The following is a 70,477-nucleotide window of genomic DNA, read 5'->3' on the forward strand; positions in this document are numbered from 1 at the left end:
TAAAAGAGCTGACTTCCTGAGGGTGCCCTCTGGCCTCTGCTTGCCTCCGTAGTGGATGCTACCTAATAAATAAATAAATGTAAAAAAAAAATTTTTTTTTTCCAAACAGAATCCTTTAGTGAGGGGCTGTGGGGCGGGACTCAGCAGCGGAGCACCTGCCTGCCATGTCCAGCACCTTGGGCTCAATCCCCAGTAACGTAGGGGGAAAAAAAAATTAGGTCAAGGTCAATTTGTTACACTGCACTGCTGTAGTGAAATGATAGCAGCTACAAGGCGTTTTTTAGGAGGAACCCTAGCAAGTGCTTGGCTTATCAAACTGCCACCTAAAGGCTGGATCTTTGGGCAAGAGCCACATGCTTCTAAGGTCAGGAAAATGCTACGGAGTTCTAACTGGGGATCTTGCCTGGTGGAGTCTATAATCTGTGGGTGTCACAGAGATTTAATTTTATTATGTATCTTTATGTTTTTGCAGTTCTGGAAATTGGAGATTGAACGTTGGTGCCTGATGCATTCTAGGGAAGCACTCTGCCACTAACTACATCGCCTGCCTCTTCTTCCTGTTTAGTTTTTATTTCAGGGACAGTCTCAATGAGTTACTCCAGCGGGCCTCACATTTTCTGGCCCCCTGCTTCACCCTTTTGAGTAAACCTGACTACTACTACTACTACTACTTTCATCTTCTCCTTCCTCCTCCTCTTCTTCTTCCTCTTCCTCCTCTTCTTCTTCCTTTTCTTCTTCTCCTCCTCCTCTTCCTATTCTTTCTTTTGAGACAGGATTTCTCTGTGTAGCCTTGGCTGTCTTGGAACTCACTCTATCGACCAGGCTGGCCTCGAACTCAGAGATCTGCCTGCCTGTTTCTTAAGTGCTATTATTAAAGGCTTAATTACCTTCAATTGGTTGATTTATTTAAAATGTCTTATGAATTCTATTTTATTGTTCTGTTTTTTGTTTTTTGATTTTTCAAGACAGAGTTTCTCTATGTAGCCTTGGCTATCCTCAAATTCACTTTGTAGACTAGGCTGGCCTCGAACTCAGAGATCCACCTGCCTCTGCCCTCTGAGTGCTGGGATTAAAGGCGTGCACTACCACGCCTGGTATAAACTGTGAGTTCTAATTCCAGATCTATCATAGATTTTATTTTTGTTTTTCAAGACAGGGCTTCTCTGTGTGTAGGCTTGGCTTTCCTGGAACTCACTCGAACTCACAGAGATCCGCCTGCCTCTGCCTCCCGAGTGCTGGGATTAAAGGCGTGCGCCACCACATTTAAAAAAAAATGTATTATACTTTATATATTTGTGCATTTTTGCCTGTGTGTACGTGTGAATAGGTCAGAGGACAATTTGTCCTTGCTTTCTGTCCCATGGACATCCTGCAGATCAAACGTAAATCATCAGGTTTAGTGGCCAACATCTTTACCCACTGAGCCATCTCTCCTGGCCTACAACATGGATCAAACCTTTTAAATTCAGGTTTATTTATTTAATTTTATATGTATGAATGTTTTACCTGCATGAACGTATATGCATGTATGGCGTCCGTGGAGGTCAGGAAATGGTATCAGAAGATCCGCCAAACAAACAAACAAACAAACACAACCAACCCGGAGTTTGTGAGAGCCACCACGTGGTGAAATTCAAAACCCAGTCCTCTACAAAAGGAACAAAGAGGTGGTTCTAAGCTGGACCGTCTCTCCAGTCTCGCAGTATATATGTTTATGTGTATGGGTATTTTACCTGTATGTATGTCTATGCACCAACCAGTGTTCAGTGCCTCTGGAGGCCACAAGAGGGAGTCAGATAGCCTGGAACTGGAATTAATAATTGGTTGTGAGCTACCATGAGTGCTGGGAACTGAATCTAAGTCCTCTGGAAGAGCAGCCAGTGTTCTGAAAAACCAAAGCCCTCTCCAACTGCTGCCCCCTCTCCCCCTGCCAACGAGGGTTGTGTGACACCCATGCTTAGGGACACAGGTAGCATGTACTGTGCACAAGTTGTGCCACTAGGAAAACGTGTATGCTGCCTAGCCAGGTTCCTCCTTCACATGTGCATCTTGGTTGAGATGTTTTCATGGGATGGGTGGGCATAAGAAAGGAATAAGGAAAGAACATACACTCAAGACAAGGACTCTGGCCGGGCGATGGTGGCGCACGCCTTTAATCCCAGCACTCAGGAGGCAGAGGCAGGCGGATCGCTGTGAGTTCAAGGCCAGCCTGGTCTACAAAGTGAATCTAGGACAGCCAAGGCTACAGAAACCCTGTCTCGAAAAACCAAAAAAAAAAAAAAAAAAAAAAAAGACAAGGACTCTAGAAGACTCTGAAATACCACCAAATGTGGGCTGGGATTTGGCTCAGTAGAATGTTTCCTAGCATGTGTAAAGCCCTGGCTCTCACGCCCAGCACTGTATAAACCCTTTGTAGTGGTGCACGCCTGTAATCCCAGCCCCACGGAGGTGGAGGCAGGAGGATCGCATCAAGGTCATCTTCTACATAGAGTCTGGGAGCCACCCAGTCTACATAAGACTCTATCTAAAAGAAAGGAAAAGAAACAAGAAAAGGAAAAAAAAAAAAAAAAAAAAGGAGAGGAGGCTGGAGAGATGGCTCAGAAGTTAAGAGCACTGTCTGTTCTTCCAGAGGTCCTGAGTTCAATTCCCAGCAACCACATGGTGGCTCACAACCATCTATAATGCAATCTGGTGCCCTCTTCTGGTATGCGGGCAGAGTACTGTATATATAATAAATAAATCTTAATAGAAGAAGAAGAAGAGGAGGAGAAGGAGGAGGAGAGGCAGTACAGTTGTAGTGCACGCCTTTAATCCCAGCACTCGGGAGGCAGAGGCAGGCGGATCGCTGTGAGTTCGAGGCCAGCCTGGTCTACAAAGTAAGTGCAGGACAGCCAAGGCTACACAGAGAAACCCTGTCTCGAAGAAGAAGGAGGAGGAGGAGAAAAAGGAGGAGGAAGAGGAGAAGGGAAATAAAGAGTTCCAAGTTCTGTCCATCAACAGATCAACAGCATTGATTATTTGATTTTAGTGGAAGAAAAAAAAATCCGAGGGGCTGAAGAGATAGTTCAGAATTATGAATGCTCACTTTACACCCATCTCTTCCTCCTGTTCCAGGACATTTAATTCCTTCTTCTGGCCTCTGAGGACACAACATTCATGTGGAAAAGTCCACCCACGGATGCACTCATACACATATAATTAATTGCTTAAAATCCAAGATTTAAAAAGAGAGAGAGAGGGGCTGGAGACATGGCTCAGAGGGTAAGAGCACTGACTGCTCTTCCAAAGGTCATGAGTTCAATTCCCAGCAACCACATGTTGGCTCACAACCATCTATAATGAAATCTGTATACATAATAAATAAATAAATCTTGAGATTGAGAGAGAGAGAGAGAGAGAGAGAGAGAGAGAGAGAGAGAGAGAGAAATTCAAGATACAGATTGAAAGCCCGTTCATACTTTTCCTGGAGAAAAAATCAAGTGAAGGGCTGGCATTGGTAGTTCATACTTTAAAATTCCAACATGCAGGAGGCTGGGGCAGGAGGCTGCCACAAGTCTGAGGCTAGCCTGAGCTACAGACACCCTGTCTTCATAAAATAATGATATAAATTAAAAGTCAACAACACTGGGCTTTGTGGTAGATGGTTATAATCCCAGAAACTGGGAGGTAGAGGCAAGAAGATTCAGAGTTCGAGGACAGCCTAGGGTACACGAGACGTTGTCTCAATAAAGAAAAAAAAAAACCCCAGCAACAAGGGATGGGGGGGGGGTAGCATGGTGGTAGAATACTTACTTAGCATGCACAGGGCCTGGGGTTTGAATGCCAGCAATATAAAATAGGTTTAATTTAAAAACGTAAAAACAGCCAGCAAGATGGCTATCTCCCCAGGTAAAGGCACTTGCGCCCAAGTGCAAAAGGCATCCCCTGACTTCCACACTGTGACACACACACCTGTGCATATATATTTAGGAGAGAGAAGACCCAAAGAGAAACAAAAAGGCAGCGGGTGTACCTATCGCATCTTGTTGAGCTCAGGGCACCGAACACAAACAATGAAAGTTCTGTTCATCCCCCACGCAGGCCCCAAGGCATCACATCCTCGACTTACACCCTGCTGCCTTAGGGATCCCCAGGCTTACACCCTGCTGCCTTAGGGATCCCCAGGCTTACACCCTGCTGCCTTGGGGATCCTATCTGCCCCAGATTGTGACATCTGCTCACACAACCTGTTCCACTGAACATCATCTCTGTCCCTATCTAGCCGTTCCACATGTCTTTTTATTTCCCCCCCCCTAACCTTCAAGATTCCCATCCATCTCCCAACGGCTCCACCTGGACTCTGAGCCTCTGTGACTATAACCTCTCAGTGCTCAGGGCCACCAAGATGGCTCAGCGGGTAAGGACCCTCGTTGTCAAGCCTGATGACCTAATTTCCATATCCAGGACCCACCTGGTAGGGGGAGAGCGGCAACTCAGGTAAGCTATCTGCTGCCCTCCACGTGTTCTGTGTACACTCCTCCCATCCCACTTCACACATATTTAGAAACCAAGATCTCTCAATTTTGCCTGAGCCAGGAGGTGCGGGCCTGCCATTCCAGCTATTGGGCAGGCTAAGGTAGAAGAGGACTTAAAAGTTCAAGGCCTGGCCAGGCATGGTGGCGCACTACAATCCCAGCACTCGGGAGGCAGAGGTAGGCGGATCTTCATGAGTTCGAGGTCAGCCTGGTCTACAAAGTGAGTTCAGGACAGCCAAGGCTACACAGAGAAACCCTGTCTCCAAAAAAACCAAACCAAAAAAAAAAAAAAAAGTTCAAGCCTACCTAGATTACAGACAAGTTCAAGGTCAGCCTGAGCTACTAAGATGTGTCTCAAAAAGAGAGAGAGAGATCTGGGGGTGTATCTCAGTACCAGAGTGCTTACTTAGTATGTTCAAGGCCCTTGGTACCATAATGCCAGCACTGGGGCGGCCTGGACAAAAGTATAATGTTGAGTTGGAGGCCAGCCTGGGCTACATTGTGAATTGAAAGCCCTATCTATTATATAGTGAAACTTACGAGACAGAAAAAGAGAGTGAGACACACACACACACACACACACACACACACACACACACACACACGCACAGAATTTGGAGCATGGTGGCACATGCCTATAATCCGACACTTGGGAGGTAGAGGCAGGAAGCTCAGAAGTTCAAGGTTATCCTTGACATAGTGAATTTGAGGCCAGCCTGAGCTACATGGGACCCTGTCTCTCAAAAATAAAATAAAATAAATTCATAAAAGAAAACAAAACCTAGATCCAGTGGTCTGATAACAGTGTCTCTTTCCCCTGCAGTCCTTCTCAATATTCCACTCTGTTTTCTCTCCTGTCCCCTGCTGCCACAGAGCCAATTGTGGCCTCTATAACCCCTGCCTCACAGTGTTCATCTTGCCTGCCCTCGGTCCTCCAGTGGCCGGCCTGGATCTTGCAAGCTGTCTGGTGCTGGCTTAGTGGATTTCATCCCAGAGTGTGTATCTCTGGTCTGGAGCCCGCTCCAGCCGACTCAGAAAGTAGCTCTGTGCATCCCCGAAAGCATGCTCCCACCAAGGCACAGGCAACTGCTCCAAGCCAGCAGCCACTTCGCAATGTACCCTCAGGTGGGGCATCCCCTGACACACAGCAGCATTTTATTTCACCATAGTGAGCATCGAGGTGGGGTGTGTGGCCACGGGAAGCCTGGCAGGCTGTCTGCGGGGGCGGAGGGGGGGCGGGGGCCGCGGGGGGGCGGGGCGGGGGCGGGGCAGGAACCAAGGAGGATGGGTAAACGAGGGCCAGGCGGAGCTCAGCAGCTGAGGTAGCTGGAGACACGTGGCTGCGGCCCCCACCTCACCCAAGCCCCTTCCTGCAGCCAAGAGACAGGATCAAGTACCCTGGGCTTTGCGACATCCCTCAGGGGTGCAGCCTCCAGCCTTGGTCTCCGTGCTCAGACTGCAGAAGATGTTCGGTGGCAGCTATCACCAGGCCAGGGGTGAAACCATCCCGGAGCTGCGTGGGCCATCCCCCGCCTGCAGGTCGCTGAGAGCTCTCTGGAGATGGGGGAGGGAGTGGTCAGTGGTCCCAGCATGGCTGACACCCTTCCTGTCCGTTCTTTGCGGATGGCTGGGGCTGGGGCTGGGGCTGAGGCTCCACCCCACCAGAGACAGGGAAAATGCCACTCACTGGTACCCTTTCCCAGCCGCATGCTCTCCTGGCCCCACCTCCCTTCAGGGGCCCCTCCAGCCTTCACCTTGGCTCACCTCAAATTTGCTCATGAATTCTGAAAAGATGCCAAAGAAGGCCTCTGAGGTAGTGGCCTTGGAGTCCTCTCCGAAGAAGGCTAGTGCCTTTCCTAGCTCTTCCATGGCCTCCCGCTGTAGCCCGTCCAATGCTCGCAGAGCTGGCTGCGCTGTTTCCAGAAAGGACTACAGGACCTTGGTTAAGGAAACAGCCCCTTGGTGCTCTACCCTCTTTGGCTGGACTGTGACCCCAGGTAGCCTTAGCTGCTACACTCCTTGTCTGCTGTTGCAATCTTCTTTGGTGTGCCCTAACCCTCAAGCCAACCCTTTCCACACTCACCCCTGTCACGGGTCCCAGGCCACCAGCCCTTGACTTCGTGCCTAATTAATTTACGTTCTGTACAGCCTCTGACTGCCCTCGCTCTCTCCACAAGGGGGCGCTATCCTCTTTGGATTCTGCTTAGTACTTTCTTGATGCTTGTTCTTCCTTGGTTGATGTTTGCTTTGTTGTTGTTATTGGTTTGTTTTGGTTTAGACAGTAACTTCTCTTTATGCAATCCAGGTTGACCATGAGCTCTGGCTCCTTCTACCTCAGCAGGCTGAGTGCTGGGATTCCAGGTCTGAGCCCCGCTTCTGCCCACTTCCCAGACCACTCGCTTGGACCAGCCCTGTCTGTCTGACACTTCGCTTTACGTGTTTCTTTGAGACAGGATTTCTTGTAACCCAGGCTGGCTGGGGAACCAGCTAAAAATCTGAGGATGACTTTGAATTCCTGATCTGTCTACCTCTCTACTTCTTAGTACATGTGTGTAATATGACAGCAGGCTCCCCCTCCCCCCTGCCTCTCTTTCTGGTTTTTAGAGATCTCTTTTTTCCACTCTCTTGTCTTTTTTTTCCTTTTCTTTTTCTTTTGAGAAAGGGTTTCTTTGTGTACCCCTGGCTGTCCCAAAACTCACTCTGTAGACCAGGCTGGCCTCGAACTCACAGCGATCCGCCTGCCTCTGCCTCCCGAGTGCTGGGATTAAGGGTGTGCGCCACCACTGCCCAGCTCTATCTTTTTTCTTAATTACCTCCCTTTCCCCCCTGCGCCCCCAATAGCTTTTGTTATTAACCGAAACAGTTCGAATGCTCATTGCTTCTGTCCTCTTGTTCCCTCTATGGTCCTCCAAGACTTAAGACAGGATCTGACACACTGTAAGTCTTGGGAAGGTCTCGGTGGCCCTGATTCAAAGTGTGCATTCCAGTGGGAGAGCAATTATTCAGCATGAGAAGGCTCTGGATTCAACGTCCCCAGCGCCTCACTCGCCTCGCTGGCCGCACTTCTCCTGTCTCTTATGATTTAAATCTGGGCCCCACCATTCTTTAAGATAGATAGCTGTCATCACATCAGTGACTTTGGGGACCATGGGTAGGGGCTGGCAGCGGGGATCTGCGGTCCCAGACTCTCGGGAGGACAAGACCAGAGAACATGGAAGTTCAAGGCTTGCTTGGGCTATAGAGTGAGTCTGAGGTCAGCCCGGGCAGCCTAGAGAGACTCTGTCTCAAAAGAATAATGAGATGGGGAGGAAAATGGCACACAGCTCAGTGGTGGAACTCTTGCCTAGAATGTCCACCGTCCTGAGTACAATTTCAGCATGGAAAAAAAATAATAAAGCAGGTAAATAGCAAAAAGAGTGCTGTAGATGTGGCTCAGTGATAAAGCCTCAGCTTAGAATCCTCAGTGAGGGGCTGGGGTGTGGCTCAGTGGTAGAGCCCCTGCCTAGAATCCCCCAGTGAGGGGCTGGGGTGTGGCTCAGTGGTAGAGCCCCTGCCTAGAATCCCCCAGTGAGGGGCTAGGGGTGTGGCTCAGTGGTAGAGCCCCTGCCTAGAATCCCCCAGTGAGGGGCTGGGGTGTGGCTCAGTGGTAGAGCACCTGCCTAGAATCCCCCAGTGAGGGGCTGGGGTGTGGCTCAGTGGTAGAGCACCTGCCTAGAATCCCCCAGTGAGGGGCTGGGGACATGGCTTGCCAGTGGCATACTTGTTGGGACTCCTCTAGCCATGGGCTGGCAGCAGGGCTCAATAGTTGAACAGATGCCCATATCCCTGAGGCCCTGGGTTCAATTCTCAGTGTCACCCATGCAGAAAAGACCTCCACCCTCAGCTAGAGAAGACCTATACCTCACCTTTGCATAGGCACCTGGCCTCTAAATAACGCAGGATGGACCCCCTCCCAGGACCCCTGGGCACACACTAACGTCTGCCTGGAATTTCTGCAAGAGGCCACGCCATCCCGGAGCCCAGCCTCATGCTGGGGACAGGTTGATTAGAGGATACAGCCATGACCACAGCAAACCTGTCCTCACTGGAGGGGGACATGCTCTGACAGGCCACCTGAATCTCACTGACAGTGCCATGGAGGTCGGCCAGGTCACCAATCAGGGCTCGTTGGTTCACTGCACATGTAAAGAAAGGAGCAAAGTCTTACGGGGGCTGCACTGCCAGGCTCAGGGCAGCACGCCCCTGCCTCCCTCACCCATTTACCCAGCCCTACCTTTGGCAGCCAGGGGCACAGTGGGCAGGTCCTGAGCAAAGCCCAGGAGCTCAGGGAAGTGCTGGCTTAGCGATTTGGCAAGGATGTGGAGAAAGGTGGACTTCCCATCCACTGTCTTGGTGGAGTTGAGCTGCAAGGGATTCCCAGCACAGATGCACCTTGAAGTGTCGTCCCCCCCACCCCCGCCCACTAGACTTCCGGTCACATAACACCAGTTTTTTTTTTTCCTGTATTCCCAGAATTCTGAGCCTTTGATACTCTTTCCAACTTCCCTCCCTACTCCACTTTTCCAGATCCTAGAGCTAGGCTTAAAAAAAAAAAAAAAGGGACCGTTCATATTCCTACCCTTTGCTGAGTCACATCTGGGCCTATGGGCCCACGAAGTTCTTCCCCTGGGTCGGGGAGAAGCTTCGTGGCTATGATGTTTTCTTCTTCCCTGATAGAACATTTTTTGTTATATGAGCCAGCATCTTATTTAGCCCGTGCTAGAACTCCGGATCCTCCTGCCTCAACCTTCTAAATGCTGGGATTACAGGAGTATGCCTTGATCTCCAAGCCTGGCAGTTAGAGCAAGTGACTGCTGGGATCTCTACCTCCGTCAGGAAGTTGATCTTGAAGCCGGTGGTCTTGTTCGTCTTGGGCTGTCCATCGTTGAGATAGTTACCCATGGCCAACACAAACTGTGGGAAGAAAAGATGGGGTGGTCGGGGTCCAGGCGCTCACCCCACCCTAACCCCATCTGTAGGGATGAAGAAGCGGTCTGACCTCCAGGATCTTGGCGAGTTTCCGGCTGTTTTTGAGCTCCAGGGACGCCTGGCGCAGGCACTCGAGGCTGCCTCGTATCTCTTCTGTCTTTTCCTGTAAGGTGGCCTGGAAGTGTAGACTGCGCAGGCGGGTCTTGTATTCGGGAACCGACAGCATCTGCCGGAAAGTCAGGGGTTAGGATTCACTGATCCTCAGCCAGGACCTTCCGCCCAGCCCAGCTGGGTACCCCCTTAGGAACACTTAGCACAACCCTAAAGGGGCACTCTCATCCCGTGTGCCTTGGCCTCGGATGGGAACAGGCGATCAAAGGATTTAAACTGGGACTCAGAGGCCAGGGGCCAGTCCTCAAGGGACAGAAGCCAACTTCTGACTGCAGAGGGAGCCGGGGCGAAGGAACCCTTGTGGGGGCTGGTCTTAGCACCTGCAGGACGAACTGGTCTGGCTCACTGAGGCGGCCCGGAGCCTCACGGAAAGCCTGGTAGCGCTGCTCCTCATCGGCATCTGGAGCGAAGAGCAGCAGCTGCGCCAGATGCGCGGGCTCCAGGCGCCGGGGCTCCATGCTCATGAGCACCTGCCGCAGCTCACCAGGGGTCAGCTTCAGGTGAGCTAGGAGGATGGCTGTGGGGCGGAGCACCAAGGTGAGACGGGGGCGGGGCCCGGGAAGAGGGCGGGGCCAAATGAAGGGGTGGGGCCTCAGGGAAGGGGTAGAGTGCAGCAACGGCACGGGAGGCGGGGCCTGAGGGAAGTGCCTAGCATAGAAAGACGTAGCACGGGAGTAGCTGGAGACTAGGGGGTCTTAGAGACTGACAGGTGAGGGGCGGGACCCCAAAAAACAGATACCTGGAAGATGGGTGGAACCTGTGAGCGGGGAGAGGAACTAGGGAGGGATAATGTAATCGATAATGTAATTGAAGGCGGGGCCGGAGCCAAGGAACCCATAGTGGTAGGCGTGGCCAATAGAGGGTGCATTGACACTGAATCCAGGTTGCAGGGGCGGCATGTGTGGGGGGTCTTGCCTCCCTGAGAACCTGCCTTCATCTAGTAGGGTGACAGGTCCCTGGCCCCACATCTTAATTTTGATTTCCCACCCCTTTGCGGGTCTTAGCTTTTGTGGCCCTGAGGGCGGGGTCCCAAAGGCTTCTCACAGGTATTGTAGGCCTTCTTGTGAGACAAGATCTCCACCACTTCCTTCTTCCTGAAGGGCTCGGGGCCGGGCACTGGCTCTGGAAGGGAAACTGTACGGTTTAATACGGAATGGGAGGCTGGACTAAGGCTGCCGTGGCAGGGCCAAGGGAGAGAGGTGTGGCCACAACCGGAGGTCAAGGGCCCTCTTCCCGGCATGCGGCATGCATCACCTTAACTACATCAGATCCAGGCATCCAAACTCCCCCTCATTCCTAAGCCTTTCAGACGTGGACCCCTCCCCCCCAGCCTAAGGCATTTAGCACACGGCTGGTCTGACCCCACACTGCTGTCCCCCCTTAAGCCCTCCCCCCCAACCCACTACCCCCACCCCTCGCACCCTTCAGACTGAAGAAGGAAGGACCAACAACTTCCTGAGTCTGTGCTTCATATAAGAACTGACTACTGATTACTTAGGATGAGAAGACGCAGATGCCTTCTGCTCGCTCTATCCTGGCTTTGTGACTTTGTGCAAACTCCTAGCCTCTTTGGGCCTCCTCATTAAGAAGCAGAAGTTGTCCCAGGATCTGTCAAGGGATTCACACATGCAGAGGGGCTTCGGAGTTTGGAGACAGGATAGCAATGAGACCACTCTCTGGGGACTGGGAGCTAGAGTGTGTCCCGAAGGCAGCAGGCAGGGTGGCTTGCTGGTGTGGCCCTGGGTGTGTCCCGAAGGCAGCAGGCGACAGTGTGGCTTGCTGGCACGGCCCAGGGCCGTCAGGTCACTCACTTGAAGGCTTCTGGGTGCCGAAGTGGAGCTCCAGGTCCAAGTACTTCACCATGTCACTCAGTTTATCATAGTCAGAGTCTTCCCCCAGCTGCAAGGGATCATGGGAAATGTTCAGAGCAGGAAGAGCCTAGGCAGCTAGCCTGCCTTTGTCTTCTGAGAGCCATCTGGTGCTCTCCCAAAGCGTCAGAGGCCAAGAGGTCCAAGAGGAGTGCTCAGAAAACACTAAATAGAAGCTGGATGTGTGACGCACGCTTTTAATCTCAGAACTCAGGGGGCAGGGGTTCCCTGTGAGTTCCAGGACAGCCTGGTCTACACAGTGTGACCTTGTCTCAAAAAAAAAAAAAAAAAAGGAAGGAAGGAGGAAAGGAAGAAAGGAAGGCTACAAATAGGGCTGGAGAGATGGCTCAGCAGTTAAGAATTCCTGCTGCTCTTGCAGAGGACCTGAGTTTGGTTTCCAGCACCCACATCAGACAGCTCACACCTGCTGGTAATTCCAGCTCCAGCGTACCTGATGCCCCCCATCTGGTCTCCAAGGGCAACATGAGTATGTGCTCATATCCACAAGCACACGTATAATTTTTTGAAAGGAAAGAAATGCTGCATGGTCCACGTTCTAAGCTAAGAGACTGGCTCCCCATCCATGATGGCGGTCATTCTTGGAAACTCTATACTTGAGGAAGGAGGCTGGAACAGGAGAAGATGCTGTTGACAACCAAGAGGTCTTGAAGAGAGATCTGAGGGGTCTGCCCTTTTTTTTTTTTTAAGATTTATTTATTATTCTCTGCAGTGTTCTGTCTGCATGTACACCTGCAGGCCAGAAGAGGGCATCAGATCACATTATAGATGGTTGTGAGGCACCATGTGGTTGCTGGGAATTGAACTCAGGACCTCTGGAAGAACAGTCAGTGGTCTTAACCTCTAGCCCCGTCTGCCCTGTTTTAAAGCCTCCTTTTGTGTGTGTCTGGTGTATGCGCACGTGCGTGGCAATGTGTTGCACATGTGCATGAGGCCAGTGGTAGGCTTCAGGGGTCTGTCCTGCTCCACCTTTACTTTTTAAAACATGGGAGCTGGGGATTTGAACTCAGGGCCTCATGCTTGCGCAGTAAGTGCTCTTACTAAGGTATCTCTTTTGGTCCATCTAAACCTAGAGCTCTACCAATTGGCTAAGTTAGTTCTCCAGTGAGCTTCAGGGATCTGTCGGTTTTCACTGTCCTCAGCACTGGGGTCGCTGATGTCCAGCATGTCCAGATTTTTGCAGGGATGCAGGGGTCCGAACTCAGGTCCTGATGCTGGCACTACCCACTGAGCAATCTCCCAGCACTCTTCTACCCACTTTTTGATATTAAGGACTTGCTATATAGCCCAGGCAGGCCTCGAACTCATAATCCTCCCTCCTCAACCTACTGAGTGCTGGGTGACTGGTGTGTGCTATCACACCCTGCTTGAGGGTTTCCTTCACAGGAAATGGGTTCATCCCGAACTGCCTTAGGCAGGAGGAGCTGGTGCTGGGGCAGCTGAAGCTGTGATAGGCTAGGGGCTGGAAGCTGGACCAAAGAGCTGGGATGGTTTATGCAGGAGGTGACCATGAGGCACTTGGACAAGGGGTGAGGATGGGGGTAGTTGCTGAGGGAAATATGCTAAAGGGAGAGAGACAAGTGGAGAAATGGGCTCAAAGTAAGGCTGCTGGGCAAGGCTGCCTGGCAGGGTGGGTGGCCGGGTGTGTTCAGCCTTGGTGACCAGGAGTATGACACTGGGGAGCAAGCTTGTGGACTCATCTCAGGACTGTAGGAATATGGTTTCCCGGAACCCAAGATAAGAGGCTTCCCTTCTCTTTGAGACAGGTAGCCAAGGCTGGCCTCAAATTCACTGTATAGACAAGGATGACCTTGAACTTCTGATCCTCCTGCCTCCGCCTCCCACGTGTTGGGATTACAGGCGTGGAGTTTGCTGCCTGATTTCTGTCCTGAGAGTGGAACCCAGGGCCTTGAGCATCAGAAGCAAACTCTCTACTGTTGAGTTATACCCCTAGTCCCAGGCCCTGAGAAGAGGAGAATCTTGCTATGTAGCCCAGGCTAGCCTCAGAGCAGGCCCCTTGCCTCAGCCTCCTAAGTGCTGGGACTACAGGTATGAGCCACTATACCTGCCTTACCTGGTCATATTTAAAGGAAAAGTTGAGCTGGATGTAGCGGCTCATCCCTATAATCCCAGCACTTTGGCGGGATGGGGGGTGTGAGGCAGGAGGATTGCTATGAGTTTAAAAATAAATAAATAAAAGAATCTAAGAGAACCAGTCTGGCCTCAAGAGTGATGGGTTTTGCAAGAGAGTAGGGTGGTATTTTCAGAACTCCCCACTGTGCTTTTTGGCTTGGGGACACCTTCGTCACTTCTCTGCTCAGAGTGAGGACCAAGGAATATTCTAGTTGATGTCAGAAGAGACCAGGAAAAGGTGAGATGGCCCAGCAGCTAAAGATGCTTTCACCAGTTTGATGACCTGGGCCAAATCCCTGGAGTTTGTGTGTCGTGGAAAGAGAACTGACTCCTACATGATGCCCTTTGACCTCCACACTCATGCCTCCTCCGCTAATTTAATAAATGTAAAAAAAAAAATAAATAAATAAATAAAAGAAAGCCTAAAGAAGAAGAGGTGAGGGAAAAGGAGGAGCAGCCGGGGTGTGTGTGGCCAGGAAGAAGGAGCTTGCTTTCAATGTCACTGTTCAGACCACTCGCCCAGTTGAGAGAGCCACTGGTCTCCAGGTCACCTACCTGACCCCAGATAGTGCCTTCGGAGTTCTCCACTTGTTCCCAGCGCAAGCGCTTGACGCTCATGTGGCTGGTCTCGCTGCGGCGGTGGCCCACGCCCCGGGATAGCATGGGGGGTGCGCAGGGCACAGGTGGGGGTAAAGGGGGTGGAGGAGGGGGTGGGACCGGATGGCTGATCTGGGTGAGGGGCTTGGTCAATGACTGAGGGGGACCTCGGGGACCGTCGGAGGTGCGGGAGCTGGGTTTGGGGTCATGGAAAGGCAGGGGTGGTGGCGGCGGGGGGCTGAGCGGGGGTGGGGGGATGTGGTCAGAGATGGAGGAGTAAGTCAGGGAGCTGCCCTCCTCGCTGCTGCTGACACATTCGCTGGCACTGCTTCTCTCGTTGGTCACAAAGCTGCCCTGGTCATCATGGAAGCTCATCTGCTCGCGAGAAAAGGAGTGTGGGAACTGAAGCCGGAGCCCCGCACGCTGGAGCAGGCGCATGCGGGTGAAACAGGGGCAAGCCCGCGGAGAGCAAGAGAGGCTAAGCTCAGGATAGGCAGTGATAGCCTGAGGAGGGTGTGAGCGGGGATAGCCTGCGGTGCGCGGAGGACAGATTGGGACAAAGAACAGGTGGACCTGAGACACAGTAAGTATATGGGGGTGGCCTTAGGAGAAAGATGGGATAGCCTGGGAACTGTCCAGAATTGGTGGGTTTGGCCTGAGGCTGTGGTTAGGTATTCTAGGGTGGGGAATGGGGTAACCTGAGGCAAAATATACAACAGCCCCAGGCACTCGCTTGCTCACCTCCTCATAATCATTCTCAGGTGTCAGGAAGTCATCCACAATGGTGACCCGGGAGCCCAGCTGCTCGCTCAGCACATCCAGGAAGCGATCCGTGTCTCGGCTCCGCACGGGGCGTGAGAAGGCGAAGAGCTTCCTGCGACTGGGCGGCCGGATGGGGTCTGGGCTTGGAGGGCTGTCGGGGTGGATGGATCCAAGGCCTGGCTGTGGGGAGGGCGCCCTGCTGCTGTCCAAGCTGGCGTAGGGGTGGGACTCCGAGCTGCTGGGGGAGGCCAGACCCCCAGAGCACAGCGGATCATAGCAGGGGGATGGCAGGAGCCGCTCACTGGGCCATGAGACTCCAGACAGGGTCCTGGGCCCTTGATTGGTGGTGGAAGGAGAGGAAGCCTATCAGCAGGTGCACAGCACGGGACGGGGCAGTGGGTCAGCTGTCTGTGCTAAGGCATGCTCTCTATCTCTGGGCTACAGCCTCCCAGGCCTTTCCCTGACAGTAACCAGAGACCACAGCAGCTGAAGCAGCAGAAAGCATCTCTTGGCTTCGGTTCACGCCACACCCCAGCTCATCTGGTAACCTACCCCAAATGTCTCACCAAAACCCATGAGGGATATTTCCATAGGCTTCAGGCAAGCCTCACATGCACAGGAGGTTCATAAAGGGTGGGAGGATCTGCCCCCTCCCCGCAACCAGGGTTTTGCCCACCCAGGCAATAGTCTGTCAGTTTGGTTTTATATATATATATATATCCCTTTTCCCCCCAACACACATTAAGAAAAAATTGTTTTTTGAAACAGAGTCTCATGACTTTGAACTTCTAAATCCTCCTGCTTCTGCCTCCTGAATGCTACATCACAGGTGTGTTCCGCCGCCACACCTTTTTGTTGTTGAGGTTTTTTTTTTTTTGAAACAGAGTCTCTTTGTGTAACAGAGCCCTGGCTGTCCTTTGTAGACCAGGCTGGCCTCGAACTCACAGAGATCCGCCTGCCTCTGCTTCCCAAGTGCTGGGATTAAAGGCGTGCGCCCACCACTGCCCGGCCTTACCACACCCATTTTTCTATGGTGCTGGGGATGGAACCCAGGGCCTCAAGCATGCCAGGCAAACAGGCTGCCATATCCCAAGCCCTCCTTTTAAAAAGTTTTCTTGATAAGTAGCCCAGGCTGGCCCTACAGCCATTCTGTAGCCCAGACAGGCAGGCTTTGAACTATGATTCTCCTGTCTCAGCTTCCTGAGCAGCTGAGAGGACAGGACTATAGTACAGGCATAGCTAGTCTTGCTTAGACTGCAGAGAAACTGTTTCCCCAGTTATGCCCTCCACACAGCAATGAACGTACTTTACATTGTGACTAAGAGCCACGTGCTAACTTGACCACTTGCTTGGGGGACACTTTGCTTTTCCAGGTCACCAGCTGGGGTGGTGAAGACCACAAAGGGACAGATGAGGGTCTGGGACGAGCCAACCTTGGGAACCCATTGCACATGCATGTGTGGGGGAGGGGGGAGGTCTCCAGGCTTCCCTGTGACTCAGGCTGCACACCTTCTAGGGGGTCTGCCTGGAAGTAGGGACAGCCAGCAAGAAGGTTCAAAGCCAGTACCCCCTCAGTGCCAGAGGTTGGCTGAGGCCTTACCCGCTGTGCCCACCAGGCTGGGGACTGGTGGAGAGGCCCGGGATTTGGACACGGTCCCTATCTTCCCTTTGAAGCTGCTGTTCAGTCGAGATTCAAGCTCTGCATAGACGGCCGACATCTAGGGGCGGGTAACGGAGAAGAGTCCAACCTTCTCCTACTGCCCCCCTGTGGTCTCTATCGAACCCCAGAGCCCACTGGGAAACTACTGTCAGGGGTCTCCTCCATGCACTGGCCATCCAGGCCCATACTCATCGACCACATCTGGAAGGCAGAGAGGCCTCACCATTTTGGGGTTGGGTGTCTCTGGAAGGGATGTGCCGTCGCCAGCCTGACGCTCGCCTGGGATCAGAGGCAGTGGCATCTCAGGGCAGTCACCAGGACCTGCCAAGAAGGCGCCACAGAAACCTCGTTATTTGAGCTGAGCTCTATGGCTCAGCCAGACCTGTACAGCCCCCCACTCAGCATCCATAATCTCCTGATTTCCTCAGTGTGATGATGAGTCCTCCGGCCGTCAGTCCAGTCGGATCTGGAGTCACTTTTCTGGGTGGGTCTGTGAATGGACAGCCTGGAAGGATTAACTGAGAAGGGAGGGGGGTCATCTACCCCCCCGGGGTGGGCAGGACCTTCCTGCAGCAGCTGAGGTGTGAAGAGATGATGTTAAAGCAGTGCTTTGCCTGCCTGCCTTCCCTCCTTGCTGGCAAGCGGATCTGTTCTGCTGCTGCCGCATCCGCTGCGGCCGTCAGAACCCAGATTCTTCAGGCTCCCAATGTAGACTGGACCAGCAGCTCTTTGGAATAGAATCCTCCCGGCCTTCAGCGCTAAACTGGGACTTCCACTACCTCCAGCTCAAGGACTGAGCAGCTACTGGGTGTCTAGCCTTCCAGTATACAGATCACCATTGTTGGACTGCTCAGCACGTATCGTGGAAGCCAATCTAAGAAATCCTCTTTGGGAGTCTGCCCCTCTAGAGGACCCTGGCTAATACCCTTATCATTTCACTAAGTCTGTTTTACAGGAGAGGAAAGAAGCCCCAGGCTTTCCAAGTGGGGCCTTACCACAGCTGAGGCTGGCCTCCAGGCCCTGGGAGCGCAGGCTGCGACGGCACATGGACGAGGCCCTGAGGGAACTCCGTGGTTGAGGCTCTGGAGTGGGCTCTGGGGTGGACTCCGGCTCCATGTCCAGTGAGGATTCAGGTTCTGTGGTGGGACAGGCAAGGTCTGACACGAGGCCCTTGTTCCGTCAGCCTCCACAAGCAAGGGAAGTGAGGGAAGAAGTCATCACCACCAATATGTTGCCTGTGGGCCCTGGGGCCTCTTCTTGCCTTGTCCCCAGGATAACACTACAGTTTTTCCTAGGCAGTGCTGAAGATGAAACCCAGTACCTTACTCATGCTGGGCAGGTGCTCTACCACTGAGCCACACCCTTGCCCCTCACTGGGGGATTCTAGGCAGGTGCTCTACCACTGAGCCACACCCCAGCCCCTCACTGGGGGATTCTAGGCAGGGGCTCTACCACTGAGCCACACCCCAGCCCCTCACTGGGGGATTCTAGGCAGGTGCTCTACCACTGAGCCACCCCCAGCCCCTCACTGGGGGATTCTAGGCAGGTGCTCTACCACTGAGCCACACCCCAGCCCCTCATTGGGGGAGTCTAGGCAGGGACTCTACCACTGAGCCACACCCCAGCCCCTCACTGGGGGATTCTAGGCAGGAGCTCACCACTGAGCCACACAGCAGCCCCTCACTCTACACTGAAATTTAATCCATCCCCAGGCCTTTAGGATAATGCTCAAGCAGAAGTTCTGGGACCAGAAACCAGGTACTCAGAGCAAGAAAAGCAGCTGAAGGATGGAAAACATAGGGGAAGCTGATGCTGTTCCCAAACAGGGATCTTCTTAGGATACCATGCTCCTGGGGTCCCAACATCCTGTGCTTATTCCAGGATGCTGACTGATACCCAGAGCTTGTTAGGGCAAACCGAAAAGGTTCTGGGCACATGGTGCCATCCTGGGGACCTTGAGCTTCATGCTAAAAGTCCTTAGTCCTCTGAGCTGCGTTGGGAGTAGGCACATTAAAAGCACGAAGGATCAGCAATAGCAGATCTGCAGGGGCTGCCGAAGCAGCTGCAGAGTGTCCACAGCAGGCAAGGTCACAGGACGCTATAGTCATCCAATACTTACACGGGTTCTGGGGATTCGAACTTTGGTCAGTCCTCACACTTGACAACAGGTACTTAAATCACTAACTCTTATCTCCAGCTCCAAGGTGCAGGGTTTTTAGGGACTTGGGGGACATAGTGTGGGTGGCAGTGGAAAAATAAGGTTGCACGTAGCTTGTGCACTGGAGCTCACCGGCCAGGATGATCTGATCACAGGACAATGATCCAGGTAACATGTACTGATGCATTTGTAAACAGTGAACAGGACACATGAATTAAACATTGTTTGCACATGTATATTTGTGTATGCATGTTTGCGTGCGCATGTGTGTGCATGCGTTTGTGTGTGTGTGTGTGTGAAGGTCAGAGAGTGATCTTAGATCGCTCTTTACTTTATATTTTGAGGCAGGGTCTCTCATCTGAATCCAGGGTTTGCCGTCCATTTTGCTAATCTAGCAAACCACTTGGCTTCAGGGGTCTCCTGTCCCCCACCCACCAAGTCCTAGTATTTTAGGTGGGCTGCCTCACCCACCTGGCATTTAGCTGGGTTCTGGTAATCCAAACTCTAGTCCTGCTTTATCTACTGGGCCTTCTGCAGCCCCTTGGTTTGATTCTGAGACAAGGTCTTACTATGGTCTCCATAGTGAGTCTCAGGCTAGCCCCAAACTTAGGCGCTTCCTGACACCCCCAAGTGCTTGAGATTACAAGCCTAAGCCACCACGCCTGCCTGAGAATTTTTGAAACAAGGACAGGGCTATAGCTCAGTGGGAGAGCACTTGTTTAGCGTGAGCAGGGCCCTGGGTTCCATTCCCATGGCTATAAAAAGAAAACCAGGCTGTGGTGGTAGGAAGATCAGGAGTTCAAGGCCAGACTGGGCTGCTGCACATGAGTCTGAGGTCAGCCTGGTGGTGTGAGACCTTGTTTAAGGCAAGAGAGGAGCCAGGCGTGGTGGCGCACACCTTTAATCCCAGCACTCGGGAGGCAGAGGCAGGTGGATCTCTGAGTTCGAGGCCAGCCTGGCCTATAGAGTGAGTTCTAGGACAGCCAAGGCTACACAGAGAAACCCTGTCTCGAAAAAACCAACACAGAGAAAGAGCAAGGGGAGGGGAAAGAGGAAGAGGAAGAAGAAGAAGAAGAAGAAGAAGAAGAAGAAGAAGAAGAAGAAGAAGAAGAAGAAGAAGAAAACAAATGAACTGGGAAGGTGCAATCCTCCCAGCCAAGGCCCAGTGTGTTGAGTATGTGTTTATCGGGTGCCCGACATGTAGGCAATGCACATGTGAGAGTGAGAGGCCTAGAGTGGCTGCCAGATCTCGGGGAGGTGAGAACAGGTGTCTGGTGGCTCAGTTGGCACGCGGCGGGGGAAGGGGGGTGGCGCCTGGCAGCCACTCCCAGGCACCGCTCACCTGTCATGGCACTGTAGCCCAGGAAGCATGCAATCTTCTCCTGGCACAGCTCCTGCTCCTCATAGGTCAGAAGCTGGTACAGGAACTGCCAGAGCACCTGCTTGGCCGGTGTGTCCAGGACAGGGTAGACGTCGACGATGAGAGTGTCGATGTTCCTGCAAGTGAGGGGGCAGGAGCGGGGAGCTCATCACTCAGAGGTGTGGATGAGGTGGTGGGTCCTGGACCCCCCCGCCCGCCCCCAGGACTCAACTCATGCCTTGACCCCCCCCAGCCTTGCAAGACAGAGCAGAGAGGCCAGGAAAGCAGTCCCCAGAGACAGTCTGCTCTGATTCAAATCCCTGTCTGGGCTAGGGGTGTTAGCTCATTGGCAGAGCACTTACCTAACATACCTGAGGCTCTGGGTTCGATTCCTAGCACCACCATCAAGAAAAATGTTATAGTCAAATCTCAACTTTGCCCCTTAACAACTAAGTGACCTTTCTCAAGTTACTTAACTTTCTTTTTCTTGCCGGGTGGTGGTGGCACACACCTTTAAATCCCAGCACTCAGGAAGCAGAGGCAGGCGGATCTCTGAGTTGGAGGCCAGCCTGGTCTACAAAGCCAGTCCAGGACAGCCAGGGCTGTTACACAGAGAAACCCTGTCTCCAAAAACAAAACCAAACAAACTTTTTTTCTTTTCCTCTTTCTTCCTTCCTTCCTTTCTTCCTTCCTCCCTTTCTGACTGTCAAGCCACGGAAAAACCTGACATGGTAGCTCGGAAAAACCAAAAGTGAGAGAGAGAGAGAGAGAGAGAGAGAGAGAGAGAGAGAGAGAGAGAGAGAAAACCAGGGCCTGGTGGGGTCTGGTGAGGTGGCTCAGCAGATAAAGGTGTTCGCTGTCAAACTCACTGACTCCTGAGGGCACTGTGGCATGCATATCCCCCATATGCAATGAACAAAAAAGTAAGGTTCGTCTGTGTGTGGTTTTTGGAGACAGGATTTCTCTGTGTAGCCCTGGCTGTCCTGGACTCACTTTGTAGACCAGCCTGGCCTCAAACTCACAGAGATTTGCCTGTCTCTGCTTCCTGAGTGCTGGGATTACTGGCGTGTGCCACCATGCCAGGCTGGCTTGATAAATAAGTCTTTTTTAAAAGAAAGACCATGGGATGGAGACAAAGGAGTATGTCACCGAACGCTGTTGGGACCCCTCTTACATGGGATACTTTCCAAAAATTCACCATGGTGATGGTGATATATATTTGCAAGTATACCCAAACCCCCAGACCACTGAATTGTGCAATTCAACGAGTGACTTGTGACCAGAGATATAGATGGCTCAGTGATTAAGAACATTCTTGCTACTCTTGCAAAGGACCCAGGTTCGGTTCCCAGCACCTACATGGCAGCTCACAACCACCTGTAACTCCAGTGCCAGGAAATCTGGCGCCCTCTTCTGGCCTGCATTGGCACTGTACACATGTGGTACATAATACCCATACACACAACTTTTTTTTTGTTGTTTTTTTTGTTTTTCGAGACAGGGTTTCTCTGTGTAGCCTTGGCTGGGCTGGACTCACTTTGCAGACCAGGCTGGCCTCTAAGTTACAGTGGTCTGCCTGCCTCCTCCTCCCAAGTGCTGGGATTAAAAGCGTGCACCACCACCACTACCCAGCCATAATTTTTAAAATTAAAAATAAATAAATTATATTGTAACAAGATCCTTTAAAGCAAACCAAAATGGATGGCTAGGAGGGCTTGCCAAAAGCCGTGGCAACAGTAGTTATGGTTTTTTGTTTGTTTGTTTGTTTGTTTGTTTTTGTTTTTTTGTTTTTTGTTTTTGTTTGGTTTGGTTTGGTTTGGTTTTTCGAGACCGGGTCTCTCTGTGTAGTCTTAGCTGTCCTGGACTAACTTTGTAGACCAGGCTGGCCTCGAACTCACAGCGATCCGCCTGCCTCTGCCTCCCGAGGGCTGGGATTAAAGGCGTGCGCCACCACCGCCCGGCTGTTTTTGTTTCTTAAAGAGATTGCAAGGACCCAAGTGCAAAAATGCAAGAGTTCTTGGTGTCCCATCAACCGTCTCTGCCTGCTCAATTCACAGAAACATCTGTATTTGCCCAAAGTATCAGAGTCCAGATTTAGCTGGCTTTGGCAACAACGGCCTTTAAATTTTAGCGCTGAGGAGGCAGAGGCAGAGGCAGGCTGATCTCTCTGAGTTACAGTCCAGCGGCTACTACATAGCAAGACCGGGTCTCAAAAGTAAATAAAGGAATGCATTCAAAAGTTTGTCCCCTAGGGCACCTCAATTGCTCCTCCATTGATAACAGAAATCTAAGGAGGTGGCGGAGGCAGTTGCAGGGAGACCAGGATTGCCAGCGATTAGGTGGAACTTGGGTGGGTGGGGGGCATAAACGGGGTCAAGTCCCTACCATCGCTCTTCCCAGGGCACCTGTGCTGGAAGAAGCTCTCGAGAGCTCGGCAGACCCCATAGCGCTCGGGAGGAGTGAGGAGGTGGTCCAGCTGCTGGCTGAAGGTCCTCCCCTGGACTCGGATACTGGAAGGCAGGATGTCCGCCACCCACTGCAGCGAGGTGAGAGCTGACGACCGGGTTGGGGAATCCATTGAATCTGAATCTGCGGGGGGACAACAGGCATGGGGAGGTACGGGTGACCCGGAGTCACCAGGGTAGGTGCAGTTTCCCAGACAGCTGAAGTCAGCAGCCTTCTGACTGGGGCATGCAATACACTGAACAGCAAGGAACGCGGTGCGCTAGGCTCTATAGCACCCTCTGGCGGCGTCCCTGGGAAGCGACCCAAACAGTCTAGGGGACTCAATGGCTTGATAGTCTCACCGCTGGCGAAAGGGACAGGTCCTTCCTCTACCACCAGCGTGGGCATTGCGCCACTGCCCTGCAACATGGACACCACCTTGTCGTGGGAGCAGTTCCTGTAAAGGAGATGGCCCAGGGGGGCCTGACAAGTGAGCTCTGTCCATCATGTAGAGGCCACCCAGCAAATGCACAGTGCATTAAGGACTAGTCAGAACCCTAACTTTCAAATACGTTAAGGTCTCCTATGGTAGAAGCCCCAGGCTTTGGGCAGCTTGGCCTGAAGATGCCTTGGGAATTGCACTCCCGGACACAGAGGGAGCTATTCCTCATGTCACCCTAGGCAGGACTCCCTTCCAGGGCAGGATATAGTCAGTTTTTTCTATTGTGTCCTCAACACGTAGTTGTAAGATTTTTCTGACTGGAAAAATGGAATAGAGGTTCTAGCAAAGGATGGATTCAAGTGGAATGCCCACTGTAGGGTGAGCATGGTGGCACACAGCTGTAATGCCAACACTTGGGGAGCCGAAGCAAGAGGATTTGCAGAATTTAAAGCCAGTCTGAACTATATAGCAAGTCCAAGTTGCCTGGGCAACTAAGCAAGACCTCCTTGCTTCAAAACAAGGGTTTTTTTTGTTTTTTGTTTTTTGTTTTTTCAAGACAGGGGTTCTCTGTGTAGCCGTGGCTGCCCTGGAACTCACTCTGTAGACCAGGCTGGCCTCGAACTCACAGAGATCCACCTGCCTCTGCCTCTGAGTGCTGGGATTAAAGGTGTAGCGCCACCACCTCCCAGCCAAACAACAAACAAACAAAAAACTTTTTTTAAAGGTCTGGGAGCCAGGCATGGTAGTTCACACCTGCAAACCCAGCGTTCATTCATGAGCTCATGAGTATGAGTCGCACAGTGAGTTCCAAGCTAGCCTGGGATACAGAGTGAGGCACTGCTCCCCCCCCACCCCATCCCCCCGCCCCCGCCATCTTAAATAAAGGACTGAGGGCGTAGCTCTGAGATAGTGTTTGCCTAATACAAGTACCTTGCGCTCAGTTCCCAGTACGACAGGGAAAAGATAGCCTTCAGTAGCAGAGGGATAGGCACAGGAGGCATAGGTCATAGGTCATAGGTCATAGGTCAGAAGGGGATCAGGGCCACTGTTAGTATCCTAAGAGGCAAAAGCCTCGGTGGATGGCTCATCACCAAGACCACAAGACATCTCAGGGGTGCTGACCTCATGTCCAGTCCATTGAGGAAGAGGATCCGGTCACCTGACTTGAGGGAGGCATTTTCAGCTGGGCTGCCTGGAGGAGAGAAAGGGGAGGGATATAGTCAGCTGACCCCCATGTGGAATTGGATGGGACTCTCCCAGACTCAGCCTCACTACGTGAGCAGGATAACCGTTCCTCAGTATCACAGGTGAGGAGCGAGACTCGGGGCCGTGGAAATGGCTTAATGAGTGAGAAAGCTTGCTGCCTGATCTGACTACCTAGGTTTGATCCCTGAGAGCCACGTGGTAGAGAAAACTGACTCCTATAAGTTGCCCTCTAACCTACACACACATACACACACACACACACCACACACACACCACACACACACCACACACGCGCACACACACACACACACACACACGCACACGCACACACACACCACACACACACACCACATACACGCACGCACACACACACACACACGCGCACACACACACACCACATACACGCACATGCACACCACACACACACACACACACACACACACACGCACGCACACTCACACACGCACACGCGCACACACACACACACACACACACACACACACGGCGCACATGTGCTCCCATCCCTCCTCCTCAAAATAAGTAAGGTGAGGCACGGAAAAGGCCTCGCCTGTAGGCTGGCATTTCACATGCAAACCAATCAATTCATAGACCACATCCTTGAACACCTCCTCTAGGGAGTCACAGGGCCTGGGCCACTGTCCACCTGCCCTCATCAACTTCGGGCCGTAGCCCTTAGACCCAAGAGCCCATCGGCATTGGTCAAAATCTCTGTGAAGGTTATTGTTACCAACTGGGCAGGCTCTAGAAGCAAAGGGTTACCTGACTAAAGGTTAGCCTCTGAGAATGCGAGGGAACACCTTCATCGTGTTAACTGATGTGGGGAGCCCCATTTTGACCATGGGCAGACACAGTCCCTGGGCAGGGAGGCTGGACTGCACCAAATAGGGAGGGCAAAGCAAGGGCTGGCATTTGCCCCTCCCTGTTTCTTTCGTTTTCATATACACACGAGGCAGGCATGTGTATGTTTTCACGTGTGTAGGTGCACGTATATGTGTGGATGGCTGTGCATGCAGGTGTGGGTGTCTATGCATGTAGAGACCAGAGATTGAGTCATGCAGGTGTGTGTTTTCATGTGTGGAGGTGCACGCATATGTGTGAATGGCTGTGCGTGCATGGGTGGGTTGACGTCATCCTCTACCGATCTTCCGTCTTGTTCACCGAGGCAGGGTCTCTCAACCAAACCTGGACTTCATCCATATTGCTAGCTTGCTAGCCATCTTGCTCTGGGAGTCTCGTCCCTTCCTTCCAGGGCTGTAATTACCGGCAGGCTATCATGCCCACCCAGGATTTTATGTGTGTTCTGGGGATCCAAACTCCAGCCCTTACGTCCGCTCAGCAATCTCTCTAACCACTGGGCGACCTCCCCAGCCTTTTACTCTCTGCTTCTTAACAGCGGGTGTGATGTGGCTAGCAGACATGGACAGCATTACCAGAGAGAGCTACAACAGGCTTTGTCACCTCTTTTCTAATTTTAGGGACACAGGGTAACCTGCTCATCCCTCACCAGGCAGGACAGATTCAATCCAGACCGGTCCATGGCCGCGCAGAGTGAAGCCGAAACTCTTGTTGCCTTTGTAGACTCGAACAGTCCTAGGGTTAAAAATGGAATAGGGTTGGAGGTGACTTTCCCTTATCTTACCCCGAGGACAGAGGACCAGGGCTTAGGGGATGGATATGTCTCATGTCCTTGTCCTCCCAGATACCCACTGTCCAGGGCTCAGACTCCAGCTGTCATCCGTGCCCTGCGTACCTGCGAGGGCCCCCAAGGCCAGAGCGGCCGCCCAGCAGCGAGGCCGCCTTCCTCGGGGGCGGCTCATCTGGACGACGCGGAGCGGCACTAGCGCGCGTGGACACAAGGAGGCGCTCCGGACGCTCCTCGCTGCGGCTCCGCCGCAAACGCTGCGCGCCCTGCGCCCTCCGAGCGCGGCAGAGCTTGCCCAGCAGACCCTGCGACACCACCTCGTCGAAGCGCGCCCGGTGCTTCTTGGGGATGAAGATCCTGCAGGGCGAGGACCGCCGAGTTAGGCGCGGTCCCTGACTGCACTCCAAAGGCACATGCTGCTGCCTCTTCTGCCCCTTTCCAGGAGTGACCAGGGAAATTTTCACTTTCCCCTTCGGTGAACAGCAGCTGACCTAGACCTGGTCGCGTGATGGCTCAGCAGGTAAAAGGACTTGCTGTCAAGCCCAAGGACTTGAGTTCGACTCCCCGGGGACCCACAAGGTGGAAGGAGGGAATTGGCTATCCTAGACTACACAGCGTCCTGCTTAGCCTGCTTTGGAAAAGCCATATGGGCTGTCACCATGACCCTAACCTTTGCGGAGCGTTCCTGTCACAAACCAGTCCATAGAGGCCTTCTGGCTCCTACCTGTCTTCCATCTCTATTCTTTCCCGCCATCCTCTCACTCTCTTGCCCCTACCAGGCCAAGCCCCAGCTAACGCTTTTCTTCTCTCCCCTTCCTATTTCCAGGGAATTGCTAGAGAAAACTATATCAGCCATCTTCGGGGTGTCTGACGTTCTCCGAGAGTCCTCACACTTTCCGTTCTCCTGCTTGCTTCTCTGCCAGCGCTGTCCACAGCCACTTCCTTGTAAAAGTGAGGGCAGTTACCACCTCTAAGCTTTTGCCTCTGCCTGGTGCTTTGTTTGTTTGTTTTTTGAGACAGGGTTTCTCTGTGTAGCCTTGGCTGTCCTGGACTAACTTTGTAGACCAGGCTGGCCTCGAACTCACAGAGATCCACCAGCCTCTGCCTCTCAAGTGCTGGGATAAAGGCATGTGTCACCATGCCTGGCTGCCTGGTGCATTCTTATTTTTCCCCTTTAATAAAAAAAAAAAAAAGAAGAAGAATGATTTTTAGTGTGTGTGTGTGTGTGTGTGTGTGTGTTTCCAGGCCCCTGCATGTGTTTAATAAGCCTCTACCCATTTGTCCCAGCCAGATACTGAGGCTCCACTGTGAAGGGCCTCTCCAAGGTATCATTCTGCAGGCGGTGGGAGGGGACAGCCTCCAGGAGGCATCCACAGCTTGGCATGAGTCCTTGGTGCTTGTAAGTCTAGGACCTCTCCAAACTGGGATTTGTAGCCGGGCTGTGGGCCACAGTGATGGGAAAGGACTTGGCACTTGAGAAGAATGTGTGTGTGTGTGTGTGTGTGTGTGTGTGTGTGTGTGTGTGTGTGTGTGTATGTTAGCATCCTGGTGGACTGACTGATCCACTGCAGATGATTCTAAAGCACAGAGAAATCTGTAACTTCCCAGGGTGACACAGCTGGCCCTGACACAGCTGGAATCGGGGCTCGTGCACTAGCAAGAGCTTCCTGGCTGTACCCCAAGACTCCCTTCCCTTTTCCTTGTTCCAGAAGCCAACACCAAGGGCATCGTGGGGAGTCTGGCGAGAAAAGCGGGGATGGGGGGGCGGCGGGGGCTTGGCATGCAGCTGAAATATTTCCCTCTCCTGAACTTGCTCTGTAGCTCTCTCACCCTCCGTGGGTAAGATTAATAAGGCTGTCCGATGGGAACGCCCTGATGGGATAGGAAGGGTGCAGATCTGTTAGGAAGGCTCGTGCTAGCCCCGCCCCTGCCCCGCCCCCCCAAGGGAGCTCTGCTCCAGATTGGATACACTAGGTGACCGGGAGGTCTCCTGGGCCTGAGTCTTCCAATCGCCGGCACAGTCCGGGTCCTCTCTCCTTATCCTCCCGCCCCACATCCAGGCAAAGGATACCGAGTCTGTCCACTTCATAGCCTCACCTTCAGCCCCAAGCACCGCAGGGCATCAGACCCAAATTCTAACGTGGGCAGGGGTCAGATGGCCAGCCCAGTTTGACGCCCAACACCAAGTAGTCAACCTCCGGCTTGCCAGGTGGGCACCAGGCTGAGTCACCAAACTGGGGAGGTGGAAGGTCTGGTGGCTAGTTCCCTGCTTGGGCATCCTGGAGCTTGGGCCAGAGGCCAAGGCTGCCTGCTGAGCCAGACACCCTTCCTGGCTGTCATGAGCCTTCCCTGCGGTTCCATCACTGTCTGGCCCAGCCACCCCAGTCCTGGCACTGCTGTAGGTTAATTAAAGCCGGCACAGCCGAATTCATTATAAGGACAGACCGTTGCCTTTTTGACTGTGACAGACCAGCTGTAGGTCTCCGAGGCTCTTAAGCCTTTACTATGCCAACAGGCCTTCCTGAATTCCCAGGATTCTTCCGGGAAGGCACACGAATATAACCTTCCACTGGGTCAATTCTGATGGCCGGGACCTCCCCACCCCCAGAATCCTGTCTTGCCTATGTGTCTTCTATCCCAGCCCATTTTTCTTTACCTAGCCCTTGATCTCCAGCCTGTAAGGTGGTGGAGGCACGGGTGGGAGCCTCGAAGGAGTCATCCTGCAGTTCCCCACAGTGGAAGGGTCCTGCCTTCCAAATACAGAACTCGATCCGATGCTCTAGGTTCTCACCCAGAGCAAGTGACACCCCCCCCTCCCGGCGCCCCCGTTCTTGGTCCTCTGTCCTCTCCCATGAACCAACGCAGGAAGGTTGATTTTCAACCTTAGCCTTTCACTTCATCCCAACTCCCCCGGCTGCGCGCGGGTCCTGGGTAGCCAACACCGAAACCTCACCGCCCACAAACCCACCAGTTTGTTCCCACTGTCCTCAGTTTCTGGGCTCCGCCCAGTCTCGATAAGTTGCCCACCCAGGACAGGGAACCCCTTTTCGATGTCCCAGCCCCCTCCCCCCACCTCAAGCTGGCGGGATACGGGCGCAGGGTTCCGGGAAGCGTAGAACGCGATGGGGGAAGCTACCTAAAGTGCCGAGAGAAGCCCTGGTCCTTCCCCATCTGGATCCGCGAGGGCGGCGCGGCAGGTGCGCACCGGGCAGCGGGTGGTGGAGGCCACGATGACAGAGAGGGCGCCCGTGACTCCAAGGGCCTTTGCCGGGTGAGCGTGCGCAGGCCCCTCCCGGCCAGTCCCGCATGGTGGGCCCCCAAGCCCGCCCCTTCTTGTTGGCTCCGCCCTGCCACGCCTCCCTCTCCCCGCCCCAGGACCCTTCAGTTGGCTGGTGCACGAGTAGGGGTGGGGGGTGGGGGGGATCCTTCCTCCCGGTTGTCTATTGCGTTCCCTCTCCAGAAGTCTTACTGGGACAGCGGCTGCAACACTTAGCTACAGCCAACACCTTTTTGAAGAACTCCCTTTCGGAGTACTTGGGAAGACGTCTGCACAGCACTTTGGGAGAGTTGCCCCTCCCTGTAGGGGCAAGGAGAAGCCAAAGAGAAGAAGACCTTGAATGCCTTGGCCAGGACCAGAGACCACACTCCAGAGCAGGGGGTGGCCATGCTAGGGTTTATGGATTCTAGGGGTGATGGAAGAACCTCAGAGGTTTTGAGGTCTTGTGTAGTCAAGGGGGGAGTGATGCTGGGAGCCAGCCCAGAAAAAGGTGTAGGGTGAACAAAAGGCTAGATTCCTTCCCGCCCCCCCACCCCCCCCACCCCCGCTCCCAGCTGGGGCTTGAACAAAGGTTTCACACACATTACTCAAGCATTCTAACTGAGCTACATTCCCAACGGCGGTTTACTTCTTATTTGAGGATGGACTCTCACTAAGTTCGCCAGGCTGGTCTTGAACTCACTCTAATCCAGGCTGGCTTCCAATTCTCTTTCCCCCTCTCCCTTCGCCTTCCCTGCCCTTCCCTCTTCTCCTTCCCACTTCCTTCCAGCCTCCTTTTCTTTCTCTCTGTTTTTCTTTCGACAAGGTCTTATGTAGCCCAGGATACCCTCAAACTTGCTATGCAATCAAGGATAACCTTGAACTACTCCTGCCCGCATCTCCTGGGTACTAGGGTTACAAGCAGGTACCTCCAGGCCTGGCTCTATTCCATTCAGGAAATCAAAGTTAGGGCTTTGTGTATGCTAGGTAAGCACACTGCCAACATCCTGAGCCCAAACCTTGAAGGTTTGATCCTCCTGCCTCAATTTCTTGAGCAGACTGGGTTATAGGCCTGATCCAACATTTTTGGCTGAGTAGTTAAAATGAAAAGTATAGCCGGGCGGTGGTGGCGCACGCCTTTAATCCCAGCACTTGGGAGGCAGAGGCAGGCGGATCGCTGTGAGTTTGAGGCCCAGCCTGGTCTACAAAGCGAGTCTAGGACAGCCAAGGCTACACAGAGAAACCCTGTCTTGAAAAACCAAAAACAAAACAAAAAAAAAACAAAAAAAAAAAAACAAAAAAAAAAAAGAAAGAAAGAAAGAAAAAAGAAAAGTATAGAGGTGGCCTGAGGCTGCATCTCAGTAGTAGAGCCCCTGCCTAGAATCCCCCAGTGAGGGGCTGGGGTGTGGCTCAGTGGTAGAGCCCCTGCCTAGAATCCCCCAGTGAGGGGCTGGGGTGTGGCTCAGTGGTAGAGCCCCTGCCTAGAATCCCCCAGTGAGGGGCTGGGGTGTGGCTCAGTGGTAGAGCCCCTGCCTAGAATCCCCCAGTGAGGGGCTGGGGTGTGGCTCAGTGGTAGAGCCCCTGCCTAGAATCCCCCAGTGAGGGGCTGGGGTGTGGCTCAGTGGTAGAGCCCCTGCCTAGAATCCCCCAGTGAGGGGCTGGGGTGTGGCTCAGTGGTAGAGCCCCTGCCTAGAATCCCCCAGTGAGGGGCTGGGGTGTGGCTCAGTGGTAGAGCCCCTGCCTAGAATCCCCCAGTGAGGGGCTGGGGTGTGGCTCAGTGGTAGAGCCCCTGCCTAGAATCCCCCAGTGAGGGGCTGGGGTGTGGCTCAGTGGTAGAGCACCTGCCTAGAATCCCCCAGTGAGGGGCTGGGGTGTGGCTCAGTGGTAGAGCCCCTGCCTAGAATCCCCCAGTGAGGGGCTGGGGTGTGGCTCAGTGGTAGAGAAGTTCCCTAGCAAGAACAAAGTCCTATGTTCAATCTCACCCCTGAAAGCAAAACAAAAATACCAACAGGGCATGCTGCTCCCCAACTCCTTAGCTCTCCTCCCTCCATTCTTGGACTCTTACACTACTGCCACCTCTCAGAGTTATTTCTCTCTGGCGGCTGCAGCAGCAGCTGCTGCTGCCACCATGCCTTGTCCCCCTTGCCATCCCCCATGTCTGGGAGCACAATTCGTATCTTGAAAACAGCTCCTTTCAGCAGGATCAAAACTGTCCCATCGTGACTGAGGCATTCATGGCCGTCCTTGCCAGCGCCAATGTCCCAGAACCAGCCACTCCCATGGGCTATAAAAACTGTCCACTGTGCTGACAACAGAGAAGATGAAAGCATTGGATGAACGCTCATGCTGCAGCCTGGACATGCTTTTTCAGGGCCAGGCCACTACAGGCACAGAGAAGGCCCCACATGGGGGGGTGGGGGGCGGCAGCAGAGGCATTTGGCCAGGTGACTCAAGACAGCACAGAGAGGGGACAGGTGATACGTAGACTGGTCTACCGTGCCTGTCCCAGTGAAAAGGCGTAATCAAAGATCATTCTAGAACAACCATTCTCAACCAGAGGCAGCTTTGCAGCCCCCCTCCACCCCCTGAGGACATTTGGCACTATCTCAAGACATTTTTTGGCCGTCACAGAATGACAGCTGGGAGAGGGATGTGCTGCTGGCATCTAGTGGGTAAGAGGCCAAGGATGTCGCTTCTAAAGAGCCCATGTGCACAGGGTGGCTCCCAATCACAGAGAAATGGTGAGACTCCAAAGACGCACTGGAGGAAAAAAAGACCCTCCATCCGGGAAATCAACACTAAGTGATCACATACTATGCTGGGCATATCTGCCAACATCAGCTCATATAACCCCCCTACCATAACTCTATTATATTTATTTCTTAAAATATATATTTTAAGAAATATATATTTCTTAATAATATACTTTATTTTATTTTATTTTTGGTTTTTAAAGACAGGGTTTCTCTGTGTAACAGCCCTGGCTGTCCTGGATTTGCTTTGTAGACCAGGCTGGCCTTGAACTCAGAGATATGCCTGTCTCTGCCTCCTGAGTGCTGGGATTAAAGGCACGTGCCACCATGCCCAGCAAAAAAAAAAAAAAAAAAAAAAAAGTGGGTGTATGTGTGTCTTGCTAGCCTAGAGATCCCCATCTTTGTCTTCAGAGGCTGAACTACAGATGGACAATTAACGATCTGGACATCTGAACCTGGGTCATGCTCATACCAAAAGCACTTGAGCCACTGAGCCATTTCCCCAGCCCTCATATGTAAGTATTCTTATTTTTTATTTTTCAAGACAGGGTGTCTGGATGGACTCAATCTCACAGAGATCCACTTGCTTCTGCCTCCTGAGTACTGGGGTTAAAGGTGTGTGCCCATAATAACTGGATATTTTAATTTTTATTTTACTTATTTGAGAAAGAGTCCTACTATGTAGCCTTGCCTGACCTGGAACTCATTATGTAGACCAGGCTGGCCTCAAACTCACAGAGACCTGCCTGCCTCTGCTTGCTAAGTGCTAGGGTTAAAAACCTGTTCTATCATGCCTGGCACTGCCTATTTTTAATGTTTGTGCATGTGCATGCATGCGTGCATGCATGTGTCCAGACAGACGTGCTCTCACTGAACCTGAAGTAAACTGAGGAGGGTAGACAGGATGACCTGCGAGCCCCAGGAATCCTGTCTCCACCTCCCCAACACTGGGATTCCAGGCTGTGCCACATGGCTTTTACATGTGTGATAGAGAGCCAATCAGGACCCCATGCCCTCACAGCAAGCACTCCACCCATTAAGTAAGCTGTCTCTCCAGCCCGATTATATCATGTGCATATTTTTCACATGTGGTACAGGAGGTTACACCCAGGTCTTGGGCATACTAGGAAAGAACTCTACCACAGGACTCTCTTGTTTGTGTTTCTTCTTGACGAGGTCTCTTTATGTAGCTCAGGCTGGCCCTGAACCCCACCCATATGTAGACTCAAACTTACATCCCTACCCCAGGTGCCTGAGAGCTGGCCTTATTAAAAGCGTGTGTCCCCACCTTTGGCCCCAGGAACCACATTGTGGGTGTCGCTGAAAGGACACGCCTATGGAAGGAGCACAGCTGGTCCCTCCTCTGGTGCAACGCATTTAACAGGGGTTCCTACCCAGAACCCCACTGGGAGGGCGTAGAATGAACCAGCCCTCTTCCTTAGTCTGTGAAGAGCGATTTTACTTGCTTGAGGTTGCACCATCCGTGAAGACCGAAGAATTCCAAGCGGAAATGCCAAGTAGCACCACCTCAGCCATGCTGGCCCCTTTGCTCTCCACCTACCTCAGCCTTTCCTCCTCCAAATGACGTACACCCCCTCCCCCCACCAACCCCCTCCCCCTTCCTCCTCTCTGGTTCCTCCTGGACACATCACACTTTCCAAACTGCCTGTCCTGTCCTAATTAGAAAGCCATTTTACACTTAATCAGACTGGGATTCCTTGGGGAACAGACCCAAATTAGGCTCCAAGTGGCAGCCGGAAATGCTATATTGAAAAGGAGCAGGATGCCTCCACGTGCTGTGGCCACAGATCTGGACACAGTCAAGGTCTTCGCTGTCCGAGATGACGGCCACTCACTGTATATGCAATATTAAGTTCTTACAGTGTGATGAACGAGAGCCAGATAAACTGCATCTATGTATCGGTCAGTGATGCCTGTAGCCCAGGCTGGCCTTATACTTGCTATGTTGCCTACAGTGACTTTGAATTTCAGGTCCTCCTACCTGTCCCCCCCCCCCCCAAACCCTGATGCTGAGATACAGGCATATACCACCAGCCCTGGTTTTATGCAGTGTTGAAAACTGAACTGAGGGCCTTGCTATGTGACTCAGATGGGCAGGAACTTACTGTCTTCTTGCCTTGGCCTCCCAAGGGCTAGGGTTACTGGTGTGTACTAAGTACTTAGGGTGCTCCTGCAGGAGAGGGCACAGGATCAAAGTCACACACACACACACACACACACACACACACACACACACACACACACACACACACCACAGCTCCTCTCCCTTTTCCTTGGGCAGCTGTATTCACCCCAAGCCCTACCTCCCAACCACAAGCCACGCCTCTATGTTCTGAATGAATTCTACCCTTCATGGGAAGATTATTTATTATTTATTTATTTATAGCCAGGGTCTGGATAAATTACTCAGGCAGGCTTTGAACTCATGATCCTCCAGTTTTAACCTCCCAGGTAGCTGAGATTTCAGACGTGACTCTAAAGAAAGCTTTACATAGCCAGGCGGTGGTGGCGCACACCTTTAATCCCAGCACTCGGGAGGCAGAGGCAGGTGGATCATGTGAGTTCGAGGCCAGCCTGGTCTACAAAGGGAGTCCAGGACAGCCAAGAATACACAGAGAAACCCTGTCTCAAAAAACTAAAAAAAAAAAAAAAAAAAAAGAAAAAAGAAAGAAAGAAAGAAAGCTTTACATACATGCACATGTGCACACATACCACCACCTGTCTATTTAACCTCTTAGTTAAGCCTTGTCTGTTTTCCACTTGGGCTCCCTGGAATAGGACAAGTGGCTCTTCGTTGTCCTTATTCAATGGCCAGGCTAGGTTGCCCCTGCTCTTGCCTTCTGCGACTAGATAAGACTGGCCTTCCTGTCCCCAGAACACACTTCCGGACCCCTCTGAGGCCCAACTTTCTGAGGTATAGTGCTGACACCTGCTGAGTCCCTGCCCTGGTTGCAGGAGTCTGGGTTAGCTATATGGGCTGCCCCTGAACTTGGGCTCAGATGCCAGAATTAGTTAGGTGCGGTGGTGACGCTTCCTTGTCGCTTCTGAGACTTCTCCAAAAGGCTCTGCGCCCTGAATCCCATCCTGGCACCCCAAGAGCCCAGCACGCAGTGGGGACGTTGGCAGCTGGCCAGCTCCAGGGAGGGAGACGTTAGGAAATGCAGAGTGGTTGGAGCCGGGGGGGGGGGGGCGGGGGGGTCGAGAGGGGGGCGCTGAGGGGGGGAGGGCAGGGGGTGGCGGGGCGGGGGGGGGAAACGTTGTATGAAGTCCCCGCTGCCACGTTACCCTCCCTTCGGAGCCCAGCTGGGCGCCGCCCTCTCCTCCAACAGCCTCCCCAATTTTCCTGTCGCACTTGACACCCGCTGGCAACACAGGCTTTCCATTCATCCTCCCAGCAGCGCCCCAGGGAAGCAACGGGCCACGGGGCCATCCCGGAGTGTCCAAGGGTGCCCGCTTTTTCCAGACCTAAATCTAGACCACCTCCTCCTTTCCTGACCCTCAGCTGACAGGGGCCTGTCGGGCGCTTAGAGACGAAAAGCAGCCGGTGGAGAGGCAGACGTCGCCGCTGTCCCAAGAGAGGTGGCAGAGACAGAAGCCCCGCAGCACCGAGATGAAACCAGCAAATCTGAGCGTTCCTCCCGCTGAGTCTGGCCTGGAGACAAACGCGCCAAATCCCCGGGGACAGCCGGGTCCCCCCTACAAGCCCAGCCCTCATGGAACTGAGCAGAACCGAGCTCTGCCTATCTGTCACCTCCCCAGGAAGTCCTCAACCCCCCTGCACCAGCTCCGCGACAAATTCCGCTCTAGAAATAACTTTTTTTTTCCTATCAAAAGCTTTTTTTTTTCTTCTCCCCAGCAAGAGCCAGTCCCCTTACTCACCCCAGGCAGCTCATGGTGGCCTCTTTCGGTGGCCTCCTATGCGTTTCGCTTGCAGAGTCGATATGCTGAGCCCGGGCTGGTGGGGGCGGGGGGCTGGCCAGCCCAGTCCTTGACATTGGCCAGGCCCAGAGGGAGGGGCAGACAGCTGGGTGAATGGCAGCGAGGGGAGGGAAGCCCGGAAAAGGGGAGGGGTGGGGCAATCGCTGGCCCCGGAGGCAAGAGCCCTGAGAGAGAAAGCCAGGCAAGACCCACAAGCTGGGTATGAAAAACCCAGGAGGCTGTGGACAGAAGCTGTATGTAGATGGCCCTTAGCGAAGGAGGCCAGGGACTGGGGGGGTCTTCCTGGGTCACCTGGAGTCACTCCAAGCAAGCCAGGGTCCACCAGGAATTTTCTTCAATACACTTAGAGTGAGAGCTAAAGAGATGAAAGTACACAGCTAACTGGGTCCAAGAGCTTGTGACAGCTACTAATTTGCTCAATGGTGGTCCTCTCAGTGCCTCAACTTAACTATGTGAGTGGAGTTAATTTGGTGACAGAGTGTCCTTCAAGAATCTAATGAGGTCCTGGGCACATTATCACCATCATCGCTATCATCGCTTACATCATCATCATCATCATCATCATCATCATCATCATCATCATCGCTACCATCATCAAAACCAAACTGATAATTAAAGGATCCTAGAGTAAAGGCTGGGGAGATGGCTCAGTGGGAAGAGACCTCACCCAGCAAAGCAGAAAGACCTAGGTTCCATCTTTAGTGCCCACGTGAGCACACACACACACACATAGACACACACACAGACACACACACACCACATGCTGTGGCTCTCTGTAACTCCAGGGTTGGGATGGGGGAGGGGCAGACAAGTGGAAACCTAGGGTTCCATTGGCCAGGCAGTCTAGCTAAAATGGAGAGCCCCAAGTTCAGTGAGAGACCTTGCCTCAAAAAAATAAGGTGGAGCTGGTTGGGTATGGTGTTGGACAACTTTGACTTTAGAACTCAGGAGGCAGCGGCAGATAGATAGATCTTCATGAATTTGAGACCAGCCTGGGTTATATAGCAAGGTCCAGGCTATCCAGGGCTACACAGAAAGACCCTGTACACACACACACACACACACACACACACACACACACACACACACAAATAAATAGAGCCTGATATTATGGTAGTTCACATCTGTAATTATAATACTTGGGAAGCTGGGCAGGAGACTGTTGAGTTCAAGGCCAGCCTGGGTAACATAAGGAGACCTTATCAAAAAAGAAAAAAAGAAAAGAAAAGAAAGGAGGGGGATTGTGGCACCCACGCCACCGAGGTACCGAGTCGAGGGCAAGGGACTGAGGATTTAACTCTCTCTCACACACACACACACACACACATACATACACACAATAACACAGTGGGTCCTTTGTGCTAAGAGAGCAGCAGCCGCAACGGCAGGCGCGGCAGCAGTTTATTATTCTCCCCCAGAGTTCCAAAGAGCCTTCTTATAGGCAGCAAAACAGGAATCCTCCTCCCAGGTGAAATCCCTCAAGAGGTGATTGCACACAGGAGGAAAAGTCTCGAGGAAGGGAGGGGTGCGTTCTCAGAGCAGTAAACATGACTAGCTAACCAAGATAAACACAGACATGGAAGCTGCTAGAAACAGGACATGAAACAGCAAGACAGGCAGGCAGCCCAATCGGGTCTGTTCCTACAGGGGATCAAGAGACAGAGTGGGCACTGCCTGTAGGGTTGGGTGGGTGTCAGGCCCCACACAGAGTTATTCTCCTTCTGTTTGCTTCATCCAGTGCCACCTCTCGGTCACAGTACGGATCTGGGAGCAGGATCACAAACATCACCCCCACCCCCCCACCCCCCGCCCCAAGTCAGGCTCCCCTTTGTTCACCAGCCCAAAATTAGGAGGCCTTATGTTCCACCAGGACTGGAGGGACACCCTCCTGAAATGGAACCCACTTAGTCTTCTCATCTCGACTTTGATACAGGTACCTGAGGTTGTCCAGGACTGGCCCCTGGGCCTCACTGGGCAGCACCAGAGTCAGAGTCCACACTAGCTCATCCACCCGTTGTTCGGCAGCAAATTGCTTCAGTGCAGCAAATACCTGCTCCTTGGCTGTTGGCTGGTCCCCCAAGATGTCATCTACCTGCAAGGAGGGGATTCCAGTTTACAGAGAGTTCTCGGCTCACCTCGACAAGAGTGCTGAAGTGCTTTGCCCACCTGACCTCACTTCTCACCACTCAGCTACCCTTGACCCGGGGACTGTAAACATCTTTTTGTTTGTTTGTTTGTTTTTGAGACAGGGTCTCTCTGAGTTAGCCTTGGCAGGGACTGTAAACATCTTTAAAAATGTATCTAAAGAGCTAAGACACGGAGGCTGACGGAGAAAAGCCTCACAGAGAAATGATTTACGGAAGGGACCGTTCACACAAGGGATATGGGATGCAAGATCAGGATTCAACTCCAGGAGCAGCCACTGTTTGTTTGTTTGTTTGTTTGTTTCCGGGGACATTCATGCATATATTTGCATCAGTGGGGGGCAGAGGACAACTCGCAGGGGTCAGTTCCCTCCCATTCCGTGGGTGCTACAGAGTGAACTCAGGTGACCAGAGCTTTGAGCGAATGCCTTTCCCCAGCCTAGGAACAGACACTGCGATGAATCTAAGGACCTTAATAGAAGTGCTTAAACACATGCTAGGCACTCACTAATCACTAGTTACTATTATTACAATACTATGCTGGTGTTCCATTCCACATCACTGTTTGCTAAGGGTTCCCACAGGGAATATTCTGGTTGCATAAAAAGCACGATAGAAAGTGTGCCCTGGCCATGAATTTTAACCCCCTTCCTCTGAACTTTCTCCTGGTGTTCTTTCTCTTTGTGCTACTGCTAATAACAGAGCATCTATTCAGAGGGGGGTGGGGGGGCCACTGAAACTGGGTGTGCAAAATGCACACGATGTTCCTAGAAAGTAGCTTGTTAATGTTATTAAAGTTCTCTCTCTCTCTCTCTCTCTCTCTCTCACACACACACACACACACACACACACACACACACACACGATTTTGTTCCTATTTTGCAGTGCTGACGATGGACTCTAGCATCTCCTCACGCTAGACAGGTGCCACTAAGCAACATCTCTGGCCTTTGTGCCTGTTGTGTTTACGTGTATCCATGTTCCCTTGTGTGCACACACGTGTGTGCATGTGGAGGCCAGAGGACACTGTTGAGAGTCTTCTTCAGCGGCTCTCCACTCTCAGTTGTTTTTTTTTTTTTTTCCTTTTGGGATGGTCTCACTCAGCTGTCCAGGCTGAGCTTGAATCTCCACTACAGCCTAGGCGGCCCTTCAACTTGTCATCCTCCTGCCTCAGCCTTCTGAGTAGCTGAGACAACAGGCCCAAACCACCCAACTGAGCGCTGGTGTTCTTTCTCTTTGTGCTACTGCTAATAACAGAGCACCTATTCAGAGGGGGTGTGGGGGGCCCACTGAAACTGGGCGTGCAAAATGCACATGATGTTCCTAGAAAGTAGCTTGTTAATATTACTAAAGTTCTCTCTCTCTCCCTCTCTCTCTCTCCCTCTTACTATTTTTCTCTCTTCCTCTCCTCCTCTCTCTCCCTCTCTTCCCTCCCTCTCCCTTCTCTCTCTGCCCCTCCCTCTTTCTCCCTCTCTGCTCCCTCTATCTTCTCTTCCCCCCCCCCTCCCTCTCTCCTCTCTCACTGTTTTCTTTCCTGGTCAAGTTCTTGCTATGTAGTCCAGCCTGGTCTCAAGCTTGGTGTTCTCCTGCCTCTACCTCCCAAGTGCCTGGATTGCAGGCATGCAGTGCCGCCTGGTCAGAGCCATTTCATTCAGTGACCTGCTGTCTATGTACTCATCCAGTGTCCTCACAGGACAAGTGCATGGTGACATATGAGTGACGTTTAATCTTTCTGTCATCAAATTTTTATCGCATAACTTTGTGTGTGTGTGTGTGTGTGTGTGTGTGTGTGTGTGTGTGTGTGCGCGCGCGCATGCACCACAACACATGTGGAGGTCAGAGGACACCTTTTGGGGAGTCCGTTCTCTCCTGCTGTGGGTTCCAGGGACTGACGTTAGGTCATCAGGCTTTCACAGAAAGTGTGGCTTTTTTTTTTTCCTGTGCCATTCTTATGTCTGACTTTGTTATTTAAACAAAAACAAACAAAACTGGTGCTAAAGAGATAGTCCCACAATTAAGAGCCCTTTGCTGCTCTTCCTGAGGACCTGGGTTGGGTTCCCAGAATGCACTTGGGGCAACTCATAACCTCCTGTTAACTCCTGGTCCAAGGGATCCTTATGCCCTCCTCTGGCCTCCATGGGTACTGCACAAATACAGTGCACCTACTAAGCCATACACAATACACATAAAACAAATCATTCTTCTTAAAATTTATTATTATTATGTATGTGTATGCGTGTTATGGCCCAAGTATGGAGGTCAGAGGACAGCCCTGTGAGGTTGGCTCTCTTCCCCCACCTTTACAGGGATTCTGGGGGTGGAGTTCTGCCTGCGAGGCTTACGTGGCAAGCACCTTTATATACCGAGCTATCTTTAAGGCCCCCCGCCCCCATCACTTTTTTAGTGGCTACACCAATGCCTCAGGGCAGGCTTTCTATAGCAGAGAGCGTAGAGCGGATGACTTGTCCTTAGCAGGTGATACTGAGGGATTCTAAGCAAAGGCCACTCCCTGCCTGTTTGAGTCCTAACACATTGACGCTTGGAATCTTGGTATGTTATTGTCTGTATGCCTGTCAGCGATCGTGGCTTCTCATCTGACTCCAGCACAGCATCCAGCACAGGACCGGGCACAGAGCAGGTACTGTAATGTGGTGGAAGTGAAGGACCGCATGCGCACAGCGTTTCCTACGGTCCCCTGCTCACCTCTGTTGCCTTCAAAGTGGTCACGGATGGCCTGTAACACCAGTCCCCACCACCCCCCACCCCCACCCCCAACACACACACCTGCGACGCTGCAAGGGTTGCGGCTTTGGAATCAAAGCCAGCAGCAACAGCCTCATTTCAAAAGAGTGTGTGGCTAGCTGCAAGGATGTTTTATGTAAGAAAGAGGAAAAAATAGCTCCCCCTCCTGGGGCCCGGGCCACAGACCGGTTTTGGTGTCAGTTATTACCCAGATGTTTCTAACCTACATCTAAGCATGCGGCTCCATCACAGGACGCTAATGGATTTTCTATTAAATATCAGCGACTTAAAGGAGCAAAAACTGGGGCAGGCACAGTACTGGTGGAAACCTGGGGTGGGGGTGGGGGGATGGGAGGGGGTGGGGGGGAGCTGGTTATTGTAAACTAGTGAAGGCCCCACAGAGGCCATCATTTTTGGGATCTACCCACTTTTGGGGGGAGTGCTTGGTAAGCCCCCAACCAGAATCCACCACTTCATATGCCCCCAAGAGAAAAAAACTTTCATCAGACCTTCCCTGATTGCCTGGCAGATTCCGGTCTTGACCAGTTCTGCTTCTGGCCAAGTCTCTATGTCTTTCCATTCTGCCACACTGGGGGCTCTAAGCATGCTGCCTTCCAACTCTGCAGTGATCCACCTGCCTCTGCCTCCCGAGTGCTGGGATTAAAGTCGTGTGCTACCACGTCCGGGCAAACTTTTTTTTTTTTTTAACATTTAATATTTTTTTATTTTACACTTGGGGAGGCAGAGGCAGGCAGATCTCTGTGAGTTCGAGGCCAGCCTGGTCTACAAAGTGAGTCAAGGACAGCCAGGGCTACATAGAGAAACCCTGTCTCGAAAAATAAACTATTTTACACGTTAAGCAGGAAGGCACATGCACGCCATAGCATAGGAGCGGAGATAAAGGGGACAGCCTACAGGAGTCCGCCCCTCCATTCTTTCCCCCTGTCCCTTCCCGCTCCTAAGCTTCGTGTTGGGAAGGGGCATCTTCCGTGGTCATCAGCCAGTCTGGACCTCTGCAGAGAACTTTGTGTGGGTGCACCGTCAGCTCCTTTAGTTTGGCTTCCGAGAGCCCCCAAGGTCTAATGATCACCCCCTGCAATCTGTCCGGGGCCAGAATGGGGAGTTCCCCTAACACGGAGTACAAGTTCAAGAGTCCAAATATCCTTGTCATGAAGAACAAGCCCAAGTTCCCAGGCCCAGCATCCAGGTGATGTGGGGCGCCGGGAATTTCCTAGTCGGAAACTTATTCTTTGTTTATTCTTTGTTCTGCTGGGACCTGGCCAGATGACGGCCAGGGACATCTACCTATCTATCTATCATCTATCTACCTACTTATATATTTATCTAATTACCTATCTACCTATCAAGCATTTATTTATCAGCAGTCTATCTACCTACCTGTTTATATGCATCTATCAAACTGCCTATTATCTGTCTATCGATTTCTATCTGCTGTCTACCTAAATGCACTTGTCATATGAAACATCTATTAATCTATATGTTGTTGTCAGTTTATCACGAATCACCTATTTTGGAGGCACTGTCTCACTGTGGAGCTCAGGCTGGCTAGAAACTCTGTAAATCTTCCTCAAGAACTTTGTTGTCCCAGCCCTCGGGAGGCAGAGGTAGGCAGATCTCGGAGCTCAAGGTAAGCCTGGTCTACAGATTGAGTTCCAGAACAGGCCTGGGTACCCAGAGACCCCCTGCCTTGAAAAACCAAAACCAACCAACCAACCAACCAGACAAAACGAAAAGAGCTCTTCTCAGTTGGCGGCCCAGGGTTGTGCCTAGTCCCTTCCTTCTCTGGGCAACCTTACCTTGCAACTGAACTCCTGGGCCTTGCGCCTGCGCTCTCTGTGCACAGCATCCGGTCGGGACCGGCCAGCCAGACGCAGCAGTTCCCGGCCCAGCGGGAGGCTGTGCCCTAATCGCCGGGTTAGCCAGGCAGCTGTCAAGGCTGTGGGGCCACCTTCGGGACCCGGGAGCACACCGAGGCTGGGTGGCACGCGAGGGCAGCGCCTTGCCAAGCGCACGAGGCGCTCGCGGCTCAGGCCCCCCACAGCCAGCCCCTCCACCTCCAGGATCTGATCCCCCGGCCGCAGCCCCCCGGCGTGCGCGCTGCTTCCTTCAGCCACCTCCATCACGAAGCAGGGCCCAGAGCCGGCCAGCTGGAAGCCGAAGTCCTCGGGCCAACCTTGGTTGGTGGCTGGCATTGCTTCTGTTGGTGGTACCTCTGGAGAGAGAGGAGAGGGAGAGAAGCTGGTATGGCTCTTGTCTGTGGAGGCCTGACTAGGCCTGAGTCCCTCTCCTGGTTTGCTGGACACAGACAGTTGTCATATCCCACCAAGGCATCGTAGGGGCTAGAGAAAGGCCCAGAGACGGGGCTTTTTAGGAGGAGGGCAGAGGACGTCTGCGATATTACCTCAGTGCTCCAGGGGATACTTAGGCGGGAACTCCGATGACGTCACCAATCTGCATTGCCCTGAGTTCTGGACTATATGGAGAAAAGTTCTTGCCTTTTGTTGTAAAAGACAAATGGAATTTATTCGAGGTCTTAATTTGAATATTTTGTTTTGTTTTGGAGCGCCGCCTGTTGAAGCGCTGTCTACCTGAGCCACGCCCCCATCTCCTCATTGGACGATGGTAGCCAAGTACTCCGCCTCTGCTCTTTCATCTCCAGCTCTCTTTCTTTTTATTTCCAGACAGGGATTCATTAAGTTGCCCAGGCTGGCCTAGAGCTAACTCTGTAGTCTAGGCTGGTCCTGGACTTGTGAATCTCCTGTCTCAATCTCTCAGGTAGCTAAGACCACACATCTGTACCGCTGGCTCCTATTTTCTTTGTATTTTTTTTTAGCGAATGAGGTTACACCTTGGGCCAGGCCCTGTTTTATTGTCTGGCTGCTTCCATGAAACATCTATTTCCCAAGATTCCCTCTTCCTACCTCCTTTTCATCTGCCAAAGCCTTCTCTCTCAGACCCAAGTAAACCGAATGTTCTAGAAACCTTAGCTTTTGAGGAGGAGGAGAGGTGCCAATGACCATGCTCCCCCCAGGAGGCTGCTTTGTGACTCTCCCCAGAGGCAGATCGCGTGGCCTGTCATCCCAGCTACTAGGAAGGCTGAGGGAGCAGGGTCTCCAGTTCAAAGCCAGCCTTGAAAACTTAGTGAGAGCTTGTCTCAAAATATTCCCACCCATGGCAAACACACACAAACATACGTAAATTTTTTTTAATTTAAATTTTAAATAAATGGCTCATTAAATTTCCAAGGCTGCTGCTGTTGTTTTTGTTGTTGTTTTGTTTTGTTTTTCGAGACAGGGGTTCTCTGTGTGTAGCCTTGCCGTTCCTGGGCTCACTTTGTAGACCAGGCTGGCCTTGAACTCACAGAGGTTGATCTGCCTCTATCTCCCGAGTGCTTGGATTAAAAGTGTGCATCACCACACCTGGCTTGTTTTGTTTTTTGAGGAAAGGTCTTGCTTCTCTTCTGTATGTAGATCAGGCTGGCCTTGAACTCACAGCAATCCTTCTGCCTTTGCCTCTAGAGTGCTGGGATTACAGGCATGAAGCACTATTATGGACTGTCCAGGCTGCACTTGAGCTAGCTCTGGAGTCCTGCAAGCCTAAAGCTTTGCATCCTTCTGACTTGGGGGGTGTGGTTGGGGCTTCTCTGTTGAGCTAAGAAGCTTCTGCTACTCATTAGCCAGAGATGGCGTGGCTGGTATGGGATCTCTGGGATCCTGGCTCCAGACAGGCTGGGGATGGGGGAGGAGTTATCTATCCTTCAGAGAGGCCTCTTGTGTGGACCTGGGAACACATACACGAGTGGATAGGCTACTCTGCCTGGAAGATGTGTGTGTTCTGTCTGTCCTCAAAGGAGTCTACAGATGGCATCTGTGCAGTGGACAATACATGATGTGAAGTCTGGGTGTATGTTTCTGTGCATTCCTGGGGGCAAACGTGTGCATGATGTGTATATATGGAGGCCAGAGGAAATCTTGGGTGTCATTCCTCTTTTTTTTTTTTTTTTTTTTTTTGGTGACACAGTCTTTTACTGGCTTGGACCTTCCCCACATACCACATAGGCTAGACTGATTGGTCATCTGCCAGTGTCTATCTCTTCAGCTCTGAACTGCCATGCCCTGGGCCACTTCCTTTTTTTTTTTTTTTTTTTTTTTCCTACACATGGGTTCTAGGAATTGAACTCCAGTTTACTGACTGAGATAACACCTCAGACATCTTTTTTATTTATTTGTTATACAGGATCTCACTATGTAGTCCAGACTATCCCAGAACTCACAGAAATCCTCCTGACTTTTTCCTCCTGAGACCTGGGGTTGTCTGTTGGGGGGGGGGGGGTCTAAGGGCTCCTGATGCTGGCTTGCAGAGACCTTGAAAGTTTTGTTGTTGTTATTTTGGTTTTTCGAGACAGGGTTTCTCTCTGTAGACTTGGCTGTCCTGAACTCGCCTTGTAGACCAGGCTGGCCCTGAACTCACTGTGATCAGCCTGCCTCTGCCTCCCTGAGTCCTGGGATTACAGGCATGCGCCACCACACTCAGCTTGAAAGGTTTTTGGTGGTGGTGGTGGTGGTGGTGCTTGGTGTGTGTGTGTGTGTGTGTATGTGTGTGTGTGTGTGTGTGTGTGTATGCACATGTGCACATCCCCGAAGAGTCCAGAAAGAGACTTGGGTTCCGCTGGAGTTGGAGTTATAGGCAGTTGTAAGCTCTGGATGCAGGTGCTGGAAACCGTGGTCCTCAAGAAGAACAGCAAGTGTTCTTAACCACAGACCAGTCTCTCCAGCCCGTTAAAGGCTGTGTGTTTACTTGCCACAGGATCTCAAGTAGTCCGGGCTGGTCTCAAACTCGCTGTGTACCTGAGACTGACCTTAAACTCCTGCCTCTCTCTGCTAGAATTACAGGCTTGCGCCACCACATTCATATTTGCACCTCCACACTCAGTTTTGTACCACCCTGAAGGCGGAACTCGGGGCTTCATGTGTGCTAGGCAAACCTTCTACCAACTGAACTACATCCCCAGCCCAGGAAGGTACTCAGATGCCATTCAGTCTTCAGTGGGGTCTTGGAGACCTGCATAGAGGGGCCATCCCAGGCATTTACTCTTCCAGGAAGCAGCGACCTTCCTGAGAACAGGTTTCTCTGTGTAGCCTTGGCTGTCCTAGACTCACTTTGTAGACCAGGCTGGCCTCGAACTCACAGCAATCTGCCTGCCTTTGCCTCCCGAATGCTGGAATTAAAGGCGTGTGCCACCACACCTGGCAAGGAGCCACATCTTAGAACCGGGAGTGTTAGCAAGGCAGGGGGGACCCAGCTTTCTAGTAGCTAGGTGAATTAGGAGGAAATATCCTTTGGGTGATAGGAAGTGAGATGTCCTGTGTCACTTGTCACCACTGGACACTGCAAGAATTCGTCACAACGGGCAGAGTGGAAACTGTTGCAGCCTGGGGCTGGCAGGGATGGTGGCATCCATCCTGAGCCTGCAGGTGAAGGGCCCCTAGTCCTCTGCTCAAGGCTGGGTGTGGACAGTCAGGGACACTTCCTTTCACGTCTCAAAACGTTGAGTTCCTGTGGTCCAAGGGAAACAGGGAAGGTGGTGACATTAACTCAGCTCAGAGTAGTCTGAGATCAATTCCTGTATCATAGGAGAGGCTGAATCTGGGGTTGGGGTTGGGGGGGTCTCAGCTTGGTGGTCTGAGTGCCCATAAAGCATGCATGAGGCCTTGGGTTCCAGCCCCAGTATCTCATAAATCAGCCACGATGGCACACAACTGTCATCCTAGCCCCTGGGAGATGGAGACAGGAGGATCAGAAGTTTAGGGCCAGCCTGGACATCAGAGTGACTTCGAAGCCAGCCTGGGTTTGCACGAGACACTGTTACAAATGAAATAGATAAACAAATGTATGCCTGAGGATGAAGTTGGTAATTTCTGCCTAGCATGTACTAAGCCATGGCTTCTAACCTCAACACCATGTAAGGCTGGGTACATGCCTGTAATTACAGGGTGGAGGCAGGAGGACCAGACATTCAAGGCCATCCTTGGCTATATAGTATGTTTGAGGATAGCCTGGGTTACAGGAGACCCAGAGAGAGAGAGAGAGAGAGAGAGAGAGAGAGAGAGAGGAAGAGAAAGAAAGAAGAAGGAGAAGGAGAAGGAGAAGAAGAAGAAGAAGAGGAGGAGGAGGAAGAGGAGGAGGAGGGGGGGAGGAGGAGGAGGAGGGAGAGAAGGAGGAGGAGGAGAGTGGGAGAGGGAGAAGGGAGGAGGGAAGAGGGAGGGAGGGAGGAGGGAGACAATCTTCCTTAAATCATTTCCTACCTAATTTCGGGTGAGACTGCTGGAGCAGGCAGAGGCCCCAGCCACCATCAACATCCCCTATTCACAGGAAGAGAAGAGTTTATTTACACTTCCCAGGACTCAGAAAGCAGCTCCTGTACCTTACAACAAGACAAGCAAATCCTAGCCCAAGGCTGGCCCTGTGGGAGCCGGCAGAGCCAGCCTTTCACCAGGGCTCTTTCTATTGTGCCTCCTCCACTGGGTGGAGGTAGCCGAAGCTATAATCCTGGCCCTTAGGAGCTGAGGAAGACCAGCCATGAGTTCCAGGCCTGCCTGGGCTACAGATGAGCCCTTCTCAGAAACAAAACAAAACAAAACAAAAAAACAAACAAACAAAAAAACCAAAAAAACAAAACAAAGGGCTACCTGGGAATTGCATTTAGAGCTATGGCTCACACTCTTCTTTCCAAACACACTTATTCTGAGCAGCTTGCCCACGCTGGCTAGTAGGGTCCCCTAACTGAGCCCCTCCCTCACCTTTTCCCACCAAACCCCCGGAAGTCTACCAGGATCCGCAAGATTGCTGAGGTATCTCAGCTGGTAACGATGCTTGCTGTTAAGCCTGGGGGCCGGAGTTCGATCTCCAGAAACCACACGGTAGAAGAAGAGAACCATATCCCCTCATATGCTGTCCTTTGACCTCCACATATGCGCAGTGCCAACCTCACCACCCCCACCCCCCACCCCCACCCCAGTCCCGCTGCCCGCTGCCCCACCCCCTGCCTCCCACTTCCTCCACCCGGAGCAGCACAAAGTAAATAAATAGGCTGTCCGCAGGTGCCCAGGACTTCCAAACTGTGTCAGACTTTCAGATGTGCCTCTATTCACTGAAAGCCAACTGAACTGGTGTCTCCCCGCTGCCTCATCTCCACCCCCACCCCCCACTCACCTGCCCCAGGATGCAGGATCCCCAAAAGGCTGACTGGGTTATCTCATGGCACGAGTTAAAGTCATGTTGGGGTCTCTTAACATAGGTTCCTGGGTGCCGTACCCACTCCCCACATTTGCCTACTCACCTGCCGCTCTGAGGACTGTGCTGGTCAGAGGACAGGAGCTAGCCTTTATAAGAGCATCTAGGGACACCAGCTTTCTGTCGGCTCCGTGTCGCTCAGGGCCTTGGCATCGGTTACTGATGCGCCTGAGGGGACAGCTGGAGTTTCGAAGGCAAAGCGATCCTCTGGGTAACTTGAGAAGCTCCCGTTACCAGGTAGAGCAGCAGGATGGCTGGACAGCCTGGCCAGGACTCAGGCTGTACAGAGGGGGACGAGCAGTGGTCCTGGGGCAGACACGGAGACTTGCTGGGGTCATCTAGCCATGGGCCTGGAAGGCAGGTAGAGAGGATTCAAGTGGAGTTTTGGGGGGAGGTACTGTTGAGGGGAGCACAGTGATCAGTTCAATGGGACCAGTGATGGTAGAGGGAGCTGGTTAGGACCCTGTGGGATGTGAGATCCAGTCTCTACAGAAAATGGCACAAGAGACAAGAGCCTCCACAGGCTATGGTTGTTAGCAACAGAAAGACCCAAAGCAGAGAAAACAAGTGCGTTGGGATCGAACAGTTCAGTAAGTGGACCAAACCTTCCAAAATTGTGGAACCAAATACATCTTTCTTCCTGTGACGTCTAGTGTTAATTATCAACTTGACAGAATGTAGAATCTTTGGTCATGTCTGTGGGGATTATCTTGATTGAGTTTACTGAGGTTCGGAGACTGGCCTACTGTGGGTGGCACCATTCCCTAGTTTTTGTATGGTGATCGGTAGAAGTGGAGGAAGAGAGCTGAACAGCGGCCTGCTTTCATGCCTCTTGGCTTCCAGAGTGTAAGTGTGACGTGACCAGCTGCTGTGGCTTCCCCATGCTAGAGTGTGCCTTGAACTGTGAGCTAAAATAAGCCCGTTCTCCCTTAAGTTGCTTTGGTCAGAATTTTGTTTTTGTTTTTGTTTTTTGAGACAGGGTTTCTCTGTGTAGACTTGGCTGTCCTGCACTCACTCTGTAGACCAGACTATCTCCGAGCTCACAGTGATCCACCTGCCTCTGCCTCCCGAGTGCTGGGATTAAAGGTGTGTGCCACCATGCCCGGCTAATTGTACCTAGTCTTGAGTTAATACAATGACAGTGGTGTTTTGCTACTTCTCCCTAAACCCATAAACATACAGAGTGTGGGAAGAAAACAGCAGGGGACTTTAGTGTGAAATACCATCCAATGGTACCCTATCCTTGATTCTTTTTTAAAAAATATATTTTATTGACTTATTCATATTACATCTCAATTGTTATCCCATCCCTTGTATCCTCCCATTCCTCCCTCCCCCATCTTTGATTCTTTAAAAATATTTTATTCTGTTTTTAAGTGTGTGTGTGTGTGTGTGTGTGTGTGTGTGTGTGTGTGTGTGCATGTGCGCAGGTGTTTTGGAGGCCAGAAGAGGGCATAAAATCATCAAATCCTCTGGAGCTGGAGTTACAGGCACTCCCAACATGGATGCTGAGAAATGAATTCTGGTCCTTTGCATGAGCAGCAAAGGCTCTTAACCACTGATGCATCTCTGTGTACCCTTTGCTGTTTTATTTTTTTTTTCATTACTTTTTTTTTTACATTTATTTATTTACTTACTGTGGTGGCTCGAATAAGAATTCTCCCATAGGCTCATATAATTGGATGTTTAGTCATCAGGGAGTGGCACTACTTGAGAAGGATTGGGGGTGTGGCCTTGTTGGAGGAAATGTGTCACTGGGTGGGCTTTGGGGTCTCAAAAGCCCAAGCCAGGCCTAGTCAGTCTCTCTCTCTCTCTCTCTCTCTCTCTCTCTCTCTCTCTCTCTCTCTCTCTCTGTCTCTCTCCCTCTCTCCTTCTTCTTCTTCTTCTTTCTCTCTCCCTCTCTCCCTCTCTCTCTCTCTCTCTCTCTCTCTCTCTCTCCACACCCCACCCCCTTGCTGCCTATGCAATCGGATGTAGAACTCTCAGCTCCTTCTCCAGCACCGTGTCTGCCTCCGTGCCACTGTGCTTCCCGCATGACAATAATGGAATAAACCTCTGAAACTGGAAGCCAGCCCCAATAAATGTCTTCCATTATAAAAGTTGCCTTGGTCAGGATGTCTCTTCACAGGAATAGAACCATGGGCAAAAATACTACAATGCCAAGGTAATACTTGAAAAGTATGCAGATCAGACAGGTGGGGTGGGGTGGCTCACATCTATAATCCCAGCACTTGGGAGGCAGAGGCAGGCAGCTCTCTTTGAGTTCAAGGCCAGCCTGGTCTACAAAGTGAGTCCAGGACAACCAAGGCGACATAGAGAAACCCTGTCTCAAAGAACAACAACAACAACAACCAAAAAAAAAAAAAAAAAAAAAAAGGAAAGAAAGAAAAACATGCAGATCATAAAATATAAGGAAAGGGGCTGGAGAGATAGATGGCTTAGTGGTTAAGAGCACTGACTGCTCTTTCAGAGGTCCTGAGTTCAATTCCCAGAAACCACATGCTGGCTCACAACCATCTATAATGTGATCTGATGCATACTGTATACATAATAAATAAATCTTAAAAAATAAAATAAAATGTAAGGAAAGCCTGAGAAATTGCCCTGGATAGAAGGATCCAAAGAAGCCAGGCTCAGTGGTGCACACCTTTAATCCCAGCACTTGGGAGACAGAGGCACGTGGATCTCTGTGAGTTCAAGGCCAGCCTGGTCTACAAAGTGAGTCCAGGATAGTCAAGGCTACACAGAGAAATCCAATCTTGAAAAACCAGAGAGAGAGGAGAGGGAGGGAGAGGGAGAGGGAGAGGGAGAGAGGGAGAGAGGGAGAGAGGGAGAGGGAGAGGGAGAGAGAGAGAGAGAGAGAGAGAGAGAGAGAGAGAGAGATAGAGAGAGAGAGATATTTTGGTTCACAACCTATACTTTCCTAATCCAAGTTTCTTGGGTCAGAGTGATTTATCACTGCCACAGAAAGGAAATGAGAAGAACCCATCAGTAGATTAATCCATCAATTCTTTTACTGCCTCTACCCCTGCTACCTCTTAATAGCACCAGTAGCTGGCCTGTGAGCCTTTGGGGCATTTTCTATCCAATCTTTACTAAACTCTGAATTGGCTAATAAAAATTCAGGATCTATTGGTTGATAAGTTGGATTTGTCATATTGTGTCAAAATATCCCATAATTAGTCCCATAAGATAAGACAACAGGGCTAGAGAGATGGCTCAGAGGTTAAGAGCACTGACTGCTCTTCCAGAGGTCCTGAGTTCAACTCTGTGCAACCACATTGTGGCTCACAACCATCTATAATGAGATCTGGTGCCCTCTTCTGGCATACACGCAGGTAGAACATTGTATACATAATAATAAATAAATCTTTTAGTCTTAGAATTAAGCTTAGTTGTTTAGGGTTAAGATGTTTTTAGGTCTACATTGATGCTTTAAGTTGATAGAGATAAGATATGATAGATATTAATTTTCATTCAGGATTTTAGACTCACCAAGATAGGAAAGGTGTTTTCTTCAAGGTTGCCAAATACAAATAGCCAAAACACTATGAATGTAACTTTTATATAATTCCTGATTGTTTCGTGCTTTTTCTTGCTGTATGTAGTTTATTTTATCTATGTGTAATAATGTAGATGTATATGTAAAAAAGAAATATAATAAAAATTGCAGAAAAGTTTTTTTTAAAAAGATAAAATAACAGCAATGGGGAAAACAGTATGTGTGTCATAGAAGGACTTTGTACTTTATTAACGTCTTTGTGAAGCTAAAAGTACTTAGAAATTAAAAGTCTGTTTTAGGGCTGGAGTAATGGCGTAGCAGTCAAGAGTGTATGCTGCCCTTGCAGAGGCCTGGAGTTCAGTTCCCAGCACCCAGACTGGGTGGCTCATGACTGCCTAGTTCCAGGAGATCAATAACCCTCTTCTGGCATCCACAGCCTCCTGCACTAGGGTGCATACACTCACACGGAGAGGCACACACACACATAGACATACATAAGTGTAAATATTAGGCAATTCCTTTTTAAGTTTGTTTTCAATATCCCTTTCTTGGCCAGGCATGGCAGTGCATGTCCAGCATTTTAGCACTTGGGAGGATGAGGTAGGAGGATAACAAGGCCATTTAACAAAAATGACCATGTCTCAAAATAAAAAGTACGAAAAGGGCTGCAACTGTAGCTCAGCAGTAGAACACCTACCTAGAATCCCCCAGTGAGGGGCTGGGGTGTGGCTCAGTGGTAGAGCACCTGCCTAGAATCCCCCAGTGAGGGGCTGGGGTGTGGCTCAGTGGTAGAGCACCTGCCTAGAATCCCCCAGTGAGGGGCTGGGGTGTGGCTCAGTGGTAGAGCACCTGCCTAGAATCCCCCAGTGAGGGGCTGGGGTGTGGCTCAGTGGTAGAACACCTACCTAGAATCCCCCAGTGAGGGGCTGGGGTGTGGCTCAGTGGTAGAGCACCTGCCTAGAATCCCCCAGTGAGGGGCTGGGGTGTGGCTCAGTGGTAGAGCACCTGCCTAGAATCCCCCAGTGAGGGGCTGGGGTGTGGCTCAGTGGTAGAGCCCCTGCCTAGAATCCCCCAGTGAGGGGCTGGGGTGTGGTTCAGTGGTAGAGCCCCTGCCTAGAATCCTCCAGTGAGGAGCTAGAGTGTGGCTCAGTGGTAGAGCCCCTACCTAGAATCCCCCAGGGAGGGACTGGGTGCATAACTTGACTTTGAGAGTTTTGGCTTTGCATGGCCACCATCCTGAGTTCAGTTCCCAGCAGACCCCAAAATGTGATCAGGACAGGAAGTTACTTGTAAGCTAGGCCATTATGACCGAGCTACATGCTTTCTAGACTCACCCTACCTTAACACGGTATTGTTTTTCTCTGTGTCTCTGTCTCTCTAACACACACACACACACACACACACACACACACACACACACACAATCTGAATTCTCTCATCTTATACCCACTATAAACTCTACTGTGGGGGCTTCTCTATGACCCTGGATGAGCCAAAGTGGTCTAGAGCAGAGCAGGATCCTTGTGTCTGATCAGATTCGGTTGTAACAGAAGACATCTCAGAGCAGAGCATCAAATGCTTAATGGGCTGCTTAATTGTTGGGCTGCTCAGCAATTAGACACGAGCCTCCGCAGTCACATGAATGACTTGGCAAGCTTTTTTGGTCTTCTCTATTAACAAACCAAGCCAGGTGTGGTGATGCATGTCTCTAATCCCAGCACTTGGGAGGGGGAGGCAGGAGGATCAGGATTTCACGGTCATCTTTGACTACATATTGAGTTGAACCTCACTGCTTAGGAACTTTGTCTCAAAAAACAACAACGAAGCCAGATGTGGTGGTGCATGCTTTTAATCCCAGCCCTCAAGGAGAGACAGGAGGATGCCTGTGAGTTCCAGGCCATCCAAGGCTACGTAGTAAGACCGCGTGTCAAAGCAAATTAATACACGCCTTTAATTCCAGCACCTGGGAGGCAGAAGCAGGTGGATCTCTGTGAGCCAAAGCCAGCCTGGTCTACCATAACAAGTTCCAGGACAGCCAGAGCTACACCGTGAGACCATGTCTCAAAACAAAACTTGGGACGTTATAAATATTACATTCTGAAGTACAACCCCTCCCATATTCTACTGCATATGGTCAGACTGCCATAATGAAATACTATAGGCCAGATGGCTTAAATGGTGGAAATATAGTTGTTCACAATTATGGAGGATAAAAGGTCATGATTAAGGAGTTAGGAAAAGGGCTGGAGAGATGGCCCAGCGGTTAAGAGCACCGACTGCTCTTCTAGAGGTCCTGAGTTCAATTCCCAGAAACCATGTAGTAGCTCACAACCATTTATAATGTGATCTGATGTCCTCTTCTGGCCTGCAGGTGTACCTGCAGACAAAGCACAGTATTCATAATAATAAATAAACTTTTTTTAAAAAGGAGTGTGTGGGGGGGAGTCCATTTTGTTTCCTGATTGAGGGCTCCTTTCCTCCTGTAAGGGTCACAGCTTTCTTTCCTTTTTAAATTAATTATTTATTATTTATACAGTGCTCTGCCTGCATGTAGGCCTGCAGGCCAGAAGAGGGCACTAGATCACATTATAGATGGTTGTGAGCCACCATGTGGGTGCTGGGAATAGAACTCTGGATCTCTGGAGGAGCAGTCAGTGCTCTTAACTGCTGAGCCATCTCTTCAACTCTCTTTTCTTCCTTCCCCTCTCTCTCTCCTTCTTTCTTTCTTTGAGACAGGGTTCCATTGTAGCCCTGGATGGCTTGGAACTTGCTATATTGGTCAAAACACAAAAAGATCTTGAACACAAAAAGATCTGCCTGTTTTGTTTTGTGTCTAGATAAGGACATTAATTCTAAAAGTCAAGTCTCGTTTTTGTTTTGTTTTGTTTTGTTTTTTACATTAAGAATTACGTTTATTTATTTAGTGTGTGTCTGCCAGTATGGCCGCCAATGCACACATGCAGAAGCCAGAGGACAATGTTTGGGAGTCAGTTCTCCTCCTCCACCATGTGCGGCACCTCAAGGGTTAACTCGGTTTTTCAAGTTTGGTGGCAAACACTTTTAATCAGTGAGCCATCTTGCCAGTGGTCTTGATAACCTCAGTGAATCGTAACTACTTCCTTAGAGGCCCTGTCTTCAAGCACACTGGTTAGGTCTTTAAGGTAGGGGTTTGGATAGGACACATACATTTAGTTCTCAATGTCACTTCTGAGAGTTTACCTAAGAGAAACACGGCCTTAGGCATGCTCAGAGGAGTACTGTGCTAGCCATGGCCTGTCCCTGAGAGAATTAACCTGTTGTGAGACTTGTCCTGAAGAGAACAAACTGAAGAAACAACTCCTCCCAAGTCTCACTTGGTAAACCAGTGAGTTTGTTCATAGGGCGCAACTGTTCACTGCTTAAGGACTCCAGTGAGGACCTGGGGGGGGGTCTTTAGTTTTCTGAGCTTTGTAGTCTTGTAATCCCTCCCTGCCTCCCCCCTCTATGCCCCTGAGCCTTCTGGAGTCTTTTCCTGCCTCCTCTCCTCTCTAGGAAGGGGCCTTCTAGTCCAGAGGAAATAGCTAAGCCAGAAGGGAGGGGAAAACTGATGTGTGGGGGAGGGAAGACCACCACTGCACAGTAATAGAGCGGAGAGATGTGGAGAGGGAGGGAGGGGCGGGGCATAAGATGTGGAGAGGGAGGGAGGGGCGGGGCATAAGATGTGGAGAGGGAGGGAGGGGCGGGGCATAAGATGTGGAGAGGGAGGGAGGGGCGGGGCATAAGATGTGGAGAGGGAGGGAGGGGCGGGGCATAAGATGTGGAGAGGGAGGGAGGGGCGGGGGCATAAGATGTGGAGAGGGAGGGAGGGGCGGGGCATAAGCTTATTTATCTTCAAGCATCCAGGGTGGGTGAAGTGGCTCGGCTGGTAAAAGGGTTTGACTTGCAAGCCTGATGCTCCGTCCTCACAACCAGGCGCAAAGAGCCCAGCATGGTATAGCGTGAGACGACAAGGTGGGAAAGGGAAATCCTTGGGGTTTGCTGGCCACTCAGCCTAGCCTATGAGGTGACTTCCGGGTCAGTTGCTAGCTAGTGCTACACAAAGTGGCACCAGAGTAGACTTCTTGAATCCCAGAACAGTGAGGCAGTCAAGCAGGTCAGGAGTCCAAGGCCAGTTTTGTTTATTTAGTGAATCCAAGGCCAGCCTGGGCTACACAAGACCCGGCAAACAGAAGAAAACAAGAGGGAGGGGCCAGGGAAACATGAGCACTTGAACTCCATTCCTAGCATCCATGTTAAAAGCAGAGGTGGGGTGTACACTCATAAACCCAGCTCTGAGAAGATGGAGGAAGATCCCTGGGGCTCCTCAGTGAGTCTGTCTCAACAAAAAAGGTAGATGGCTCCAGAGAACTGAATTCAAGGCTGACCTCTGACCTCTGGCCTCAGCACACACATGCCCATGTACCTGCACACACACACACACCAGTACATACCCCCCCCACACACACATAGTACACACACACACAAATAAAAATAAAATAACAAGGCACCTTGATTTTCTTTTTTTTTTTTTAATTTTTTTAAAATTTAGATAATTTGTTCAGATTACAGCTCCATTGAACCTTGAATTTCTTAAGGAGAACATCCCTGAATCTGTAGCCTAAAGGGTTGGGAGAAGTAGTGGATACTAAGCCAGACCCACTCTTTTAAAGCCTATTTTGGGGTGGGGCAATGTGTGTTACCCCAAGCAAGTGAAGGTCAGAGGACAGTTTATAGGAATTAGTCCTCTCTCTCTATCATGTGCACCCCAGAGATCACACTCAGGTCAGTAGGCTTGGCAGCAAGCACCTTTACCCGTTGAGCCATCTTGCCGGCCCCAGAGCCAGCCTTACAGCCTTTCACACATCTCTCACTTTGCGCAGTTGTCACAATTCTCCTAAGAGACCCAGAATCACTGGCCTGGTTTAAACAAGAGAAAGTAAGGTGTCAGGGAGATTACAGAATCACATAGCCCTGAGTGACTTAAGGCTGTATTTGTTCTTGAGTCCAGAACTGATGATCTAGCCAGCATTCATTGCCCCCTGAGGAAAATAATAAATAGATAGAGACTGAGCAATGAGTAAAGTGCTGGGCTGCACAAGATGAGGAACGAAGTTCGAATCCACAGCATCCATTTTTAAAGCTGAGGGTAGTGGTGTTTGTCAGAAGCCCCAGCCCTGGGGAGAATGCTGCGGTTTGAGGGTGGGGATGGGGGTGGGGGTGGCAGGAAGATCACAGTGGAGAGGAATTGGTGGCACCTGGTGTCAGTGTCTGGCCTCCTCCAGTGCCTGGACACCCACATGCAGACACACACACACACACACACACACACACACACACACACACACACACAAAGAGTCCAGCCGTGTGCTCTGTGCCCTGGCTTCTAACATAGAGCTTCTAAGAGCTTTGTCATTTCCTGAGGGACAGGAGTGTCTTTTATGCTAATGAAATGACTCTTGGTGGGCTTCTGGGTACCACAGGATGGGGGCTGGTTGCCCTGGTTGCCAAGGGAACCAGATATGTGATTAGAGGGGTTGGAACTTTCAACTCTACCCCTATAATTAGTCACACCACTGATGGAGCCTCCATAAAACTCCGAAGGATAGGCTTCCAAGGGTGACGAGGTTGGGGACAAGAACAAGGCTTTGTGGGTGGGAAAGGAGTACTGTGTGTCCTGACTGTTTGGGAACAGGAACTGCAATGCTCAGGACATTTCCAAACCTTGCAATATGCATCTTCTGGGCAGAGGAGATGGCTCAGTGGGTAAGGGTGCTTGCAGCCAAGACTGAGGACTTGAGTTCAATCCCTGGGACCCACACAGTGGAAGGGATCCAGCTCCCTTTGACCTCTCTATGTGTGCTGTGGCAACACCCACACAAACCCATACCCCATCCCCGCAAAGCCAACTAACTAAATAAATGTGATTAAAACATTTTAAAATATGTTCCCTCATCTAGCTCTTTACTTGTAGCCTTTATATTTTTTTTTCATACACTTCCCCCCCCTGGAGACAGAGTTTCTCTGTGTAACAGCTCTAACTGTCCTGGAACTTGCTTTGTAGACCATGCTGGCCTCGAACTCACAGAGATACACCTGCCTCTGTCTCCCAATTGCTGGGATTAAAGGCGTGTGCCACCACTGCCCGGCATTCATACATATTCTTTTTTGTTTTGTTTTTTTGTTTGTTTGTTTTTCGAGACAGGGTTTCTCTGTGTAGCCTTGGCTGTCCTGGACTCACTTTGTAGACCAGGCTGGCCTCGAACTCACAGCGATCTGCCCGCCTCTGCCTCCCGAGTGCTGGGATTAAAGGCGTGTGCCACCACTGCCCGGCATTCATACATATTCTTTAAGTTTGTTTGTTTATTTATTTTTGCTCACATTCTCAATATATAACCTGGGTTGGATTTGAACCCATGATTCTCATGCTTAAGTCTCCTGTGTGTTAAGATTACAGATGGCCTATACCACCATGCCTAATAGATAAATAGGTGTGTGTGTGTGTGTGTGTGTGTGTGTGTGTGTATGTGTGTGTGTGTGTTGTTTTGTCTTACTTGAAACAGGATCTCACTATGTAGAACCAGCTGGATTAGAACTCACTATGTAGACCAAGCTGGCCTTGAACTCACAGAGATCTACCTGCTTCTTTCTTCCAAGTGCTAGGATTAAAGTATGTACTACCATGTCTGCTTGTTTGTTTGTTTGTTTGTTTGTTTATTTATTTATATTTGTATGTGCCTGCACATGTATGTGTGTGTATTTGTGTGTATGTGTGTGTGTGTACCAGAAGTCAACCTTGGGTGGTGTTTCTCAGGCATTCCTTTAAAATTTTTTTTTCTTTAATTTTAGTTATATGTAAAGCCAGACACACCTTTAATCCTAGCACTTGGGAGGCAGAGGCAGGCAGATCAGTATGAGTTCGAGGCCAGCCTGATCTACAAAGTGAGTCCAGGACAGCCAAGGCTACACAGAGAAATCTTGTCTCAAAAAATCAAAAAGAAAATTATGTGTGAGTGTGTGCATCTCTTCATAGATATGTGAACATAGTGTTGGTGCCGGAGGAGACCAGCAGAGGGGGTTTGCTCCTCCGGAGCTGACTTTATAGACAATTGTGAGCTGCTCTAGATAGATGAACTGATGCCCTCTGGGAAACCAATATGTTCTTTAACCATTGAGCCATCTCTCCAGCCATTCTTTGGGCTCTCAAAGTAGGCTAGCCTGTCTGGCCAACAAACCCCTGGGGGAGAGGGGTAGATCCGCCTGCCTCTGCCTACCAAGTGCTGGGATTAAAGGCATGTGCCACCACCACCTGGCTACACAAAATGTTTTAAGATTTTTGTTTTGGTTTGGTTTTTAAAGATTTATTTATTTATTATGTATACAATGTTCTGTCTGTGCATCATGCAGGGCACATGGTGCCTGCTGAGGTCACAAGAGGATGTCAGATCCCCTGAGACTGAAGTTACTAGCAGTAGTGAGCTACTATGGGAGTGCTGGGTTTGAACCTGGGTCCTCTGGGAGAGCAACATGTGTTCTTAACCATGGAGCCAACTCTCCAGCACCCCAAGATAGGTCTCTCTCCCTTCGTCTCCGTCTTCCTCTCCCTTTCCTTCTCTCTCTCTCTCCCTCCCTTTCCTTCTCTCTCTCTCTCCCTCCCCCCTCTCTCTCTCTCTCTCTCTCTCTCTCTCTCTCTGTGTCTTTGTGCCTCTCTGTTTCTGTCTCTGTGTCTGTCTCTCTGTGTCTGTCTCTCTGTCTCTCTGTCTCTCTCTGTCACTCTCTGTCTCTCTGTCTCTCTCAGACAAGGTCTCACTGTGTATTCCTGGCTGGCCTAGAGCCCACTACATAGAGACCAGACTGGCCTTGAACTCACAGAGCTCTGCTTGCCTCTGCTTCCCAAGTGCTAGAATAGTATTTTTTGTTTGTTTGTATTACTATACTCAGAGATCCGCCTGCCTCCCCCAGTGCTGGGATCACAGGCATGCACCACCACAGCTGGCCCAGATAATACTCTTATAGGAGGAAGAAGCTTGGGCAAACACACAGAGAGATGCTCAGTTGAAGACACGGCAAGAAGCCAGCCATAGAGAGGCCTTAGAGGAATCAAAACTGTCAACGCAAATCAGACTTGTGGCTTCCAGAGCTGGTGGGGGTGGGAAGGACTAAACCTTGGTGCTGAGGCTGCAGCCTGGTTGGTAGAACTCTTGCTCAGCACATATGAGACCCTGGGTTCTGTTCACACCACCACAGAAACCCAGCACAGTGGTATATGTCTGTAATCCCAGCTCTCAAGAGGAAGAGGCAGAGGCATCAGAAGTTCAGTGCCATTCTGGTTTACATAAGACATTCAACCGGGTGTGGTGGCACTCGCCTTTAATCCCAGCACTCGGGAGGCAGAGGCAGGTAGATCATTGTGCGTTCGAGGCCAGCCTGGTCTGCAAAGTGAGCCTAGGACAGCCAAGGCTACACAGAGAGACCCTGTCTCGAAAAAACAACACCAACACCAACAAAAAGACACTCAAGGCCAGTGTTGCACGAGAACAAAACAAAAGCAAACTCTGCTGTTGAACATGCTCCATCAGTGGCTTTTGGCTTGGTGGCCCTAGCCTAGCAAACTAATGGATGGTTAAGACTGCGGTGGACTCTTCCCTGTACAGAAAAGGTTCTTCATTCAGGATGTGGTGAGGCCACAGGGATGAGGCTTCTGCCCAGCAGAGCAAATGAAGTCAGACAGGGTTTTAGTGGGAAAACCCCGACATTGGCTTGAAAGTAGCCGGTGTCTTGCTCTCTTCCTGCCAAGTCTATCCGACACATCCGGCCAGTCTGAAAACAGAGGCCAAAGCTAGAATTTATATATTTGCAACAGAGCATTCCTGCCCAAAGCCTGTGTGTGTGTGTGTGTGTGTGTGTGTGTGTGTGTGTGTGTGTGTGCGTGTGCGTGTGCATGCACACACGCACGCTGTGCTTTTAAGATCTTGGCTTGACAGGCAGGGTGCTGTGGGTTGTGTTAAGTCTGTAGACCCAGCACTTGAGTGGCGGAGGCAGACGGATTGTAGTTCAAGGTCATCTTTTTCTACGTGATGCAGACTAGTCTGCATTACATGAGATCCTGTTTAAAGGCAAAACCAAACCATCCTATGAGGAGAGGTTAACCAACTTCATGAAGGAGCTGGTCTTCTGAGGCCTGATGGTTGCACTGGCTAGTTTAAGTCAACTTGACATGAGCTAGAGTTATCTGAAAGGCGGGAGAGAACCTCAGCTGAGAAAAATGCCTTTATAAGATCCAGCTGTAAGGTGTTTCCTTAATTAGTGATTGATGGGGGAGGGGCACAACGCATTGTAGGTGGCACCATCTCTGGGATTGTGGTTCAATAAGAAAGCAGGCTAGTGCCGGGCATGGTGGCACATGCCTTTAATCCCAGCACTCAGGAGGCAGAGGCAGGCTGATCTCTGTGAGTTCGAGGCCAGCCTGGTCTACAGAGCGAGTCCAGGACAGACAAGACTAACAGAGAAACCCTGTCTCAAAAACCCAAAAAAAGAAAAAGAAAAAAGAAAGGAAGAAAGAAAGAAAGCAGGCTAGTAGTGCCGGATGTGATGGTGCACACCTGTAATCCCAGCACTCTGGGAGGCAGAGGCAGGCATATCTCTGAGTTTGAGGCCAGCCTGGTCTACAAGTCAAGTCCAGGACAGCCAAGGCTACACAGAGAAACACTGTCTCAAAAAAGGAAAGAAAGAAAGAAAGAAAGAAAGAAAGAAAGAAAGAAAGCAGGCTGAGCAAGAAGTCATGGAGCCATGAAGAACAAGCCATAGAAAGCAGCACCCCTCCATGGCCTCTGCATCAACTCTTGACTCTAGGTTCCTACCCTGTTTGTGTCCCTGTTCTGGCTTCCTTCAGTGATGGACTATGATCTGGAAGTGTAAGGCAAATAAACCCTTTTCTTCTTAAGTTGCTTTTAGTCATAGTGTTTCATCATAGCAACAGAACAAGTGTCATCTCTAAGACACGTTAAAGCAGCCAGCCATGGTGGTGCACGCCTTTAATCTCAGCACTTGGGAGGCAGAGGCAGGCGGATCACTGTGAGTTCGAGGCCAGCCTGGTCTACAAAGTGAGTCCAGGACAGCCAAGGTTACACAGAAAACCCGGTTTCAACAAAACAAGACATGATAAAGTTTTCCCTAACAATGTGGGCAGTATAATAGTCAGTGTGACTAGCACTGGCTGCTGCCAATTTCCAGGGTTTTATTTAACCAGCGCAGGTGGTGTGTTAGCATCATTAGTTTTAGGTTCTCTAACAAAGGGTCTCCAACTTCAGTGGCTTCATATAACCAAGCTTCAGTGCTGGGAGCACCAGGGCTGACCTCTCTAAGCCCACTAGAACATGGCTCACTGCAGCTCATTTCGAGTTGGTCTTATCCCCCTCTTACATTCACTGCAGAATTACTTTATCTTATTTTCTGTGTCTTTAGAAGCAGTCTTGTCGCTTTTATATATGGCCCTCCCTACAGTGGACTTGGATCCTTTAAAATGAATCGTGAGCACCTGGTGAGCTAGTCTGTAGCCATCACTGGAGCCAGGATGGTTGGGTATCTAAAAAAGCATTCCTCTCCATCCCATAGAGTCTATGGGAGACTTTCTAGCTTCCCCATTGGCTTCCCCTTTTGGCTCTTCACTGAGGAGATCAGGGAACACCTTTTGTTGACTTCCTCTCTCCCTCCCCCCCACCCTCTCTCTCTCTCTCTCTCTCTCTCTCTCTCTCTCTCTCTCTCTCTCTCTCTCTCTCTCTGTGTGTGTGTGTGTGTGTGTATGCGTTTGAACAGTTGACACTGAGCATCTTCCTTAACTTCCTGAACTAGCTCATCCTGCTTGCACAGCTGGTACTCTTGCCCGCTGAGCCATCTCTCCTTAGCTTTGTATCCCCCTTTGTTCTGCTGGCCCTGCGGTGGTGTGAGAGCATCTTTGCCTCGACTCTCACTCCTCCTAAGGAGCGGCATCCTTTCCCCCACGACCTTGCACCACTGTGAAACGACAGCCCTGTGGATAAAGTTTCCTTCTCCCCACTTAGAATGTACATTTCCTTGACTCTGCACCAGGAGACAGCTGCCAGGAAGGAACTTATTAATAGATTTGCCTTTGAGTCCAGAAACTAGAGGACAGACACCACACACTGTCACCTCGCCCCACAGCATCCTATATCCACACTCCTGCATCCTTGCATCAATATTGAATTTTGGGGCTTTTTTTTTTTTTTTACATATTCCTCTCATCATTACAACTTTATTATATACCCATGTATAGACTGCCTACACAGGATTTGTACTTCTTCCTGCCAGCCCCGCCCCCAAGCTTCCTTTTAGGGGTTCTCCCCTTCTCTGACCAGCTATTGGGCTGAGAGAATCCCCTCCTGCCCTCTACCTGCACACTGCTTCAGCACGGCGGAAACTTATACAACTCAAGCTAAGGGATGCATCGATTTTCTTGCTCTTCCCATTGGTTCAAGGGTGAACATATGTTGGGATCTATCCCCAGCAAGGTGAGTTTCAGCATCTGTCCCCCCTCTCCCCCACAGTATATGAATGTGGGAGCATGATGACATATGCTCTATCATGAAGCCGGGGGTTCAGATCCAAGCACTTCTAACTAAGGGATCAGACTCCCCCTTGTGGCCCCTGTGAGCATATGCACACATGTGCACATACACACAGAATGAAAACCAAAAACAAAACTTTGAAAAGAAAGAAAGCATTCTGACACCTTATCCTAGTTTTATTTATCCTACCATGACAGAGTAACCAAAAATCAACCTAGCAGAACAAGGTTTTATTTTAACTCAGAATAGCAGGTAAGTCAATGAAGTCACAGCCAGTCAAGAACAGGGAAAAAAATGTATGTGTGTATGTGTGTACTAGTACTCAGTTAGCTTTCTCTACTTTTATACAGCCCAGGGTTCATACCCAGGGAGTGATTCCACCCACAGTGGGCTGGTCCTCTCACATCCATTACAGACAATCAAGGTGATTTCCCATAGGCATGCTCCCAGGCCAACCTGAGCAAAACAAAACCTCACTGGGACTCTCTTCCAGATGATGCTATATTTAAAAAACAATAATTTATTTATTTTGGTTTTCCAAGACAGGGTCTCTCTGTGTAGCTTTGCCTGTCCTGGACTCGCGTTGTAGACCAGTCTGGCCTTGACCTCACAGTGATTAGTCTGCCTCTGCCTCTCCAGTGCTGGGGGAGGATGCTACATTGTGGCAAGTTTATTATTAAACAAGTAGCCATCCCATACCCAAAAGCTCTTACTCCAGAATCTTCCTGTTTGTTCTTCTGTTCTGGCTGCATTTGTTAATGTGGACGGTTGTATTTCTGACATCAGTAGTCAGCTTTACTGAAAAAAAAAAAAACATTCTGTGGACATTTCCATGTTTAATCCTCACAAGAACCCATTGAGGTAAATTTCTCTTATCCTTACTTTTGAGTCTGAAGAAACCAAAGGACAGAGAGCTTGGGTAACTCGGCCTGTAGTCATATGGGGTGCTCTGTCAGAAGCCAGGAAACCTGAGCAGCTCAACAGTGGCCACAGCACTTATAGGGAATGTCTCTCCAAACCCAGCATCTGCTTACTGCCTGTACAGTGTCAAGCAAGGCTCAGGCCTTGTGATCCCACTGGAAGCAATATCAATATTGAACTAAGGTACCAATATCAAATCACTGGTCACTGTGTGTCCGGGACACGAGGGAAAGCTTGTCCCAAGGACAGCTAGCTTATGTTTAAAGATAATAAAAAGTCCAACTTGACTCAAGATCTCAGTCTGTGCCCAGGGTCCAAGGACAACCGACTGTGTCTAAAAATATTCCATTGCCCCTGAAAGGTACTAACCCCTCCCTGCTAGCTTGCTAAATTCTGCTTTTGCAAAAAGATATAAAAAAGCACTTGCTCCCGCTTTTGGGAGTCTGCAGCTTGAAAGAGCTGGACAGACCCCCTGACACGTCGGCTCAATAAAATTCCTGTGTGTACTGCATCGGCGTCGGACTCAGTTTCTCTCTAGGGACTCTGGGTATAGACTAGAGATCTGTTTAAAGGTCTTACACCACCCCTCTTCATGACAGAATGCAAAGAAGCCCCATTTTGTGAAGGTCAGCTTGAGGGACCATCTCGTTGTGTTGACCATGCTGTCCTTACACTCACAATCCTCCTGCCTCAGCCTCCTGGACCATTCGTTATGCCTGGTTCTGTGTGCACACACTTTACTCTTCCTTGAGTTCCCTAACTATATTTTCTTTTTCTTTTTCTCTTTTCTTTGTCTGTCTTCTTCAAGACAGGGTTTCTCTGTGTAGCCATGACTGTCCTGGACTTGATTTGTAGACCAGGCTGGCCTTGAACTCACAGTGATTTGCCTGCCTCTGCCTGCCTCCCAAGTGCTGGGATTAAAGGTGTGCACACCCAGCTTTAGTCTGTATTTCTTAATGGAATTACCTTTTTGTCAGTCCTCAGCAGAACTTAAGGAGGGGGGTATGAGGCGTGCCAAGTTGCACTCAGTGTCAAAAAAGGTTTATTACTTACTTTTCTCACTACTGTGAGAAAATATCTGACAGAAGCGGCTTGAGGACGGAAGTGTGTGTGTGTGTGTGTGTGTGTGTGTGTGTGTGTGTATAAGCCAAAGGCTGGTGTCCAGTGTCTTCCCTAATTACTCTCCATCTCATATATTGGGACAGGGTCTCTCACCTGTAGCCAGAACCTGCTGAGTCAGCCATCCAGCTTGTTGGGGGAGGGGCACCCATCTGTCATCTCATGCTCTGAGGTTACAGGTGGCCTCTCATGCCCACCTGGCATTGCATGGGCTCTGAGGGTCCAAGCTCACTTCTTCACAGTTCTGAGGCAAGCATTTTACCTGATGAGCCCTCCCCCAGCCCTTGGGTTTTCTTTTGACTCATGGTTTTAGAAGGGTCACAGAGGTTTGGTTCAGAGAGTTATGGCGGTTGAGATTGAGATGGTTGAACATATTGCATCTGCCGTCAAGATGGCATGAGGTACATGCTCAGCCATGGGAAGGTATTGCCCGCAGTGAACTGGTCTTGCCTTCCACGTTAAACCTCTGGAAATGTCCTCACAGGCACGCCCAGCGGTGTGTCTCCTACGTGATACCACATGCAGCCAAGTTGACAAGGAAAACGAACTAGTATGTGTGGAGTCACGTGATCGTGAGCACGACCTAAAAGCTGTCATTCATTTCTTCCCCACAGGCCTGAGCACAGTGCTTGGCATCCTGTGCCTTCTCCTTCCTCAGGCTCACTATGAGGGCCACAGCTGAAGGTGGCCAGAGGGATACAGTGTTTTCCCTTGAATACATCTTTTTTTTTTTTTTTTTTTTTTGGTTTTTCGAGACAATGTTTCTCTGTGTAGCCTTGGCTGTCCTGGACTAACTTTGTAGACCAGGCTGGCCTCAAATTTACAGTGATCCACCTGCCTCTGCCTCGCAAGTGCTGGGATTAAAGGTGTGCGCCACCGCTGCCCGGCGAATACAACTTATCTTTACAGGTTTATGTTTTGAGTGCTTGGACCCCACCTGGAGGCACTATTTCCTTTTCTTTCTTCCTTCCTTTTTTTTCTTTTTGGGTTTTTTGTTTGTTTGTTTGTTTCAAGACAGGGTTCCTCTGTGTAGCCTCGGCTGTCCTAGACACACTTTGTAGACCAGGCTGGCCTCAAACTCACAAAGATCCGCCTGCCTCCATCTCACAAGTGCTGGCATTAAAGGTGTGTGCCACCATGCCCGGCTATTAGGGGCACTATTTCTAATCCTAGTCTCCTCCTTGTCTCGTTTCCTGCTTTCTATCAACCACTGCAAGTGAGGTACACCCTCTGCTACGCAATCCCACCACCACGGCACTCTGCCTGAGTGCATGGGGCCAGGCGACTATGGACTGAATCCTCTGAAACCGGGAGCTCAAACAAACCCTCCTCTGCTTAAGTTGTCTCCAGCAGGTTACTGCTACATCTGATGGATACTCAAGACAAAGAGAACCCCACAGTTTAAGAGCAGTCCAAAATGAGACTCCAGACGGAGATCTGAGGTTCCTAAGCACACTGCAGCGGTTGCAGAAGCAAAGGCAAGTGGACATTCTAGAGGGTGAGTTGGGCTGATACAAGCCAGCTAACAGCAACGCGCTGTGGCACCACCTACTGGCCAGAGTAGTGTGTGTGTGTCTGTGAGGGAGGGAGGAAGAGAGAGAGAGAGAGAGAGAGAGAGAGAGAGAGAGAGAGAGAGAGAGAGGAGAGAAGAGAAGAGAAGAGACAGAGAGAGAGAGACAGAGAGAGACAGAGACAGAGACAGAGACACAGAGACACAGAGACAGAGACAGAGACAGACAGACAGACAGACAAAATAGCAGGAGTCAGTTCTCTCCTACCATTATGGGGATCCTGGAGATAAGACTCAGGTTGTCAGGACAGCCAGCACCCTTACCCTTTGAGCCCTGGCAGGCCCTGCTTGAGTGTTCTCTTCAGTATAGATGTCCATTGGTGTAAGTCATCCCCTCCCCGTTCATCCAGCACATTTTTATTGAGCATCTACTATGAGCGAGGCACTAAAATAGCTGCTACTGGTATCACGACAAACCAAAGCAAGCCAGGTTTTAGCCACCAAGAAGAGCACTTCTATTACATTCCTCCCTCCCTTGGTCTGTTTTTCCATGGAAAAATTTCCCATGACCAATACATGACCCCTGAATGAACAGCTATGGATTCTTTATGTCTCTATATGTGTGCCTGTGAGCATGTGTGTGGAGGTCAACCTCTGGTGTCATTCCTTAGGAGAGACCAGCCTTGCCTTTACAGTTTTAAATTCTTTTTTGTTTGTTTTTTATTGTTTTTTTTCGAGGCAGGGTCTCTCTGTGTAGCCTTGGCTGTCCTGGACTCACTTTGTAGACCAGGCTGGCCTTGAACTCACAGTGATCCACCTGCCTCTGCCTCCCGAGTGCTGGGATTAAAGGTGTGCGCCACCACCGCCCAGCCAGTTTAAAATTCCTTATGTGTATGTGTTTGCACATGTACACATGCAATGGGGTCCGTGCCGCTCTTTGTACGTGGAGACTGAAGGAGAATGTCATGCCATTCTCTTCCACTTATTTCTTTGGCGCAGGGTCTCTTTCAGAACCCAGAGCTCTTGTTTTTGTTTTTCTTTTCATCTGACAGCCAGCAAGCCCCAGTGATCCTCCTGTCTCTACGCTCTCAGGCTGGGGTTGGGAGTTCACGGGGGACCACTTCTGCCTTGGTATAGGAATCCTGGGAGATGAACTCTGGTCCTCAAGGTTGCAAAAGAAACTCTCTTACCCCTGGAGCCATCTTGCCTATCCCCATCTGTTTTTCTTTTTTAAAAGAGTTTCTCACTGGGTCATGGAGCTCCTCCATTAGTGTAGATCATCCTGGTTCTGGCTTGCTAGCCCTGGGATCCAGGAACATACCACCATGCCTGACTTTTTTCCCCCCTGAAACAAGGTTTCTTTCTTTTAAAAATCTGTTTATTTATTATTATGTATACAGTGCTCTGCATGCACATCAGATCTCATTATAGATGGTTGTGAGCCACCATGTGGCTGCTGGGAACTGAACTCAGGACCTCTGGGAGAGCAGTCAGTGTTCTTAACCTCTGCGCCATCTCTCCAGCCCAGGGTTTCTTGATATAGCTCTGGCTGTCCTGGAATTCGCCACGTAAACCTGGCTGGCCTTGAACTCACAGAGACCCATTGCCTTTGTCTTCTAAGTGCTCCAATGAAAGCGTTAGCCGTTATGCCTGGCTATGCTTGGTTTTCTTTTAAGTGGGTGTTGTATGTATTGTGGTAGGTACTTTACCATCTCAGCCCACTCCCCCAGACCAGGTAGCAAGTCTGTATCCCATTTCTGAATTGCTTCAGACATTCCTCCCAGGGACAGGAGATCATGGTGTAAAAAGTGGTTGAGCCTGTCAACTGATCTCATGACTGGTTTAAAAAAAAAAAAAACCAACTTGATATCACAGGTCCAGTTTCAGGGGTTGACAAGAAAATCTAAGAAGAATTCTAAGATGAATTCTTTGTTCCACACATCAAAGGCAACTCAGTCCTTTCCAGAAGAGTTGAGTGAAATCCTTGGACTAAGACTTCAGTGTTTTTTCTTTGTGCTTATAAAACAGATGCCAATGTTTCTTGTTTTTGTTTTTTTGAGACAGGGTTTCTCTGTGTAGGGATGTAGTTTCAGGACAGACAGGCTACACAGAGAAACCCTTTCTTGAATTCCTCCCTTTGCTTTATTTTTTTCCCCCAGACTCTGTCTCACTCTGTGCTCTGGGCTGTCCTGGAACTCACTATATACACCAGGCTGGCCTTTAATTTACAGAAAATCACCTGGGATTAAGGGCGTGTGCATCATGACAGGCATGTCCACAGTAGGAATGATAAACTCATTATATTGGAGTGAAAAACACCTGCACTCACTAAACTTAGCAATTCAAAACTGTCTAGGGATAGGTGTGTCCAACCTGTGGCCCACAGACTCAATATAGGGCATCATGTAACCCAGGGTGGCTTTGAATTCATTGTGTAGCTGAGAATAACTTTAAACTCTATGCCTTCTGCCTTCACCTTCTCAGTGATAACATTATAGGCATGTGCCACCATGGTAGGTTTTATGTGGTGCCTGAGATGGAACCCAGGGTCTACCAACTGACCTACAGACCCAGTCCCAAGTTCAAGGACTTTTTCCGCCCCGTTTTTGTTTTTTGAGACAGGGTTTCTCTGTGTAAATAGAGTCTTGGTTGTCCTGGACAAACTTCATAGACCATGCTGGTCTTGAGCTCACAGAGATCTGGCCTGCCTCTGCCTCCCAAGTGCTGGAGTTATAGGTGTGCGCCACCACGCTGACTCAGCAATTTCTTTTGTTTGGCTGCTGTGTTCTCTTGACCTAGCTTAGCAGCTATTAGTCAGTATGTGTTTGTTGAGAATATGTACGCATAAATGCAAACAATTTTGGCCAGGCCTGTAAGTCCAGCACTCAGAAGCAGACCCTGGAGGGCTGAGTGTTCAAGACCAGCCTGGAGGATGTAATGAAAAGTCACCTCTTCCGCCAGAAAGGGGGGGGGGAGGGGAGGGAGAGAAAATGGAGTCAGCAGGACACATACTAAATAAAGATGCTTCCATCAAGGAAGAGGTAGCGACCAAAGATTTTGTTTTGGATACTTTTTTTTTGTCTTTTTATTTTTTATTTTTTATTTTTTGAGACAGGGTTTCTCTGTGTAGCCTTGGCTGTCCTGGACTCGCTTTGTAGACCAGGCTGGCCTCGAACTCACAGCGATACACTTGCCTCTGCCTCCCGAGTGCTGGGATTAAAGTCGTAAGCCACCACACCCCGGCTTGTTTTGGATAATCTGATTTAGGGACACTCCACCCCTTTTCTTTGTGTGTTTAATGAAAGGCAACAAAACACAAGATGAAATGGAGGACTGAGCTGAGATTCAAAGTGGGTCTGAACCAAAACCATCTAGAGAAAACCAGAAAGGGATGGTAATAAAGTTCTGCATTCATCAAAGGGGAAAATTCAAAATATTTAATTACCAGCTAAGTGTCCCCCAGCAGGGTGGAGCCTGGAGACCTTGAAGAAATCTAGCCTATTCTGGATGTGCGATGGTCTCTATATGTAACCGGTCTTTTTGGTCTCACCACACCTGCCCAGCCTGTGTTCACAATGTTGCAAAGACCTTGGATACAATATATTCCAGGAAGGCAAGTTTTTTTTCCCCCTTAAAAGGTTAAAGGAATCAAGACGCTGGGGTAGGCAGCAAAGCAAACAGGAAAAAAGAG

The 70,477-nt window shown here is 50.6% G+C and overlaps 1 protein-coding gene across 3 annotated transcripts; it reads right to left on the reverse strand.

Moving 5' to 3' along the window:
• Positions 1–5,119: 5,119 nt before the first annotated feature.
• GRID2IP (Grid2 interacting protein) lies at positions 5,120–43,033 on the reverse strand (the record flags this gene model as incomplete). 3 transcript variants are annotated; one of them, XM_084763899.1, is made up of 22 exons in its annotated part: positions 5,120–6,068; positions 6,279–6,443; positions 8,571–8,689; positions 8,788–8,917; positions 9,381–9,467; positions 9,553–9,708; positions 9,974–10,170; positions 10,698–10,775; positions 11,465–11,552; positions 14,228–14,644; positions 15,011–15,366; positions 16,632–16,749; positions 16,915–17,012; positions 17,687–17,827; positions 20,192–20,346; positions 22,615–22,798; positions 23,017–23,111; positions 24,219–24,288; positions 25,828–25,913; positions 26,074–26,322; positions 37,872–38,026; positions 42,638–43,033. In XM_084763899.1, the coding sequence occupies 22 exons, from the start codon at positions 43,031–43,033 to the stop codon at positions 5,997–5,999; spliced, it is 3,612 nt and encodes a 1,203-aa protein (XP_084620025.1). In that variant the 3' UTR covers positions 5,120–5,996. The 3 variants fall into 3 exon arrangements, with proteins under 3 accessions (XP_084620025.1, XP_084620024.1, XP_084620023.1); XM_084763898.1 differs by lacking the exons at positions 37,872–38,026; positions 42,638–43,033 and adding an exon at positions 35,875–35,930 and having other exon boundaries at positions 5,122–6,068; XM_084763897.1 differs by lacking the exons at positions 37,872–38,026; positions 42,638–43,033 and adding an exon at positions 29,102–29,250 and having other exon boundaries at positions 5,122–6,068.
• Between the last annotated feature and the right edge of the window lie 27,444 nt (positions 43,034–70,477).

Source organism: Acomys minous, assembly GCF_964271855.1.
Source record: "Acomys minous genome assembly, chromosome: 16".
NCBI lineage: Eukaryota > Metazoa > Chordata > Mammalia > Rodentia > Muridae > Acomys > Acomys minous.